The 72089-nt window shown below is 37.7% G+C and overlaps 1 long non-coding RNA gene across 1 annotated transcript; it reads left to right on the top strand.

Annotated features, from left to right (window-relative positions):
* Positions 1-23928: 23928 nt before the first annotated feature.
* On the top strand, positions 23929-64329 carry LOC148132940 (uncharacterized). Its single transcript, XR_015746995.1, has 3 exons — positions 23929-24223; positions 33463-33602; positions 64293-64329. It is a non-coding gene; the product is annotated as an uncharacterized LOC148132940 (long non-coding RNA).
* Positions 64330-72089: the final 7760 nt, after the last annotated feature.

Raw genomic sequence — 72089 nt, 5'->3', positions numbered from 1 at the left:
CCCAGGCTCTTTGAGTAATAGGTTATTTTTCTCTTTTCCATTGTGGATGGAGTGGGGTGGAAAAGATCTTGCTTACTCTAAAGCCAGAAGCAGCTTAGAGGAAGTCTGCAATCTGTACATGGTTCTCAATATTATGCATTGCTCCAGAGAGTTTGGGGAATGAAAACAATGGCAGTCTGAAACATGACCCTATTTATATCAGGGGAGAAACTCCTCTCTCCAAAAGTGTATTGTTACTGTTATTAATGATGAGCACTAATTTAAAAAATGGGCCCGCAAGTTTGTAACACAAGCGTCTCTTTCCCCCATCCCCTGGGGGATGTTAATTAGGTTTATGGTGATTTTGTGATTCAAAGTGTAAACTTTCCAACAGAGATCTATGAGAGATCTATGACTTGCAAACCAGATTTGCAAATTTGATTGTTGATTGTACCCTATGACTATCATTAAGTGTTGTACATTATGATTCTTAATTCTTAACGAATGTATCTTTTCTTTATGTATACTGAGAGTATTTACACCAAGACAAATTCCTTGTGTGTCCAATCACACCTGGCCAATAAAGTATTCTATTCTATTCTATTCTATTCTATTCTATTCTATTCTATTCTATTCTATTCTATTCTATTCTATTTTATTTTATTTTATTTTATTCTATTCTATTGAGTCACATGTTCCTCCTTGAATGCTCCTCCTCAAAATAATAATAATAATAATAACATTCAGCAGATACTGGATGCCAGTATGAATTTTCTACTAGATTTCTCATTTATGAACACAATGCATTAATTTTTTATGTAGAGGTGGAGAAGGCTGGTTTTAGTTATCCTGGACTATTATTTCTTCAGCCTCTAATGGAAGACATCTGGAAGGATTTTAGCACAAGCTGTATGGAAAGTCCCAGAGCCACCCCATAGAATTCATTCATGTAAGAAAGGCAAACTTATCTCAAATTCTAAGAAAGAGACACAGAGAAAGGGAGGTGGAAAGTTAAGAGCTCCCTCTGTGAAGTGCCATCAAGCTTGGTCACAACAGTGCAGTTAATATGACAGAAGGTTTTGAACATAAAAGTCAAGATGACAGAAGCTTTAAAGCATAACACTTCACATGACAGAAGGTTTTAAAAAGACTTCTAACAAGTTATGATGGATGAAACAGAAATAGAAGATGATCACGCAAGTCAATTGTGCCCAGAGAGATTACAAACAGATGAGGATCTGGAAGATGGAGAATGACTAGATATAGAGAAAGACAAGAAGATCCTAAAAAACAGATATCACTATGATCAAGAATTAAGACCACTGAAACTTTGTAATTAGCCATTGACACTGATATTACAACATCTCAAAATGTCAATAGTTTCAGCTTTTGGTGTAAAAGCCAAATATTGGAATCTTCATAATAAAATCCAATTAAATCAATTCCTTCTACAGCTGCTCTCAAAGGAAAGCAAGGATCTAAAATATATTTTTGAAGGAAAAAAGGCTATATCTTGCCATATCCACCCCCAACATGAAGTGTTTCAGATGTGTTGGATTTTAGCTTCTGTAATGCCCACACAAGTATACCCATTGGTCATATCTTGTTGGGAAGTACCAGAGTATGGAAGTTTGTATTGGAAGATCAATTTTTAAAAAGAAAAAAAAAAGAAATCCCAACTCCACTTACTTTCTGCCACTTTCTCCCTGCTTTTTACCAATCAGCAGTTGAAATGTAAATAGTATTTTAAAACAACTAATATACAGGCATACATGAGCTGAAATATTGTTAGAAAATTGACTGAAGTAATGTAAAGCATTTGTAAAAAGTGCTTTGGAAGATGTCAGAGAGCAAATAAAGTTCCTTTCTTGGAATCATTTAAGTAGCTGCATCTAGTCCCATTGATTTGGAAGAAGACTTACATGCAAAAAAGATGCTTTATCCATACTCATCTTCTTTACCTTACTCTTCTGAATGACTCGCCCAGCCTACAACTGTGTTATTGCAATGCTATGAGAAAGTTTAAAGCCACATGATGTTGATACTTAAACATTCTGAACTATGTCACAGAAAGTTATTTCTTGAGAAGGTATGGCATGGATCCTTAAAACATAAACATAAATTGTGTGTTATATTAGGAAGAGGGAAAAATGCTCAAAGCTCAGGAACTTATCTGGTTAACCATTATTTAAGTAATAGGAATGGAAAATATGCAAATAAATCTGCAACCACATTTCCCAAAGTGACTAACACTCCCATAAAGAGTTTCTTACAATATTCATATACACACAAGGGAAACACACACAAGGGAGGGGAGCTTTCTGACTTACGGTACTTCAATGTCATTTTCAATGGATGATAATATCAAACATTCAAATCCACTACATCTCAATAATACACAGGAACTTTGTGGTCAGTACTGATCAAAAACAACCACAGCCTTTTAAAATGAGGGAGGGTCCATCCCTTGTTGTAACAAGTACTGATCAAAAACAACCACAGCCTTTTAAAATGAGGGAGGGTCCATCCCTTGTTGTAACAAGTCAAACCTCTTGAGGAAAATAAAACAAATCCATTATAGACTTCCTCAAGAGAGTCAAAGAGTTGGACAAAGAGGAAATATTGCAGAATAAAGACCATGCTTTGTCTATTGTTGTGAAAAAGAATTTAGAAAGACTTTAGTTTTCAGATGAGGGGAGGAAAGGATGGCATAGAAAAGGTGCAGAGCTATTTAAATCTGCTTATGTATTATGAGGTTTTCTGTATCAATCAGTGTGGTTCAGTTGTCTAATCTGGGTACTATTATGTTTGAAGTAAAGCTTATTTCTGGGTGACCTTGAGCCAGTCATTCTCTCTCAGTCCTAAGAAGGAAGTGGCAATGACAAACCACTTCTGAAATCTTGCCATAAAAACTGCAGGGACTTTTCCATGCAGTAGCCAGGAGTCAAAATTGAAGGCACACACAAACACACAGATATGCACAAGTAACATGGAGTTAAAGATCTGCAATTGTCTTATGGGTTGATAGAATCAGAGAATTAGGGGAATGCATTCTAGATCAGTGCATGGTTCAAGCAAAACAAGGGGTGGGTTCAGGGAAGTCTGGAAGTCTGAAATTCCCTCAAAGCTTGGTAGGACCTGGCATCACTATGTCACAAGCAATGGCAGACTTTGGAGCCTAAGTGTTCCTTTAACACAATTGCTGCAGAATTTTTCTTTGCTTTTTGCAGACTGAGAGAAATCAGCCACCAGTGTTATGCAGAGTGTCGATTACTCAGCATGGAAATTAGACAAAAGGTCAGAAATTCAAGCAGGTTGGAATCCTAGCAAATTTCATTTACAAATTAAACAATAAGCCACATTGGAGCTGAACTGCTGTAGCAAGGAAATATAGCAGCAGGAAATCTGAGTGTAGAGATTTGGGAAGCCTAAAACATCCACACTTACATGATAATTGGTTGGACAGTAATTATTAATTGGTTGGACAGTAAGAGTGATGTTTTTTTTTAATGTCATTTGTTCAGGGTTCCTTGAAATGCCACAAGGTCTTTCTTTATCCAGAAAACTTAACATGTAATTCCCCAAATTATTTTTTGTACATAATTTTTATTAAAATGTTATAAACAAGAAGATAAAAGCCAATATAAATTGAGAAAAAATAAAAAGAAATACATTAAAGAAAAATAAAAAATGCAAGAAAAATGGAATAAATTAGCGAAGGGGAAAATACATATAGTAGCAGTGAGTACATAGTATATTATAGCTTTGGGCAAATTTTTCTGACTGAGAGTCTGAAAATAGTCTGAATGATCTATAAAGATATGTTCTCAAAAATAGTTAATACAGGATAAAAACTAAATTTAATATTATTTCATTATTAATGTAAAACTGAATATCATCAACATGATCCTTCTTCATCCCAGTATTTCATAATAATTTATATATTTTGCCTCCTTAAAATTATATCTTCTAGTGCTTTTTGGTAATGTATAGGATTTTGCCCTTCTGGTAGTCAGAGAATCGTTAAAAATAGCCTGCTTTATTTTCTGATTGTGCTCCTAATTCATCCTTTTAAATGGCTTAAATAATGGCACCGACTTGCTTCATTTCTATGGTAATACAAGCTAATGCACAATGTGCTTTCTGTGCAGAACAAAAAAGTCAAAATAAGATTAAACAGATCTAATCCTAATTAACTTCCAAAGGATTGCTGTGTTACTGATGCTCATGGATTGAATATTGTACTATGTAATGCTTCCCTATTCCTGTGTGTGTATGAATACATGTTTCCATGTAACATACCAGAAATATTATACCAATATTATATTGTATATTTGGCCTCTTCTGTGAAGGGCATGGGAAACTCAAACTGACGGAGGATAGGACTAGATATAGCTACTAGTCAACATGCTAATAGGAAACTTTCTAGATCAGGAATTGGAAGAAGCATCAAGCCACAGTTCCTAAGAAACAGATAGATGAGAAAAATCATTGCCTTTCTATCTACTTTCCAGGGCATAATTTTAAAAATTTGCCAGTTCCTGCATTCCTCATCCATTTGACTATGGGTACAGCTGTCAATCGAAACATCAAAGGAATTCATCTTCCTGGGTTCTAAAATCGACCAAAGTGGTAATTTCAGCCCTGAGATCAAAAAGCGTATAGCACTTGGAAGAACTGCAATGTCTAGCATGAATAACATCTGGAAGAGTAAAGACATCAGCCTCACAACTAAATGGTCATGTCATGGGAGCTGACTCACTCAAATAATCAATCATGCTGGGAGTGATCAGAGGAAAATGGAGAAGGGGATGCCCTATCACCTGCTGGCTAGACACTCTAAAAGATGACACTGGCATGACCATGGCAGATCTGAAGGAGACAGTGCTAGACAGAGAGGTGTGGAGAGAGCTCATGCATAGAGTGGCTGAGAGGCTGACAATGATGATGAAGATAGCTACTAACCCTGTAAGACAGACCAGATCAGGAAACTGCCTTTACAAGGAAGTTTATGCTTTTTTTGAAAAAGTCTCTTGCAAGCCTGCTATGCTTTTCTTCTCCTCCCTCTTATGATGTCTCAGGGAATAGCAACCCTCAGTCTTTTCCTAACATTTATCTATTTTCCTCAACTCAATGAATGCTTTGGTCCTTTTTGGCTTTTGAATATTTCCCTCAAGTTGTGGCTATCTATAAGAGCATATCTTTAAGGCATAGACATATAGATAAGAAACAGGATATATTTTATCCTGTAATGCAGAAAAGGATAACTATAGACATGTGGAGATTGTATTTACCCAAGTAACCAAGGCTGTAATGTGTAGCACAATGATGTGGTGACATCATTAAAATGGGTGTGACTGAGACTTTGATAGAACTTTTCTTTTTTCATTGAAAAAGTGTGTTTCTTCATAACTCAGACTAAAAGAAAAGTGATTTTATTTGTTTGTTTGTTTTTCCACTGGAAAAAAAAAATGCAGGACCACCAATCCACCTTTTCTTTGGTAACTAAATGTGCTCCAATGATTATAGCACCAGGCTAGAAACCAGGAGACTGTGAGTTCTAGTCCACCCTTAAGCATGAAAGCCAGCTGGGTAACTTTAGGCCAGTCACTCTCTCTCTCTCAACCCAACTTACCTCATAGAGTTTGCTGTAGGCTAAAGAAATAAATAAACTTCACAGAGTGATTGTTGTGGGGAAAATAGGAAGAGAAAGGAGTATTAGATAAGTTTGTCACCCTGTGTTATTTATAAAAATAATAAAGGAAGGATATAAATAATTAAATATGATTACATTTTATGCTTCAACTTTTGAAGCCCCACAGCAATCTAGTATATTTTAAAAAAAACCTAAACCTAAACTAAATAGAAACTAAACTAAAATTAAATTAAATAGAAATATTACAGCAGACATTTAACAATTACATTGCAGTTCAATTCAATAAAACTACTGTTGCGGGATGGGAAATCTTAAACTCTTCCCAAAAAGCAACATGGAAAGGAAATCAGTTCACTTAACTCAACAGGAAGTTCATTACATAGACTGAGAAAGCTATAGAGAAAGCTTGACTCGTAAAGCTGCTATCAAAATTGAGGAATATGTGATTTTTGGAACATCAACTATTTTGGAAAAAAAAGAAGGGCTGCAAGAGATTTATAGCTTGCCTACTTCTACTGTCTGAAGTATTATATGGTCTTATTAGATACTGGGAGAGAATTAGTGGAATCTAATAGGTAGAATAGACAGTTTGATTTATCTGGCATAGTAATGTTATCATTAGTTATAATGGAATAAGGACCCATTTGGGCCTCTTCAACAGCAAATTATGCATAGGGCTGGGCTGTTTTGTTTCTCATTAATATATTATATGCACTACATTTTTTTTCTTTCTGGTAATTGGGAAGCATAGATCTTGCCTTAACTATTTAAAGAGAACCTAATTTTAGGGTTTGTACTCCAAAACAAAACAATAAAGGAAAGAACTTTTACAAGGCAAAATGTCAAGGTAAAAAATAAAAAGTAAAGTGATGTAAATTGAATTAGAAAGGTTGAAAGAAGAATAAAGTGTTAGAAATGTAAAGAGAAAAATCACCCAGATATCTTAGTATTTGGCATGTAAACATCCATAATATTTTATAGACAATTGTCACTGAAGTATCTTTTATATAATTCAATACCTACCACACTCTTTCAATTCTTCTGCAAATGGAATCCTCTTTTTGTGTTTTAAGAGTTCATATAAATGCCACTAAAGTTATCAAAAAGAATATAACCCTTGGAGATAGAAAGCTTTTTTGAAAGCTTATTGCTAATATTCCCTGAGACAACAGACACTGGAGGGGGAAAAAAGAAAAGAGAAATAAAAGTATCCATCTGAAGTAATCTTTCCTTTTTTCCCCCCAATCCTATTGCTATTTTTTTAGCACTTAACTTTCAGAGTGCTATAAAGACATTTACTGGACTTGTACAACAAGTTAACACATCATGTTGTTGAAGTGGCAGAATCAACTTGGAGAAAGATCTTGCAACTATTGCTTTGTTGCTGCTTACAGTTTTATTTTTATTTTATTGCTATTCTGTACTGTGTTTTTAATATTCTGGATGCTGCTAGAAGCTCTGGAGCAGGGTGATTTAAAATATTACAAATACAAATATGTTGCATTTGTTTTTCTTTAACATATTATACAGACTTGGACATTCTGTTTTTTTAAGCAATGATTTATGGGGCTAGCATGTCTAGTCTGCAAAACCCAGAGAACCACAAGAGAGTAGCAAAGCGATATAAAAACCTCTAGTTCTTTGCCGACATCCAGTGATTGTATGGCTTATTTTATAGCTCATATCTAGTTGCCCTGATGCAGAGTTTCTCAACCACAGCAGCATTAAGATATATGGACTTCAACTCATGGCCGGCTGGGGAATTCTGGGAGTTGGAGTCCCACATATCTTAAAGTTGCTGAGGTTGAGAAACACTGCCTTAATAGCTACAACTCCACATTTATTTATTTATTAGATTTGTTAACACAGCTCAACTCCAAAAAGATTCTGGGAGGCTCACAATATATCCAAAAACACAACTTAAAACAACATAACTGCCTCAAACTAAAACAACATCCTCATCATTCAGAAAAAAGATTCAGCATGGGTTCTATAGACTCCTGAACTATTGGTCAGGGAACAGAGCGAAGTCTTAAGAAACTTCCAGGGTCCTTGAGGACTAAGAATTGGGCATGTCTCCAGGGAGATGCTGGTCCAAAGGACAAAGGCTGCTGACAAGAGAAGGCACACTTCCTTGGTCTCACATGATGACCATGTTTAACTGAGGAGACCTAGAGTGTGCCCACTCTACCTGAATGAACCAGAAGGGCACAAACAACTGGAGACAGGCAGCCCCTGACCAAGAATGACTTCATGGGTTACAAGCAGCTTCTTGAATTGCACTCAGTAATGGATTGATCTTAAATATATCACTGTGGTCCCAAAATAGGCTTGAATGATTTGCACCATTGTTAAATTGATGATAATTACTGTAGCTCAGGAGTGTCAAACTCATGGCCCATGGACCAGATGTGTCATGTGCAGGCCATGGCCACCACAGCTCCATGAGAGGAAAAGACATCACAAAACATCATGTTTGACACCCGTGCTGTAGCTGCATTAAACAGCTCAGCACCAAGGCTTACCTAATGACCTCATAGTTCTAAAATAAAAAAGGACAAGAATTACTCAGAGGTGACAAAAATTAAGAACATATTATCCAATCTTTTTGCAAAACATTCCAGCAGTTAAGTGCCCACATATAAAGAACTGGATAAAACAGTGGTCATTATAGTTATCCTTGAGAAAGGATACAAATCTACAAGCAATAATAAATATGTATTGCAGAGCCAAGATGCAATAATTCTTTTTCTGACTGAAGATCAAGGTACAAAGGATTTAAGTATCTGTGAAAAGGCACTTTATGACAAGATTCAGATTTTATCTTTTTTTCTCTTCTGAATGCTTTCAATAATAAAGTTTTGAGTATGTTCTGCCTATTTCTCCGTGTTTATAGCCTAGCCACCTGGGAACATGCTTCCAAGTCTCCGTTTTATTATTGAATAATAAGTGTACCTCTTTCTCTTCTGTACAACAGCAGATGCTATTATCAGATTGATCATACTTAGTTTCAGAAGCTAAGCAGGATAATGCATGGATAGCATTTGTATGGGGAAATAAAGCCAGGCTAAAATAGGAAAGTTTTTTTTAAGTGTTGGAAGAAGATGTAGGTAGTACCTAAGAAGATGTAGCACTAAGAAAACTATTTGAATTTATTTGTGAAGTCATTCAGAATCCTTAATGTTTAATTTAAGGAAATAGTTATTTAATTGACCAATAGCTTGTTTAACCCAACTTTCTGAATTTGCACAATGCTATTAGCTAATTGAACAGACTGAGTGTGCACTACATGCTAGTTTACACTGAAGTTGACTAATTAGTGTTTCAGTGTGTTGCACTAATACAGTGATTGGTTTTACATATTCCCTTATTGATCGATAAATTTAGGAAGAATTTAGGAATACTAGTACGTTTAGAAAAAAGGACCAAAGAAAGCAGTAGAAAGATTCTTGGCAAGTATAAAAGACCATTCTTTTCAAGAGAAATTTGAAAAAGTTGTAGAAGTTAGGCACATTCAGAGTCAAGGCTCAGACGTAGTGCCTATCTTTCATTCATCACAGAATCACAATATGAAAATCTGCTTATCAGCTACAGTTTGACAACTTATTTGCCCCTAAACAAAATTGTCCTTCTGGGTTAAAAAGGTCATAAATGTGTACCTGTATACAGCTCAGATTCTAAGAACTTTTTGCAAATTGCAGAATTCAATGCAATTTATATAATAGGAAGTTGTTCCTGGCTCCAGAAACTGAAATGTGCATAATATCACTACTCGAACATGTGGCTTCATCCTATATATTACAAAATTGGTGTTTTATAGGCATCTGCTAAGGAAGATCACTTTAGATAGTTATTTAACTCAAGTAGAAACTATTCACCTGGCCTTTCCTTCCTCATCCAACAAAATGGCAATCACAACTCAGAAATGAGATTTTCTCCAATTTTATTTACAAAATCTTCTCCATTCTTGTGGAAAGTTAGAAGTTTCAGACAAAAACCTCAACTTGGCCTTTTCTCAGGCAAGTTAGTTTTGTATTTGTACAGGAAGAATGTAGTCATTTTTTTTTGTTTAAAAATACGTATATTCTGATAATCAACTCACTGCCAAACAACAATTGGTCCATTTTATCTCTACTTGTTAAGTAAGATTTTGCCTACCATCACTGTTCACTGTGGTGCCCAGAAACTTGGGCTGTAATGATGGCTGCTTCCAATATAGAAAGTATTCTTTGATAAATCCTAAAATAGAATTTCCACTATAAGTTTAATAGAAGCCTCAAGAAGGAACCTTTCCTCCAGGCACTTATTAGCAAAGGTGAGGCCTGTCCATTATTCACCCACTGACATTATACACTAGAAAATATTGAATATTTAGCAGAGGTTCATATTATACATGTTAAATAATTTCACAACCTGTTTAAAGTATCACTTATTATACAAACAGGACAGAAAACTCATGAATATTCATTTTTGCCTTTTTGCCTCTGTCATTTTACGGTTGCTCTATGTATGAATGAACAGAAATAATAAAATCCTTTTTTAAGGATCGTACAGCATCTGCTTTAATCTTATATTTTCTGTAATTATTCACAGATATAGTATGAGCCAAAATTTCAGTTCCAGATACAATTTTAAATGTCAAGAGTCAGGACGGGTGAAAAACCAGGCTTGTGGTTCATTCGTTCAGTGACTTCCAACTTTTCATGACTTGATGGATGTGATTTTTCCAGGATAGTTTGTCAGTAATTGCTACTTTTCAGTTCTTGTAAGCTCATGTTTATGTCATCAGTGATCATGTCTTCTGCCAGCTCCTTTTCAACTGCCTTCAGTTTTTCCAAGGATCAGAGTCTGCTTCAATATTCATATTAAATGTTCAAAGCCTTTAAACTTTAGTTTCATTATTAGCACTTCCAGTGAACTGTCTGATTTTATTTCATTTAGCAATGATATTTGTGGTCCAAGGGGGTCTCAACCATTTGCTTCACCCTAATAATTCAAAGACATTATTTTGTCTCCATCCAGTGATTCTGATAGGCTAACTTCCACTACTATACATTAAAATTGGATACATTTGACAATACACAGATACAGTATTGAATTTTCATTTTGCATCTGGCCATATCAGCAGCTGGACTGTCTTACGGTTTTAATTCAGTCACGTTATAAGTGGAACTATACTTGTCTTCTGTTCATTGGATACCTCCCAACTTGGTGGGTTCATATCCAGAATATGGAATGTTGGCATTGTACAGGTTCCAAATACTCATTTGGTTTTTTTGAAAAAAATTGGTGGTGGCTTGCCAATTCCTTTTCCAATGGAATGGAATGGAATTACCGTAGGTGGATTCCTTGTCAATGTCTACTAATCATGGGTGACAGTTCTCGGAAAGCATATTCTTGGTGGTGTAGTCATAGTGTTATTATGAACGGGCATAAGCCTGTTCATCAAAAAGAGTTAATGACTAGTAATTTGATGGTAATTGTATAGCAACTAATTTGCTGGCTCCATTGCCATGTCCCCACTCCACCACTTAACTGAGGTTGGAACTCAACTGAGGTTAGGACTCAACTGGATTTTTTGCTCTCAACTAGTGTGCAAAATTCCAGAAAACAATCATCTCTTGCATACAAAACATTTGCTAGACCAATACTCGAATACAGTTCATCAGTCTGGAACCCACATTACGTATCTGATATTAGCACAATTGAGAAAGTCCAGAAATATTTCACAAGAAGAGTTCTCCACTCCTCTACTCATTGTAGAATACCTTATGCCACCAGACTTGAAATTCTAGAACTAGAAAACCTTGAATTACGCCGTCTTCGGTCTGATTTAAGCATGGTATATAAAATCATACATTGCAATGTCCTACCTGTCAATGAATACTTCAGCTTCAACCATAACAACACAAGAGCACACAATAGATACAAACTCAAAGTTAACTGCACCAAACTTGATTGCAGGAAATACGACTTCAGCAATAGAGTGGTCAATGTCTGGAATACTCTACCCGACTCTGTAGTTTCTTCCCCAAACCCCAAAAACTTTAACCTTAGACTGTCTACTATTGACCTCACCCCTTTCCTAAGAGGTCTGTAGGGGCGTGCATAAAGCGCACCAACGTGCCTACCGTCCCTGTCCTATTGTTTCTCTTATTCTTCTTTTATTTTTCTTATATGTACCCATTTCATGTATTCACAACTATGTATACACTTATACTTATTATCTTGTAAACAATTGGCAAATCAAATAAATAAATAAAATAAAATAAAATAAATAAATTGATACAAGCAGGCTTCAGGTAATGACCCAGAAGAGGGTATCTTTTATAAATCATATCTGTTTGTACATAATGGCAAATTTGGATGATTTAAGCCATGATTTTATAGACAAGGCATCATGGCCTGGTTCAGATATCATGATAAGCAAAAACAAAATCATATATTTCAACATGATCTGGTCATCAAGCAAAAGGAAAGAAATTAAATTCTCTCACATAGATTTTTTTCAACCAGGATACAGAACAGCAAAGCTTCTGAAGATCAAATGAGAACTTTGTTTTAAAATACCATCTAGAGAAATTCTGAAATGCCTTCATCGTGCTTTTCAATGAAGTAATAACACAGATTGCAAAACAACAAAAGTTCTAGGAAATTAGAGGATGTATTTCAGTTGAAACCAGAATTCGTTTCATTGTCCATATATAACCTCTTTGTTAATAAAACTCATGTGCCAAATAAACTTTGGTGTACAAATGTCTTATGCTTGTTCTTGGGGAATATTTTCCATGCCATGAAATTAATGGAATTATACAACAGATACCATAGCCAAGTTATGGTGACAAAATAATTACATTTCCAATAAGGCTTGAGAAATTTAACTAATAAATAGATACTATTTCCTTCTCTTCTCATAATTAGAAACATATATGCCCAGTCAAGGAATCATAGCTTAGAAATATCTTTACAAACATTATTATTATTATAGATTTTGAAATACAGATTAATATACATTTGGTTGTTTGAGGAACAACGCTGTTTTTTGAGAAAAGTAAAGTATTCTGAATATTGCTTCTATACAGCATATAAAAACTTAACAATTCTAAAATAAGGCTGATAACAAGGAATTTTTTTAAGCCATTAAGGATTATAAGATTTCCCTGACCAATATCTATGTGCAATTTTAATGCTAAGAAACAATAAAATGTCTATTCTCTGCTGATAATCATCTGCTATATATTGTCTTACCTTACCAGATTTCCATGGGATGGAAATAATAATTAGATATACAGCAAAAATATTTTTGCTAATTGTCTATTCCGATTCCATTGTAGGTTAAAGGGATAATTCTGAATTGCTGTTCTTTTTTTGTGGGGGGTAGTGACAGATATATAGAGATTGATAGACAGACCCATATCTGAATGAATGCTATTAGTAGTTTAAAACCTACAACATATACTTCCCTAGGGACTCCCACTTTTAATAACCTGCAGTATAATAGATAAAGCAGAGGACAGTAATCATTACTAAAATGGATTTTCTGGCAAAATTAGACATCACCTCTAGCAATCAATAATCATTTTAAGCTAACAGGGTGATTGAATGACCTTTTTTAAAATTTTTCTTCACATCAAGTTGCTTTTTATCTTGATTTACAGCTGCACCACTAGAACAAAGATAAACAGAAGGCTTGAAACCTTGCAAAGGCTTACCAAGGCACTAACCACTGGGAGAATAAAAGCATTCTGCACTTTAATCAAGCTTAGCCTGTTTTCAAGACTCTTCCATTTTCATTCCAGTGTGCCAATTTCTCCAACTGAAATGCACTGTGGATTATTCATATTACCCATTTACAAACCATCAGGTTTTTTACCTTTGACGAGAGGGTTAGATTTTCAAATTGGAAAATATGCAACACTGGATCAATCCCATCAGATCTCATTACAATTTCTCTTATTTGATAATGTCGTTCTATATTATCCTTCAAGGCAAAGTTTAGCATTTAGTACAATTGGTTAATAAATCAAGATTTGAAACCAATCAGGTCCACATGTCACACTTGGTTTGCTTTAACCTTGATTTGATGATAAAATTGCAGACATCTGGTTCCTAGTTACAATACCCCAATTATAAACATTTTATGAAAGAAATAATGACTTATTTTAAACAACAACTGAAGATATTGCAGGCATGTCCAGAATAACAGTTGGTCTGGTAGTAGGTTGTTCTTTAAAACAAATATTGTTTAATATCCAATTAACTTGGGATGGGAACTTTAGGTGCTTTAGAGCAAACCAATTTCTCATTTTAAGCTCTCATACAAAATTGTATCATCTTTAAGAATGTATCCAAATGTTTTCCCTTCCATTCAGAACATGGAAAGATTGTGAGTTTCCATCTCTCCCAACTTCTCCTCATTTACATGGGACTAGTGTAATTTGTGGCAGGAAGATACTCTGCTCAAAAAGAAGGTATCCTGGTGAAGTGTTTGGTTCCCATTTTTTGTAGAAGAAATTGCCTTGTAAGACAATAATAACCAAAACAAAATATATGTCCCTCTGCCTGAAAATGTTGGGCCAGTGGCAGAACAATGAGGAAGATCACTGGGAAGAAGTGAAAAGGTGGAAGGTGGTTTTGAGAAGCAGGTGAGATTACAGACATACTAACCCCAAACCTCATAAAATAATAACAGAGTTGGAAGATATCTTGGAAATCTTCTAGTCCAACCCTCTGTTCAGGCAGGAAACTCTATATCATTTCAGACAAATGGTTGTCCAATCTCTTCTTAAAAACTTCCAGTGTTGGAGCATTCACAACTTCTGGAGGCAAGTTGTTCCACTGGTTAATTGTTCTCACTATTAGGAAGTTTCTCCTTAATTCCAGGTTGCTTCTCTCCTTGATTAGTTTCCATCCATTGCTTCTTGTCCTGCCTTCAGATATCTTGGAGAATAGCTTGACTCCCTCTTCTTTGTGGCAGCCTCTTAAGACATACCCAGTTCTAGCAACAGTTCTTTATAAGTTTTAGCCTCCAGTCCCTTAATCATCAATGTTGCTCTTCTCTGAACTCTTTCTAGAGACTTGACATCTTTTTTTTACATTGTGGCAACCAAAGCTGGATTCAGTGTAAGATTCCCTGCAATTCAGGGTTAAATAAAAAAAAAGGCTGGGGGTAGGAGAACTATTTTTCTCTCAACTACATATTACTTTCAAAAGTTATTTATTACTCCAGATCATAGCTGTTCTATTAATCAGAATTCTGTCCTTTACCAAACAAAACAAAACAAAACAAAATCCCTAGTGTTCCTTTAGAAGGTTATTCTGAAAGAGGACAACTTTATTTTCAAAAGTTCATTGTGCTTTGCCCCAAAAGAAATCCAAGCAAAAGTCTAGTGAAACTACATGCAGTTTTTCAGATTTTGCAGTGGCAAAGGATTTTAAAAGCCAAAGGAGAAAAGAAAAGGCATATGTCTTTCACACAGTAATGGAACCATGCCTCTATTTCTGATTTTGACATGTTGGCAGATATGTTATTCTCATAATGATAAGTGAGAGGAAACTAATTAATGTCTAACTCTGCCAGACAACAGGGTCACCAAATAGAAAAAGTTGAGATTTTCTATGGGCTTTATCTTCCTTGCTCTAACAGGGATCCCACAAACAAATTCCTTACTTAAGGATTAGAGACAGGGATGTAAATTGACATCTCTGGGTCCCAGTGCAAACTTGTTAAATATCTTGAATTCCCAATATTAGTCATCAGAAGCTATAGGCTACATCTGAGGGAAGCAGGCTGCTTTGTTATCTGTGGGTTGTCAAAGCCAGAACCAGCAGCTTAAGATGCACTCTGAGAAGTGGGGAAGTCCCGGCAGGTTGTAGTCAGAATGAGGTTACGAGTTGGGCTTTAAATATGGCCACTAAATGGCAACAAACAGAATTTTTTATTTGTTTGCTGGTTTCCCTTGGCTGTCATCTCCTGGTTGCCTCAATCAGTGCACATTCACCCCCAGCCTGCCTCTTTTGCCCTTGTCCATCATGCAGTCATGAATTGGCCTTGCAGCAGACCAAAACAAGGTTTGATTTTTGTAAAAAAAGAAAGGTGTTGTAAAGAGCCCCAACCCTTCCCTTAATTCTATATATGGCACCAAATGGAGGGACAATACACCTATACCTATATACTGAGTTCTATCTGAATGTGATACATGTGGTGTGAGGTTTAATTTTCAACATCTATTCATGTAATTGTGATTCTGTGAATGCCAGCATTTCATTCTCTTTGATGCTAAGAGTCCAGGAAAATGTTGAGACTTCACTCCGATAAACAAAAACAGTTCTACGCCACACAAAAATTACTTCTCATGAAAGGACCCACCTTCCTGATCATTGCTGTTATATTTCCCATGATTAATGAGCAAATACACCATTAAATGAAGGCACATAATCACCAAGGAAAGAAAAAAGCATGAGAAAGTCACACCGAGAACCACTAATGCTACACAGATTCAGAAGTATTGTAAATAGAGGAGGACCCTCGGTTTCAAAAAAAAAAAAAAATCAAACTGGAAAATATGAATATATACATGCACAAATACAGAAAAAAATACACCCTGTGCAACACTCAGCTTCTCTATCTTAGAACAGAACAGGATAACAGAATTGGAAGGGACTTTGGAGGTCTTCTAGTCCAAACCCCTGCTTAGGCAGGAAACCCTATACCAGGGGTCACCAACCTTTTGGACCTCAGGGACCACCAAACTCATAATTTTAAATCCTGTGGACCACTAATATGAATTCTGACTGACGGTGGCTTGATGATGTTGGTGGGAAAGTCGGTCCCATATTCCAGAGGTGCTGTAGTCACAGGACTGGCCCTTTGGTCGTCCCGGAGCAGCTGCTCCTCCAGTCCATGGCAGGCTGGTGCACCCGGTTGGGGAAGCAGCTACTTTGGAGTGACCAAAGGGCCAGTCCTGTGACTACTGCAGCTCTGGAATATGGGACCAACATTCCCACCAAAGTCAACAAGCCACTCTGAGGCAGATTTCCCTCCCCTGCCATCGGTCTTATCTTCCAGTTCCAGCTCGTGTGGCTCTACTCAAGGTAAGGTTTTCACTTGGCTGAAAGGTGAGGGCCAGCAGGTGGGTGGGCCATGTGGGCCCTTGTGTTCCTGCACAGCCTGGATTAATTGCTTTGGGGTGTGCTTTTGGGGGAGGGGACATTTTTCTATGGACCACCAAAATTTTCTTGCAGATCACCAGTGGTCTCCAGCCCACTGGTTGGTGACCATTGCCCTATACCATTCCAAACAAATGGTTATCCAATCTCTTCTTAAAAACTTCCAGTGTTTTTCTTGCCCATGGTGAAATTAATACAGATTTCCTCTATAAAGATAAATAATGAAGTGTCCCAAAGTCCTTTTTAAAAAAATAATCAGCAAATATTGATCAGTCCTCTATCAATAGGTTATTATTTTTGAGAAAAAGCATACATCTGTGTTGCTATAAGATTTTCGTTTCATTTCAGTTTTTGTTTTGGTTACCAAATAAATACATTACACCACCTTTTGCGAGGGGCAAGAAGAACAAAGTGACTAACTTTGATTCAAAAGGTTGTATGAAATTTGGAATAATCTCACTTGATAGATATATGGAGCTAACAGCAAAGCTAAATGCTTTCTCTTCGCAAAGTTAAATAAACAGATCCAAACTGACAGTGGTAGAGATCAAGTTCTGCTTTAATTTATGATAATTAGTCTAAAATAGGATTACTATGTCTGAACAGCAAAAATCAAGATGTAAATAGCAGCAAATATCAAGAGATACTCCCTCCCTCTGTGTGCCACCTAGTGGTCATCTAGATCTTTGCAGCCAGGATCCAGTAGCTCTAACGGGAAATGTTAATTAGATGTAGAATTAAGTATTCAAGTATAATTTATGCACCTTTAAACTTAGCAAAACTAATGTATGCTGCAATTTTCCTGGAGCCTTAGACAGGTTGTTAATGTAGAGATGGAGGGAAAATAATGTATTTCTATAATTAAATTTCTAAATCAAGTTAAGTCCTTGTAAATTAAGTATAAATAAGATGAACTACAATGAATCAAGTTTTATAAGGTGGCACACAAACTACTTATTAACGGTTGGTGATGTTGATGACAATTACATTAAAATGATACAGCTGTATTAAATCCATAAAGAAAGTCAGAAATAATAAGTCAGTTTCAAAATTATGAGTGGTTGAGGAGCTCTGTCCTCCTATGGACTTTGGCAGAAGACACAATAAGGATTTCTAATTCAAATTGCATTGGGAAGAATCCAGGCACATTCTGTAGCATGCTGCAGTACATAAAATTAAAGTCACCCAGCAACAAAGAAAATGAAACCAAAGGATGGAGGATACGCCTTAGGGGTAAAGAACAGTAGAGAGCATTACACCAATTTAAGAGAGAGAAGAAAAGAATAATATCCATTACACTAAAACCATAATACAACCACAAAACAGTTTTCAAAGCCCAGAAAAATATCAAAAGAGTTTTACTTTGTATCAGAGTAATATTAAGATAAATACTGAGAGACATCTTGAGGGTGTAGGTGAGCCACAACTATTCAGTCCCACTGAGACGGATCTTTGACAGCTGTACCTGCTGCCTTATTTTCTAGGGTTGCACACAGAAGGTTTCTGAACATTTTAAATTCTATTCATACCAGAATTTTTTTAAAAATGGCTTTTGCTTGGCTTTCCATCAGAAGTCAATGAGTAGGGCTATACGTTTTAAATTCATCAGTCTTTTTAATTTACTGCTTTTCACTGGAGAATCATTGAGTGGTTTCCTTTTTTAAAATAACACAAATACAGAGTATTAAACCCAATTATACAAATCTTGCATATTTAAAATCAGCAACAGCCACCTGAGGTCAGTCATTCACTTTCAGGGAAAATGCAGTGAGAAGCCACTTCCAAAAAGGTTGCCAAGAAAATGGCAGGGATTTGTCCAGGCTATTATCAGGAGGCACTAAGGACTTTCATGCACACACACACACAGACACACACACACACACACACACACACACACACTAACAATGAGCAGGTTCCAAAGTGAATATATTGCTCTTGTAGGTAATGAACTATATGTTTAATAAGACTTCCAGCACTGCACACAACCAAGGCAGAGATACCAGGTGAAATCTTCAAACTGACAATACTGCCTAGCAGACATTTCAGTAAATTCAAATTGACTTTAGGCATTCTTGGTGCCTCCACTGTCTCAGTTGATTCTCAAGCAGGCAGCATGCCCCCAATGTCTAACCTTAGCCCTAGACTTCAGGGAACAGATATACAATTTACCCAAATATCCTATTAACATGAATAATATGTTGTTTTTAGATATTAGTTTGTATTGGTATCACAGGTGGTATTCAGCAGGTTCTGACCAGTTCTGGAGAAACAGTAGCGGAAATTTTGAGTAGTTCAGAGAACCGGCAAATACCACCTCTGACTAGAGATTTTACAGTATCCTTCCCCTGCCACGCCCACCAAGCCACGCCCACAGAACTGGTAGTAAAAGAATCTGAATCAGTGGTGGCTTGGTGAGCATGGCTGGTGGCCGTGGCAGGGGAAGGATACTGCAAAATCCCATTCCCTCCCCACCCCACTAACCTGCTTTCCAGCTCCGTTCTCCTCTGCAGGACAACCAAAGAAGACCCAGCTGATCAGCTGAGACTCTGGAGGCAGAGAATAGATGGGGGTGGGGCCAACCAGAGGTGGCATTTGCCAGTTCTCCAAACTACTCAAAATTTCTGCTACCGGCTCTTCAGAACTGGTCAGAACCTGCTGAATACCACCTCTGATTTGAATCCCACCCAAAACTGAGATATGCTTCTCAGTTTTACATTTCCAGAGAGCTTGCATTGGACTATACTCACATTAAAATTTAGCTTTCTAATTTCAGCCTTTACAGATATCTACTTATACATTGATCAGTAAAGCATTGTAAATATAGATAGATTGGTAAAGTTTTGAAAATAATTCTGCAAGAATATTGGAGTTAATAGACATCAAAACATTGATTGTATTCTCATGTTTTGCATTACTAAGTTATCCTGTTATCCTGTCCCCCCCAGACAGATAGACAGACAGACAGATAGACAAATAGACAGATAATGATAGATAGACAGACAGGTGATAGATGATAAATAGATGATAGATAGGTAGGTAGGTAGATGATGACAGACAGACAGACAGACAGACAGATAGAGATAGATAGATAGATAGATAGATAGATAGATAGATAGATAGATAGATAGATAGATAGATAGATAGATAGATAGATTTCAAAGATAGATCACAGAAGAAATGCTTTAAATAAATTACTGAACTCAGTGAACAGATAAATTGCTTCCCACTTGTAAGATGTTACAGTATTAAATTCAATTATACATAAAAAGGAAAAGAAAGATGAATGAAACTCTGCCCTTGCCTTTTTATTTTCTTATTTGTACTAACAATTCATGACATGCTTCTAGGTAGGTTATCCTCCAAGTGAGGAAACTCGCCTCAGTGCTGCTCCACTCACCTTATTTTTTGTCTTCAGCCTTCTGAAGTTGCCAGTTTGAAGATAGGTCTCCCACAGCTTTATTTAACCTGACTCAAGTGCTTTACAACAGTGCAGACTGCTGAATACAGCAATATAAACAGCTGTTCTTGGCACTATTGACAGACAAATCATCACTCTCCGGCATACTCCATACAGCAAAATAATATATTAAAAAAACCCAACACATTCTCATAATTCCAGGGAACTGGTGACTGTTAGTAAATGCTTTATTCTGACCAGGATATTAATACCATAATATTAATGTTAATTTCCTGTGCAAGTTTCACATCAGCTCTGGATCACTCACCCTTAGATTCATTATTTAGAGGTGTGTTTTAATCAAGACTACAAGCACAAGAAGTCTAAGGGATGTTACAACTGAACAAGCCCTTGGCAAAATGTTAGAGGAAAGAGGCCAACTCTCTTTAATGCCTGATTAAATGATGTTTCTGATGTTTAGAATCTAGGCCTTCTGAGAACCTGGAAATATAAACCATTCTTCATGTTGAGATTGCATTTTTAAGAAGAGAACAAAAGAAACGTTTTGGTTGCAATTAAGCCAAGAAGAACCAAACCAGTTGAGTTTCTTGAATCTCCCAGCCCAGCTTTCATCCAACTGCTTAATGAACCATCCATTAAATCAAGGTTACGTGTGATTTCATGTCTATGTACCAAATGTGTTTGTCACCTTTTAGGAATGCTCTGAAGATCATTTAACAGGAAGCAAGAAATAAAAAAAAGTTGCAGACTTTTAGCCAGATACCCCCTAATGAGAGTTATGCATGACGTTCAACAGGCTCAGTTGGAGCAATTTCTTCATCTTTCCACCCACATTTGTCACATTACATGCTTCTCTGCTGCTTCTCCAGTTTTCAAGTCTCATCTCTTTCCTTCTTTCAGTATATGTATGTGCACACAAGTGCGCGCCCACACACACACACACACACACACACAGATAGAACACTTCCCAACTTCCCTGAGCATTTTTCTTCCAGCTATCCCCATCCTAGTTCTCAGAGTGTCCATGGAGGAGTTAAAAAAGTAAGGTAGCACCCACATGGTGGTAAAACTCCCATCCCTTTTCTACAGTACTAGTGGTGGGATTCAAATTTTTTTACTACCGGTTCTGTGGGCATGGCTTATTTGGTAGGCGTGGCTTGGTGGTCATGTGACTGTGGGAGTGGCTTGGTGGTCATGTGGCTGAGTGGGTGTAGCCAACTTATGTCACTCACGTTGAGGGCTGCCTTACCTGGCACCTCCCTTCACAGCCATTCCTTGTCAGACTCAGACTCAACTTTATAGTTTTGTAAAAAAAGTCATTTTTTGACTTTATTATCTACGTACTACAGGTGTACACGGATCACTGAAAGGAGGAAATGGCTCACATGCTTTACTCAAGAGTGTGATAGGCAACAGGCTTTTAAGGGGCTGCCAGAAAGAAAGGGGGACAATGTATTTTCCAAAGAAGCAGAATGCAAACAAGAAGCAATGAATGGAAACTGAACAGAGAGAAGCAACCTAAAACTATGGAGAAACTTCCCGACAGTGAGAACAATTAACCAATGGAATTGCCTGTCTCCAGAAGTTCTGGGTGCTCAATCACTGGAAGTTTTTAAGAAAAGACTGGACAGCCATTTCTCTGAAATGGTATCAGGTTCACCCCAAGGTCTTCTAAGTATTATTCTGACACCTTTCCCAGGATTTCTACTCAGAGTTTGGCATCCTCAGTTTTCTTGCCTCAGCTGGGGGTTGGACTAGAAGACCTCCAAGGTCCCTTTCAGCTCTTGTTAAACACATGTGTATTTTATGCTCTGGACTATTGACATTGAATGCATGTAAACCCTGAAAAATATGTGGTAGCCCTGGGCAAAAGAAAGGCCGAAAAATAACTCTAGGTGTAGGGACAGTGTAAAATATTAACACATGATAAATAATGGAACAATTAAAAATAATAGCACAGAGTTTTCTTTGTCTTTCTCTCTCTCTCACCCTTCCTTCCTGTTTCTTTTTCTTTCTTTCTCTTTCTTTGTCTCTTTCTGTCTTTCTCTCCCTTCCTTTCTTTCTCTCTTTCTCTCACACACACCACTCTCTCTCTTTCCATATTTCTCTTTCTTTCTTTCTTTCTTTCTTTCTTTCTTTCTTTCTTTCTTTCTTTCTTTCTTTCTTTCTTTCTTTCTTTCTTTCTTTCTTTCTTTCTTCCTTTCTTTCTTTCTTTCTTTCTTCTCTCTCTCTCTCTCTCTCTCTCTCTCTCTCTCTCTCTCTCTCTCTCTCTCTCTCACACACACACACACACACACACACACACACAATCTGTCAGCCTTCATTCCCTCTTGCTGCAGGCACCTTGCTCACAAGGGGAAGTGAATCCAGCATTGGAGAAGTTCTGCAGGTTAACGGACTTGCATTTGCAGCTCCTGCAAACTTCCCCATGGCTGGATTCCCCCCCCCCCCCAGTGTTCTTTCCTTCTTGCTCCAGGCACTTTACTCACAAGGGGAAGCGATACTTCTAGTGTCCATGAAGAATCCAGCCTTGGAAGAGTTTTGCAGGTTAACGGACCGCTGCTCCGCCCACAGTCATGTGTTTTCAAGTGGCTGCTTGAAAATGCATGGCTAGGGCAGGGGAGCAGTCCTCCTTTAAACTGGGGTGAGCGAGCATCAGGCAGGTGGGGCAAGCAAGTGAGCGGAAACCAGGCAACCGAGTTGGGGGAATGGCCAGCTAGATGTTGCTACTGGTTCGACAACCCACGCCAAATTCTTGCTACCAGTTCACCCGAGTAGGTGCGAACCGGCTGAATACCACCTCTGTACTGTACCATATATGTCTGACTACACACATGAAAAAGTGGGAGTTTGATCCCATATTGCTGGCTGCCATATTGACTTTTATAAACTCCACCATTTTTACCTCAGAACAAAATAAATAAATAAAATGTATGTTTTTCATTAGCAGAAGAGTTACATACTGATAGCTGACTTGTAATGGGGGGAAATACCACTTTTTGCTTTTCTTTTGGAAGAGAATGGGGGCGGGAGCCTTCTTCCTAGGTTTTTTTTTTAAGTCTTCTTCACTTCTCCTTTCTGCAATTTGAGATTATAATCAGATTGTTTGTATGGAAATTACAGACTTGTCAATTTGACATCTATATTGGGCAAGCTCCATTAAGCAGATTATTAAGCAGCATATTTGTGAGCTTTGGATAGCAATGTAACAATTAACAAGAGCCAGCATGGGTTTGCGATACAGAAATTCTGCCAAACTAACCTTATCTTCCTCTTAGGAAGAGTTACTACACAAATAGATAAGGAAAATGCCAGGGTCATTCATGAGTTCAGGATATCATAGTTCAAAAAGGACAATGACATATGGGAGCAAGTTCAAAAAAGGACTACAAAGATGTGGAGGGATGTGGAAGCAAGCCCAGTGGAGAGATTGGTATTTTGATGAAGAATTTTGGTATATTTAACCTATAAAAAGAAACTTTTGAACAAACTTTAAATATCTGGACAGCTGCCACATAGATGAGGGAGGTGGATTTATTTTCTGTTGCTCCAAAGGCAGGTCCACAATCAATAGGTTAAAACTACAAGGTTAGATTTCAGGGGACACTTTCTGACTGTACAGGCAGCCAGACAGTAGAGTAGGCTACCATAAAAAGTGGTAAGTTTTCCTAGGGAAATCTTGAAACAAAAGCTGTATGATCCAAGATGTTATAGTAGGTCCTGCACTGAACAGAGATGAATAGATGACCTCTAAGGTCACTTCAAATTCTAAGGGCTCCTAATAATAGTGCTGAAAGGACTGAAGGACCAAATAGTCTTTATCTGATACCCACCCAGAGCCATTTCCTGAAGGGAGGGGGACTTGCAGAACCCAGAGCAGCAACTCCCAATTGCTAAACTAAATTTTGCTGTGGTGCACAAGACTGCTTCCCAGGGCCACGAGGGCCATCCTCTCGGAGCGCCTCCGCCATCACTCTGAAGCTCCCCTTCAGGATGGATCAGTAAGTTCTTGCTTTGTTCCCCGGGAAGGGTTCCGTCATGGAGGGCTGTGTCTTTGGGCCAGGCACTTTCTGTCACGCTTCCTGCCTTGCATGAGGTGGCGGGAGGAAGAAGTGTGTATTGGGGAAGGCTGCCTGCAGTTCTTGCAGCCAAACCCAGGAATTCTGGGGTGTCTGCAAACTTGCATTTGTATGAAGTCAGAGCCCCATGGCTGCGCTGGCTGGGAGGACACTTGCCCCATTGGCTCTCCTGCCTGACCAGTGTGTGTGTCAGAAAAGAGGAAGGAAGAAAAACTTGGCAAGTCTTCTCCTTCTTGGGCATTGACACAGAGCATGGACATGTGAGGCATGGGCGAGTCCCTCCTCATATGCAGGGTGTATGCACGGTGCGGTCTGTGTCTATGCCCGAGAAGGAGGAGAAGAGTTGCTGAACTTTTCTTCCTCCTTTCACAGCATGAAGACAGCTACCACAGCCTGTCCCTTTAAGGTACTTTGATGTGGGGGGTGAGGGGGGACCATAAAGGGACAGCGAGGCCACAGGAGCTGCCTTCTCAGCAGCTCCGCTGCAAAGGGAAGGGAGGAAGAAAAGTTCGGCAACTCTTCTCCTCCTTCTCAGGTGCACACATGGTGCTGGGAGGATCTTCTGCAAGGAGTCGGCATGTGGGCAAGTCCTTCCAGCACCGTGAGATGTGTGTTTGCTCTGTATGTATGAGACCGAGAAGGAGGAGTGAAGCAGCCAGGTTGAATGCTGTTAGCGTGGCTGCAGAGAAGCAGGAAGCAGCTGCCAGCAATGGCCTCATGTGAAGATGTTGGATGCAGGGAGGCTTGACCCCCCTCAGGAGCCATGAAGCGTTCACTTCCCCTCTGACACCTGCCAAGTCTCCTCCCAATGCATTTCTCTTCCTCCTCACCAGAAACATTATTTTTGGGGAGACTGTGGGATTACCCCACCTCCCTGCCAGCCATCTGGTCTTCTGTACTGGCTCGTCAGATTCCCACCACCCAGTACCAGTTCAGATGTTCCTTCCCCTCCCCCCCCCCCAGGGACAGAGAGAAGGAGAGGGAGAAGGAGGGAGGGAGGGAGGGAAAGAAAGAGAGACAAGATACAGAGAGAGAGAGAGAGAGGGAGAGATGAGAGAGAGAAAGAGACGAGAAACAGAGAGATGAGAAAGAGAGAAAGAAAAAGAAAGTGAGAAAAAAATGAGAGAGAGCTTTGAGAAAGAGAGAGGGGGAAAGAAAAACAGAGATGAGAAAGATGAGAGAGGGGGAAAGAGACACCGAGAGAGAGAGAGAGAGAGAGAGAGATCTTTTAAAAGAAAATGGCTCTTTGAATGTTTAAGGTTGCAGATCCCAGGTTAGGCAAACACCATGGTCGTTAAGTAAACCTTGTGGTCATTAAGCAAACACTGGTTGTTAAACAAGTCCCTTTTCCCCAATGGGCATTTTTAACCGGAAATCAGAAGGAATTGTTGGAAACTGGCAAAAAAACAGAAAACCTCAGTCACATGACTGTGTGGGATGTTGTAACTGGTCATAAGAGAGAGAGAGAGAGAGAGTAAGTGTGTGTGTGTGTGTGTGTATGTGTGTGCAGGATTGTCAAAACTCCAAAAACAGATCAAGTAGTGCTCTGGGGGGGTCACTCATAAATTAGAACACTTGCTAAGCAACTGGCCATTAAGCGAGGACACTTATATTTGGTTTACCAGTCTAATGGCCACCTAACCACGCCCACCCCAGTCACATGATCACCTAGCCATATCCACCCCAGTCACATGACTACCTAGCCATGCCCAGCCAGTCACATGACCACCTAGCCACACCCACAAATTAGGCCACACCCACAGAACCAGTTGTTAAGAAATTTGAATCCCACCCCTGCCTTCTTCAATCCTTGAATTTACTTCTATATATACTTTTTGGGGGGAGAGAAGAGGAGACACTATCCCTGTTCCTCTGAGTTGAGCTGAAAAAGCATCAAGTTATCTTTTATGATATCAAGCTCAGGAGCTGGGAGGTAAACAAAGTTCCTTCTTGGACTATTACCAACTCTACAAAGCTGCAGCCACTAAAAATGCAATTTACTATGGTTTCAAATACATCACAAGTCTGTCAAGCACCACCAACACTATGAGATCAAACAACACAAACTGAAGTTAAAAGATATTCAGGACAAAGTGTTCCTATCAATGAATATGAATACCACAATTCTGGAGCGGGGAAGTATACAACAGTGTTTTAATGTTAGCCTCACACAAACATAATCTTGTCTAAAAGTATTGCATAGACACAACTGACAGTTCCAGCACTCAACCAATATCCAAAGACACATCCTTGAATAACCTTTAATAAAGTTTATTAAGGAAGCTGCATGCTCTCACACAAAGCATGTATCTCTGATCTTTCTTCACTATAGTAGGAAAGCAGAGAGAAGAATAGAATAGAATAGAATAGCAGAGTTGGAAGGGACCCTGGAGGTCTTCTAGTCCAACCTCCTGCTCAGGCAGGAAACCCTATACTATAATTAAAATATTCTTCCTGTAGGAAACTGGATGAAAGGAAGAACTTAATTAATCTTCCAAGCAGAGAAAAACAGAATGGGGATGGGGAAGCAGGCCCCAACTGTCCTTATTCTAGTGCAGTGGTTCTCAACCTTTTCCTCACCACAGACCCCCTTATAAATACATTTTGTGGCCATAGACAATGCCACAGACCACCAAGACTTAACTCAGGATTTAAATAATAAAATGTATTCAAGCCTTCTTGGACCCCTGTGATGACATCCATGGACAATAGGTTGAGAACCACTGTTCTAATGCATTGAGGATTCTGTAGCTGCACTTCCAATATAATTTTCATCCATAGGAACAAGAAATTAGTCAATCTTATTAACATCATGGATATGCAATTGGTAGCAGACTGTCAAGTTCAAAGCAGGCTTATGCTGTTGCAACCATTACCGCTTCTCAACTTGCCAAAGAACCAGGGGGGAGGGAAGGGTGAAATGAAATGTAGGCTCCAGATTTCAAGAAGACAAGCCATGAGAACCAAGGACACTTTGACAGGTGTTTGCCAAAACCAGAGACTTTTTCTCATAACAATACAATGACACTCAATTGGACAATGTGACCTGCACTAATGGGGGTGGGAGAAATCTATCATTATGTGGGTTTGTGCAGCAATTAGGTAGATCTAGTTCATCAGTGCTCAATAAAGTTTTGCATTAAGAGATCGGAAGGTCTCAATTGTGCTTGCTTTGGTTGGGTTCATCAGTCAGAATGTTAACACAGACATCATAGTGATTTCAAAAGATTGGATAGAGTTACTCTGGATAGGAGAACATTGTTTTCCGATTGCAATTTTATTTATATTGGAGCATGATTGTTCTTCCCTAACCTGATTATTTACAGAAGAAAGTTATTTTCAAACACAGACATGATGTAGTAGATTAAAAAAGGAGAGTCTTAGTGCAGGGTATGTTTGAAGGAAAAAAGCATGAAAAGGGAAGTTGGTCACATATTTTTTTTTCCTTAGCTTAAATTAATTTGATTGATCATTACTAACTAGATATCTATGTCCTGCAACATGAGACATAAACCTAGAAACTGTTTAAATTACAAACTTTCACTGCTCATTGCATTTATGGAGAAAGACATTTAAAGATTTCTCCTCATGTGTCATATAATAGCACAGAGTGGTAAACCAAGTCTTTCACAGAGAAAGAGATTATACACCAGCAGCAATTAAGTTTCACTGTGTGTGCATTATGATATGGATATTCAGGTAAACTATTGAACGATGCCCAGCTTGAGGCTGCACAGCAAAGATATGGATATTCTTTCCTATCCATCTTTGCCGTGAATACACATTTTTCTTTGTTGTTGACTGGCATTACTGCAGCACAGGCTTTCTTCCTATGCATTGTTAGTAATGGGAGCAACCTACTCACAGCCTTCTTTGGACTTAATGCCATGATTAAGAATTTCATTGTTTATATTCTATAAAATCCTAGTTATAGTATTATATTCTAATAACGAGTGGAAAATTGATTGGGAACTGCCCAGGTTGGTTATAATAAAACACTGAATGTTTTAAATAAATAAAATACAGTTCTTCTGCTTTATCCTGAATCTTCTCCCACCAACCCCCAGCACACCTATAATGTTAGGTTAATGGGATTTTCCCCCTTGATTACCTGATATATGACTTGGTGAGCATCTTGCATTCTTGTGTCCCTCTCTTGTAATTAAAGAAAGGTGAAATCACCTACTGGGATGGAACTGTATACATACTTTGATGAATTTCAAGCATGATACCGTAAGAGATTTATTAGGAATTTGGAATGCATGGTGAAGTGACAAATAGTATTTTGGATAGCCTAATTACACTATTCCCCAAGACTGGGTACATAATTAAAATGGTCCAATCATCAAACCCACATCAATCATTAACAATGACACATTAGTTTTGAGTATAGCTTTTTATGAAAGCTAATTATAGGCATTACAATAATTAAAATCTTTACTGGAAGAAGAAATTATCATAGAGCTTTCTATCAAACAGAATGGGGGAGGGAGGGCTGCAATTTTACAGTCTGTCCCAAAACAAAATGCTATCATTTTTTAGGAATGTAAATGATCTGAGGTCCCAAATTTTAGGAGCTTGGAAAAAAATGGAACCAAATGGGGAAATGTGTTTAATAAAACACTGGAAAGTCTTCTGATCAGCCTTTGCCCTTCAAATATATTGGAAGTCTAGGAGCATACAATGTCTAGGAAAACACATCTGGAGCTAGTCAGGTTAAGAAGGCTTCTTGAGCACATAAGATTGCCCTCTTAATGAAAACACCTGTCATTCAGCAGCGGTTAAATTGGCAAATGCATAGAGCATAGCTGGTAAACTGCCAGGTACAAAAGCCCACCTATTTAACATAAATAGGACACAAAACTTTCTGTATCCAAATTTCCACTGCATACTGTATGCAACCCTTTTTTAAGGCATTTAAAAAAATGTCTCAAAATACATTAAAATCCCGGTTGCCACACCAGTTCATATATACTTTACAAACAGATGATTAGCAGGAACTGACAGATTTAACAAAAAAAATGTGTTGGAACATTGGTTTGGAAAAAGAGCTGCTCCTTTGTTACTTACACTGTAGATTCATGGCTCAGTATTTACTAGCATTGGCCCATGATTTGACTTTTATATTCATGATATATAAACATTAATTTTATCTAATGCAATTCAACACACTTGGGAGAAAGAAGTATGTATTCTTCCTTCTGCTCACTTGATCTTGGGATTTAAAATTATCTGATCTGTTTATAAACTGGCATTCTTAATTTAAAGAGTGAACTAGCAATTGATGGAATATACACATTGCATTAATGGATGGTGGTGCCATTAGGGTGGACTATAAAACGTGACCATGGATCCACAAAATGCCTAGCAGTGATATATGCTCCTTCCTTCCTTCCTTCCTTCCTTCCTTCCTTCCTTCCTTCCTTCCTTCCTTCCTTCCTTCCTTCCTTCCTTCCTTTTATCATCAGGAGGTGTCTAATCCAGAGGTGGCATTCAGCAGGTTCTGACCAGTTCTGGAGAACCGGTAGTAGAAATTTAGAGTACTTCGGAGAACCAGCAAATACCACCTCTGACTGGAGATTTTACAGTATCCTTTCCCTGCCACGCCCATCAAACGATGCCCACAGAACCGGTAGTAAAAAAAATTGAATCCCACCACTGGTCTAATCAGTAAATAAGCCTATTGCTTTTGCTGTTCCATTGCCCTCGTTTGCTGAATGACCCCAAAGTAAAATCTTCTTGTTAGAGTGGTGCCTTGGTACTCATTATTAGTTGGTTCCAGGCAGTGCAATAAGTACCAAAAATGATGAGAACAAAACAATTTTTTCCCATAAGGAATAATGTAGTAAGTCACAAGACAGCCGACACCAATAAGTTTCAGCTTCTATGTTGAGTATCAAACAAACGATGAGTACCAGGACAAAATTTTCATGTCAAAATGCACTGAATACTAAATTTGATAAGTTTCAAAGCAGTTGAGTACCACTGTATTATTAATTCATAGAACTGAAATATCTCAAATCTCAATGAACTTTGGAGGTACAAAGCATTCTATTGAATTGGGTATTTTTTTTTAATACACTCTGTTTACTACCTAAGTTTCCAACATTGGCAAGTTTAAGATGGGTGGACTTTAACTCCCAGAATTCTCCAGCAGCAAGTTCCAAATCAGTATTTCTTAACCTCAGCAACTTTAAGATGGGTGGACTTTAATTCCCAAAATTGCCCAACCAGCATGGAAGCTGAAATCCAGTCATCTTAAAATTACAGAGTTTGAAAAACACTGCTTTTGATGACCTTCACAGTTCTCTATGCAACACATGAGCCTTTCTTATGAACAGAGTCTAGGAGTGCACTGTGGGCTAAAAACTGGTCTTCCCTTTGATGATATCATATTTTTGGCATTTCACTGTTTTCTTGTTGTTGAAAGGAGAACAAAAATATATCCTTATCTATTTTTTATTTGGGTTCAGAAGATTCTGTTTCTATGAAGCCACCTGATGGCTTAGCTCTGGCAGGATGATCCTTTGCAAGGAAAAAAAAACTGTTGCCTCAATTTAGAGTCTCAGAAAATGAATTTTGCCACAAGACAAAGCTAAGATGTTTGTTCTTTTTCTGTAAAGCTTATTTATCCAATGCAATAATTGAACCATTTTCCACCTGTCTGGGGTATATGTGTCTTAGTGTTATTTTTCACAAGGCCTGAACTGGGGGTTTGGCTGGAAAGTAAAGGGAAACTCTGTGGGTTTCAGAGCTGCTCATTGTTTCAAAACTCTGAATATGTGACATTTTTCATAGCTTTCTTATTTATTATAAACGTAGTCTACTTTCCATCTAAGCAAATGGAAATGGAAGGCAATAGTTAAAGGGGGGAAAAAAAAATTAGAAGCCCTATCGATTACACCCCTTCTCAGAAAAAAAAAATTGGCAAAAAACAGTGTGCAATTTCAGATAATTACATATAATCCCAAGTAATCCTCCACAGACAGCATGAACTGGCAGTCATTAGTATGCTTTTCAGGCTCTTGTTTTGCATATTCACCAGGTTCTGCTGAATGTTACCCCTCCTGGTAACTGTCCTATTAAGGGATAGGAAGTGCTGCTTTGCCTGGAAATGCACGCTAAAGAAAAATCATATCTTCCTAAATTCAGAAGAACAAGGACATGCAATGCCAAGAAACATATTATATTTTCCCCCAAGAAGCCTGCGAAACAAATGAAATACCAAGGTTTATTTTATTTTATTTTTTTGGCAGTATAAGCCAGTGGGGCAGGCTTAACAGCTGGTGAAGATAAAAATAAATCTTCAAAGACAAATCACGTTCTCTCTCCTTTCTTTAGGGCCATTTTTTTTATTAACAAAAGAAGGTTCTTTGAAAGAACAGATACCTCCAGTAAGACAGAGTAAATGGGAAAGTACAGAATGCTTTATTTAGACCAGCTAGTGCTTAAAATGCAAAAGGGGTGAGCTTTTTTGAATTACTGAAAACTTTGTCTTTGAGCTGGAAGGTTCATTTTCTTGCTTGGAGTGAAAATAGGCCACTCTGTGGGTAAGTTCTTCAGAATTGCTTGTGAGCTAGGGTGAGTGTGCTCTAGTGTCCAATCCTCAGACAAAATGGGAATTTTCATGCAAGCATTCAGGAAGACTCTGTTCATCAAGCATCCCTATGATCATTCATTGGCAAGCTTGCTTATTACAATGGCCCCACTCAATTCTATATGGGTATTTTTAGACTGAAGAATATGCAAATGTTAACAATGTATAACATTCCCGCAGCCAGAAAATAGAAAGTGTCAATATTCATCTCAAAAATATATTCTGTATGTTGTTTTTTTTCTAGGATGCCACAGTACTGTACTTCTGAGAAGTATCCTGTTATTTATTTGGGAAGAAAAGCACTGAACAGCCTGGAATGTTTGAGTGCAATCTTAACAGGGTGTAAATGTGCCAAATGCATTTTCACAAGCTAACACTTTAAAGTTGCTGGCAAAATGATTGGCTACCAGAATAAAGAGTCCAAAAAATACTGGGCAAAGACAGGGAAACCAAATTAGAAGTTATTAACATTTCAGCTGGAGCAGAGATAGGGGGACAGTCCTACTTGATGTTAGGTGAAGATGTTAGACTAATCCTAAACCATCACATGGAAACCTGAAACTATGTATCTGGAAACCTATCTCAGAGAAGAACAAAGCCCTTAAAACATGAAGACCAGGAGACAAAAGTCATATTAGGCATGGAAACAGCTAGATAGAATCAGATAAATCAGATAGAAAGACAGATTTACTCCAAGGATAAAGATTTTTAAAAAAACAAAACAAAACAAAACAAGATAGCTTCTTGCTATAGCCATAGTGGTTGTTATGTAGACCAGGGGTCTCCAACCTTGGCCACTTTAAGACTTGTAGACTCCAACTACCAGAGTTCCTCAGCCTCAGGAGTTGAAGTCCACAAGTCTTAAAGTGGCCAAAGTTGGAGACCCCTGATGTAGACCAATATGTGAGACCATAGGGTGGGCTCAAACTAGTTCCAACCATATAATCTAGATTCTGATACAAGGGAAGAAAGTTCTTTGTCCCACAAAGTGGCTTCTGTCTCTCTAACCTTACATTGCAACTATTACTACTCTGGCACCATTAATTAGAGTTTTCTTCCACCTTCCCTTTGCAACCTCTTGGACTTGGAACTGGAAGAACATGATAGCTTGCATCATTGTCTGTACAGATGCAACACAGCTATATTTTCAGTCACTGTTCTCTTTCCATTTTTCCTTTCAATTTGTTCTACATTTGAGAATCTCTTAATGTTTGCTTGCATTTATTTATTTGAATGTCTGTACTGTCTTTTGTCCAGAAGCTCAACATAATAGTCTTCCTCCTCATTTTGTTACCCACAACAATTCTGTGAGGCAGGTTAGGCTGCAGGGAGCAACTGGCAATACATCCAATGAAAGTCATCAATGACTTTCTTGGCCTGCCCAGTCCTAGTTCAATACCTTATCTAAGTATCCAACTTTGAACCAAACTCTATTGGTTCACTATTTGATTGCCAACTGAATATGCATATCCCAGACATTGTACATCCATATCATAATACATTATAATGTAGAATTTAACTATTATCTCAGTATCTTTTCATATTTTTCTTCTCATTTGTACAGAATTGTCCAGCCTGTGTCAGAAAGATCCTTCAACATGTAGTCTCCCACAAGCTAAATTTCCAAGCCCATTTCCAACTGATGACATCTAATGAGAAGACCCAAAAACATCACACTGGGAATCAGCCTAACTCTAACCTCAGGTGAACCTTGATCATATCAACATTGAAGCCTGAATGCTTATTTGTTCTAGGTAAAACAAAAGCAACATCCTGGTGGTTTCCCATGTACATAATAAACACGCCAGATTTTGCTTTGCTTTCTGAGCCCAGAAAAAAGTCAACCAGAAAATCTTTCTTCTTTACTGAATTATAATGTCAAGAATATCAGCATTAGTAGCACCAGTATATTTAACAGTTTTATAAGGTGAAAGTTTTTTCAGGTTTTCTAGGGCTGATTGGTCACCTTGGCCCCATAGACATCTTGAGGAAGTTCTTCCATACTCTTTTGCAGAGATACTATGTATATACAAGACATTGTTCAAGAGGGTTACCTACCTCTTAATTAATTTCCCATAGAGAGGAAAAATTTTGATTCAGTAGCAGCTGGTCCTTGTCATGTGTTCCTCTCTTTCGCACATACTTTCCTTGCAACATAGGACTACACCACTCCAAAGCAGTTCTTGTTATGAGTATGAAGGGGGGGGGAACCATAGTTTAGTGTTGTGATTCATAATTCCAATTTCCAAGTACCTTGTACTATGTGTATTGCATTACATATTTCAGCATAGATTTGTCAAACATCCCTTGTAATGTAACATACAATCATAAGCACAACAGGATACCAATGGTAGCACTTAGTGCTGTCAAAAGTGTTACTTGTAATTGAACAATTGCTACAGGAGAAATTCTAAATCTCAGGTTTGTTGTTTCTTCCCCAATTGAAAAGAAATTGTCTCTTTAAATGTGTCTGTGTGCAGTATTCAATTGTGGGAAAATATGAACCTGAGAAATAAAGACTCTTGTCTACACAGATCATAGTTTTTTTCTCTTGTATCTTTATATTATGCTCAGCAAAATGATCCAACTGGGATGTGCTAGTGCAATGTAAAACTGTGTTGTGTGTTTGGTGGCAAGGTGGAAGCTCTAGAAACAGACTAGATTTGTAAGCAAAGGGCAAAGGAACAGAAACTGAACCAAGAACTGGAATTATAAATGGCATCTCAGAGGAGAAGCTAACAAAATTTATGAGAAGAACCAGGGTACAATCCATAAGCATTAGAATCAAGAGATAGTTCCCACCTGATGCCTTGAGATTTACCAGATAAAGCAACAGGCAGGTTTGGGTATGAGGGACAAATTAATTTCTTTATAGTATATAGAATTTTGCAGACCACACTGGGACTCTGAACCTAGAAATTCATACAGGGCTGAATCCAGTGGGCTCATTGCTTTAGTAGACACCCTTTTTAGCAATAAAACCAAAAGTTAACTCTGCTAAATAGGATGCTGTTATAATCCTATATATGCACTGATGGTACTATGGAATCATAGGAAGATGGGATTATTTCTTGTTAGTGGATTTATACATCCATCTGAAAATACCTATCATTGTAATTCTTGATAAACTATAAAGAATTACAATGATAGATAGGTATTTTCAGAACTATCATTGTAATTCCTGATAACATTGCTCTATCTTCTGTCTTCATGTTAGCTAGTGTACACATATTCTTACATATGTCAGGTTCAGCATCTGTGCTGGATTGGTTCTTTCCAAGAATTTGACACTACTGTCCAGATAATGATTTTGGTTCTGATTTTGTATTATAGACATCAAACAAACTGTTCCCACGGCTGATTCAGTGAGCCACTGAGATTTCCCATCAAGGTGCAAAAGAATCGAGATCAATACACTCCTTTGCGAATGTCTTTCAGAATGAATAAATACACTGTAAACATTTGTTCCCCATTTAACAGCCACTAACAGCTTTGGATCTTGACAGACAATTTGCCTTGAATTTCTCATTAGACTCAACTCTGAGTGGTAAAGCATGTTGTCTGTCTTGCTGCATAAGAGCATTTCTAAGAGCTGAAATCTAACCTGACCAATAGTATAAGTATTAACAGAAAAGGATTTATTTATAGGAAATATTTTATAGGGATAGACAATTCTAGATCTAATTAGTTATATCCTACCAGGAATATGTGATAGTAAATATGCCTGGCAGAAGGAAGTGAGCTCAGATTAGCCAGAACGGGACAACTCACTGCTACCGCCATGTCACTGCCACCTCACCAATGTCACCTTGCCGCCAACACCTCACTGAAGGATACTTTGCCTTGGCCAACTCGCCATGGCACAACTTGCCATGAGCCTCAATCTTCTAATCTGATCCAGCTTAAGGGAGACAAAAGTTCCCACCAGTTCACACACCTCTGAAGGCTTTCTTGCCTCACTTGATGAGATTAATGAGATTAGCATTCTCATCAAACAAACAGCAGTCAGGACGACAGATCAAGAGGGATAATGAGTAAATCCTTAACTCTGTATCTATACCCTACTGCCTATTAGTGACCAGTAGGTCTTGAATCACTGAAAATACTATTTGGGCTTCCAACATCAACACTAGGGACAATTCTTCCTAAACAGAACTTGCATCTATCCTGTATCCCTGCCCATACATGCAAACAGAAATTTCACCATATTAGTTCACTGTAATAGCAAACAGCCTACAGCTAACAAATAGCAAGATTTACTCAAAAATCTTAAGATTCTGTATCTAGTGCACTGTAGGCAATATTTGATACCTTCACTGTGGCAGTCTCAGTGGAAAGGAAGGTTGTTTATCCCCATCTAGTGGTTACAGCTATTTAAAGAGCATTCAGAAGTGCAGCCACGGTTTGCTGCTGCTGCTGCTACAACATAGAAAACAATAATGTTCCTATTTAAATGAAATAATTAATGCTATAAAGAGCAGCTACATAGATTAAATAATTGGGGCTCATAGGTTCTTGGTAAGAGTCATTTTAGGGAAAGTTCTCAGTGTTCAGCCTGATCTTACAGTGTTTTGTGTCTTGCCTGTGCTTGTTGAGTACATTCAATGAGAAACTCCCTGCATCCACCAGAGAATTACCATACTTCCCCAAGTCAGAAAACTTCTAGAAATATTTTACACAAGTTCCTCTCTACAAATAATGAGAGTGGGCAAGAATACACATTTAGAAGCTACAGCGAAGTGCTTTCTCGGGCAGCAGATCCACCCCACCATTTGAAATGGCACAACTTTAAAAAATCTCCCTCTCCCTCCCTCCCTCCCTCCCTCCCCCTCCCTCTCTCCCTCTCTCTCCCTCCCTCTCTTCCTCTGTCCCTCTCTCTCTCTCACAGACATACACATACACACAATCATAGTTCCATTTATTTCAACACAGTGAGATATTTGTGTTAAACTGTGCCTTTTCTTGACATTGATTTTCAAAGTAACATGGTGAAATGACAGAGATGAGAAAGGAAGAAAGGGAGGGAGGGAGGGTTGTCTTGCTGAGATTTAACCACAAGCTCTCATCATTGTGTTTCCACATGCCTAGTAAAATTGAAAAAAGTTATACCTTATGAAGCTATTAAATAATAGGAAAGAGCCCCTCAGATAGCCTTATGTTTATATATTGGTTAAAGTTTTGAACTAGGATCAGAAACAGAGTGAAATACCCATCTTCCATGAAAATTTGTACCAGACTCTCCTCTCAATCTAATTTACTCTCCCAGGGTTATTTTATTTTTATTTATTTTGATCGTTCATTTATTTCACTTTATATAACCAGCTTTTTCACAGATTTCTCACAAAACTTTGTATTTCCTGGAGGAAAGGTAAAACTCCCTACAAAAATGAAATTATATTCAAAGCCAAGGTGCAGCAAATGATAGATGCATCCAGTATTACGATGGTTATAAACATTAACGTTGGGTGGGGGGAAACACATACAAAAATCTTCACCTTGATAATGCAAACTATTTATTACAAAAGGCAAGGTGGTAAAAATGGGAACTTAGCTAACCTTGGCCAGAATTCTCATTTCTATTACAACCGCCACTATGGTTCTGCTTTACATAAGCAAGGTACTACAGTTGTTTCCTCCCTTGCACCTAACCTTGGCAGAAACTACTTCAGTATTTTTAATTATATACTTATTTTGATATATCCTTGTGACATTGCCTTTATTAAGCAACTGGAAAGAGTGCAGTGAGCAGTGCAAACATATTGTGAAGGAAAGATAGTGAGGGATTTGGAGGCTAAATCCGATGATGAATGGTTAAACCTCAAGAAGAGAAGGCTCAGGGGAGACATGATAGCAGTCTTCCAATATTTGAAAGGCTGTCAAAGGGAGACGATGTGGATTTATTTTCCATAGCATCCCAGGGAAGGACAATGAGTAAAAGCTTTATGTAAGGAGACCCAAATTTGAAATGAGAGGAATTTCAAGTTTTTTAGAGAACATAAAAAAAAAATTAGAATTGGAAGGGACCTTGGAGGTCTTCTAGTCCAACCCCCTGCTTAGACAGGAAACCTTATACCACTTCAGACTAATCTCTTCTTAAACTAATACAAACTAATGAAGGAATAAAGTAAAACAAAGAAAAAAGTGAAAAAGTAATTGGAAATAAAACAAGAAATTGCCAATTTCATTTGCAGCAAATATATTAATGATTACAAAATTATCTCTTACTCTATGATTACTAAAAACTCACTTTTTCTATTATCCAATCTTGTTTTCTAATAATCATAAGGTCATTTTTTTCTGTTTCATGCAAAAATCTATAAAGAGCTTCCTGTTTGTCATAAATGTAAATATTCTTCTTCAAATAAAAAAAATAGCTATTTCTACATCCATGTGTCTGTTGTGGGTACTGTCAAACTTTTTCACTTCTGAGCATATAGTAATCTTGCTGCAGTTGCTATATATAAGAACAATATTCTGTGGGGGTTTTCCCCCCTAACTGCACCTATTAGTCCCCAGAGAAAAATATCTGATATTAGTTGTATACATAATTTCATAATTAGTATTTAAAAACTTCTGAATCAGTGTTTTTATTTCTACCCAAAGTTTTTGGATTCTTTATATGTCCACCATACACGCTAAAATGTTCCTTCATGTTCACATTTCTAGCAAAGATCTGATATTGCCTTATACATTCTAGACAATTTCTCTGGTGACAAATATCCATGATACATGACACATTTTATGCAAATTCTCAGTCACAGACATATCTTTTTAAATATCATTCCATGTCTTACCATAATTATTTTGAAAAAGTATACAATTCATATTTGTAATAGTAATATCTGAGTATTCACCCTCTTCTTAATCTTAAAATCTTTCTTATTCATCAATTCTATTTGATCTTGTGTCTTAATGCTTTTTATTAACACCTTTGTCTTCTGTTTAATCATGTTGAATCCTGCTACTGCCCCAAATTCTTTTAAATTACTCATTAAAAGTTCAGTGCCTTTTAGAAGTCTGCCAATATCAAAACCAAGACATCCACAAAAACTCTCAATTTGTATGACTCTTTCTAAATCTTTATACCCAAAATCCTGTTATCTTGTCTTATGTATGTATATTCAATATTTCAATATTTCAAGAATTAAAATAAACATGAAAGAAGATAGTTGACAACCTTGACTTGTTCCTCTTTGTATCTCACATGGTTTAGTTAAATCTCCATTAATAATTATTTGTATCATCCATGAAGTATAACTCAATTGCATCCATTTTCTGAAATTCTCTCTAAAATTCATATCTTTCAAAACTTTAAACAGGAAAGTCCAGTTCAAATTGGCAAAAGCCTTCTTTGCATTTTAAAAAAAATCTAATGTGGTTTGTTTTCATTATGTCCCAAATATTCCAAAATGTCCAGCAGTGTTCTAACATTATCCCTTAGCTCTCTTTTAGGTTAAAAAAAAAAAAAGACCACATTGGTTTTATTAATGAATTTCTTGCAAAAATATTTTCAATCTTTCAGCTAAAATCACTGTAAACAACTTACAGTCCTTATTCAATAATGGCATTGGTCTGTAGTTTCTTGTTAAACTTAACTCTTGCCCCTCCTTAAGTATTAATGTTGTAGTAGCATCTTTTCAATTCTCTAGCATGTTTCCTCCTTGTAAAATAGAGTTCATCATACTATGCAGAATTTGAAAGATTTCATGCTGAAAACGTTTATAATAGATACTTGATAACCCAACTTTGTCTAGGCATCTTTGTGATTTACCGTTATTAATACCTTTTAAAACTTCTCTTATTGTTATAGGTCTCATCATAATTTTCCTTTGTTCTTCTGTAATCCTTGGTAGATTTCATTTTCATATTCCTTTATTTTCTCCTCTGAAATATCATGTCCCCTAAACAAATTAGAGCAATGTTAATAAAATGGTTTTTATGTAGCCACATTATCCATTAATAGAGTATCCCATTCTTGTAACTTCAATATCATTTTCTTTTTTCTTTCTCTTCTAAGTTTATAAGCCAACCATTTATCTAGTTTATTCCTATATTTATAATTTTTTTGTTTCTCATAATTCAATTTTATTTTGATTTCTCTTATTGTTAACATTGATATTTTGTTAAAAAGTATTTATATTCCCTGTGGAGTTCTTCAATTTTTCTTTTTTTCTTTTTATCGTGTTCAAAATATTTTGTGGTTTTTTTTCTTCCATCTTTCTCTTAATTTCAGAATTGTATTGTATCTGATACCCTCTCATAAAAGTTTTATTTGCATCCCAGACCATTCTCAAATTAGTATCTTCATTAAAATTATTTTAAAATGTTTTTGCAATGTTCAACAATTTCTTCTTTCTGCAATCATGCTTCATTTAGTTTACATCTTAAATTTTCCTTTTATAAACCAGAGTCATAAGATAATGGCCCGAGTCATCCTTGCTTAAAATCTCTACTTTGGAAATTTTATTAGCCATGTCTCTTGAACTCCAGATCGTATCTATTGTTGAAAAGGATCTGCATCTTTTTGAAAATTAGGTTTTTTATTTATGTATCCATTCATTCAATTTCTATAGCCGTCCATCTCAATCAATGACTCTGGGCAGCTTATAGTTCAAAAATGAATAAATACATTTCAAAACAATTAAAAACAATAAAAAACTTAATAACCCCTAAATGGGTCTTTTACTAGTTTACATTGAGTAATACTTTATTATCTTTCTCAGAAGTCTTATCAAATTGGGAGAGACCATTCCAGCCCTATGAAATGCCAAGTTGCATAAGAGAAGTCTACTAGTTTCTCAATAAGTTATTTGTTAACATCAAATGGGGAATAAACTCCCAGCACCATAGACTTTAACTTTAACCCCACTAGATTGCCTTCTGCCCAAACAAATCTGCTATGTTTATCTGCTAAATCCAGACTTTTTAATACAAAGTCTGGATTTAGATATAAAATGACTCAATTTCTATTTATGCTGTCTACTTAAATATATTCTTCACCCTAAGATTTATGCTGCATCTTTTTCAGGTTTTGTGTAATTTCCTGTGAAAACTCCTTTTCCATCATTTCCAATTCTACTTTCTACAAACACCTTTCTAAAAGGATCTCTCAGCTTAGAAATAAAATTCAGTCTAAATCTCTATTGTTTACAAATAAAAATCTTCCATTTTATCCCATTAAAATATATTTTCCTGTTTAAATTTTTAAACCAACAAGGTGTATTATTTTCTTTTACTTGAAATTACGATCTCTTTCAGAGTAATTGTATCTGTACTGCATTATCCATTTTCAATCTTATGTTGAAATGCTGTGGCACAATTTGATCCCTTGTTTTCTTTCTAACAAAATGCACCAAAATATCCCTAGAGATATTCCTCATTCTGGAAAATCTAAATTGATTTTCTTAAGTCTTAATAAAAAAAAGTGCATCCATATCCAAGAACAAAAAAAAAATGCCAAAACTCTATTAATCTGTTCTCTATAGTTTTCATCCTGGAACCTCTGAGCTCTAAATCTCAAACAGAATTCTTTCCTTGAAATAAGGACAAAATTTCTTGACAGTGAGAATTATTAAACAGTAGAATAACCTGCTTCCTGGAGTTGTGGGTCATCCATCTGTGGAGATTTTTAAGAAAAGATTGCATTTTCATTTGGATGGGATGAGGATTAGAATAGAATACTTTATTGGCCAAGTATGATTGGACACACAAGAAATTTGTCTTGGTGCAAATGCTCTCAGTGCTCATAAAAGAAAAGATACATTCATCAAGAGTCGAGAATCATAAGATACGACACTTAATGATAGTCATAGGAAACAATAAGCAATCAAATCATACTAGGAAACAGACAATATAAATCGTAAGTATACAAGTGACAAAGTTACAGTCCTACAATCACAAGTGGGAGGGGATGGGTGATAAGGAGTGATGAGAAGATTAACAGTAATAGTAGTGCAGACTTTGTAAATAGTTGGACAGTGTTGAGGGAATTATTTGTTTAGCAGAGTGATGGCTTTCGGGGGGAAACTGTTCTTGTGTCTAGTTGTTCTGGTGTGCAGTGCTCTATAGCATCATTTTGAGGAAAGGAGTTGAAACAGTTTATGTCCGGGATGTGAGGGGTCTGTAAATATTTTCACAGCCCTCTTTTTGACTCGTGCAGTATACAGGTCCTCAATTGAAGGCAGGTGGGTAGTAATTGTTTTTTCTGCAGTCCTAATTACTCTCTGAAGTCTGTGTCTGTCCTGTTGGGTTGCAGAACCAAACCAGACAGTTATAGAGGTGCAGATGACAGATTCAATCATTCCTCTGTAGAACTGTTTCGGCAGCTCCTTGGGCAGTTTGAGCTTTCTGAGTTGGCGCAGAAAGAACATTCTTTGTTGTGCTTTTTTGTTGACGTTTTTGATGTTAGGTGTCCATTTTAGGTCATGTGATATAGTAGAACCTAGAAATTTGAAGGTCTCTACTGTTGATACAGTGTTGTCTAGTATTGTAAGAGGTGGTAGTATGGGTAGTATTACTGACTTGAAAAGGAAGTTGCATTAGAAGATCTTCAAGGCCCTTCCAACCCTATGAGCCTATGATCCTATGAATCTTCAGCTCCAGTCAGGCAGTTTTAGATCATTCTTAGCTGTTTTGCTTTAAACATAATATTTTGCTCTTAACCCTGGCCCAATTTTTGCTATGGCAACATTTTGGCCAACAGGCAAGTTGATGGCATGTTATTCATGGCACCACCTTCTCCATATCTGACAGTTGCTATTTGGATCACTTTTGAACACCAACTTAGCATATTTTTGGAATAGCAATAGCACTTAGACTTATAAACCACTACGTAGTGCTTTACAGCCCTCTCTAAGTGATTGACAGAGTCAGCATTAAGTCAGCATCCAAACAGAGAAAGATTATCATCTGTAAACCAAAGCTTTTATACACAGGTTTAGTATTCTTCTGGAATAGGACTAAATTTAAGTCTGGGTCAGACGTGGTATTCAGCAGGTTCTAACCAGTTCTGGAGAACCGGTAGCAGAAATTTTGAATAGTTTGGAGAACTGGCAAATATCACCTCTCACTGAAGATTTTACAGTATCCTTCCCCTGCCATGCCCACCAAGCCATGCCCATAGAACCGGTAGTTAAAAATATTTGAATCCCACCACTGATCTGGGTCCTTTTGAAGATAGATTCTTTGTAAAATAGTATTAAATCCATGTCCACAAGGAGTCAAACCACCAGCTGATAGGCTCCCTTTGAAATCACATAAATAGTGAAGTTTGACAGATGGCTAAAGTTGCCAATCTAGCCATTATCAAATCTTACCTTCTCCCCAGCCTCAACCCATATTAAAGAGAATAATTGGTGAATGTTTCTTCCACCAGCTGTTGAACTTTTGTACCAGGGAAAGAAACAAAGCTAGGGAAATCTACTAATCCCCACCAGTGTGCCTTATATATCATAAACAAGGACAGCTCCATTTGCCTGCATCATGCCTGCAGCATGACAGAAATTGCTAGCTAATTTTATGCCAGTAGAGTTTCCTGCCAGCTTAAAGACTAGTGAATAGCATTCTAAATCAGCCGCAAGGAACAACCCCAACACAGATAGCGCAAGGACATTTTAAAATAATTTATATATCCAATACAAACACAACATTTTCCTGCAAACAGAAGTGGGGTATTTTCACCATTTCTCAGTTTAGAAATTAAGCATCTGATATAATGACAAGAATAAATGAACACCTATCATTGCACACCAGATGACATTCATTTAAACTGAATCTCCTACTCTTCACTGTGGTACTTCCAAGGTTATATTTCTTTGCTTGCATTTTTTTTTAAAACACACACACGCACGCACACACACACACACACTGTGAAAAAGCAATTCAAAAATGACTAAAGGCATATCAGCAACACAAAATTCAAGTCTAGCAGTTTTGCAGAATTCATCTATCTCATTGTCTCTCTGAACTCTTGACATTTACAGAGATGTGCATCTTCATTCATTTTCTGCATACATTCCCAGAAGTACTTTTAAAGCATAAACATCCCTCAATGTGGTTATAGAATGTAAGGGGGGGCGGGGAGGGAGAAACTACAATAGAACTGGCTTTCTCACACAGTCAGAATGCTATGTACAGCATCCCTGCTGCCTAGGTGATAGGAACAGTTTAAATTCACAAACAGACTCTGAGATTCTTGTCTGATTACTTACCATTGGTAGAGGAGATTACTGGAACAGGAGGAGAAAAAAAGAAGCAGCAGCTAAGACTACTATCCATCAAGAATCTCTTTGCCCTAAATGTGTCAAGCAATTCTGCTTTGTTGTTGGTTTGCTTTCCCCCCATGAATTCCCCCTGGCCTACTTTTTTTCATTTACCTTTTTGTATAAGTTATTAAATTTTAGCAATGACCACAGCTATATCATCTCCTTGAAATTTTCTATTCTTTGAGCGTTCCACCAAATCCACTTGTACTAAATACTAATAAGATATTTGACAGTTCTGCTTTAAATTGAAGCATTATTGCTGATGTTCTAGGGAAAGTTGTGTTCAGAAACATCAAAGTGCTTTTAGTTTTTCCTGTGACCTCAATAACCTTTTCAAAGTATCTATATGCAGCTTGACAAATGGAAATGTGGGTAGAGGAATATAATGTGTTTCTGGCCTACATATAGGCTAAACACACACACACATACAGTATTGTAAGAATAGTCATCAGTATTTTGTTTGTTCACACACACAATTGTAAAAAGTGTCATTAACATTTTGCTTCTGCATTGCTAGATGGCAAACACTTAAATTGTCAACCATTACACAGTGTGCTTATATTCAGAAATGTTACTGATGCTTCATTGATGTAAAATGCATAATTTTTAAAGGGGTACTGTGTGGTAATATATTTTATTAATCATTTTATCATTTTCTGTAAGGCCTTTGAATACTAGCAGTAAGTCTAGGGAGATGTGGGCATTCTTGGTGGGGGTAGGAGTACCTTCGCTCATGAGTGTCTCATCCTGTTTGATTCTGCAAGTTTAGAAGGAATAGGAAAATGGGTGAAAGTTCAAGGTACACAGTTGTGCTTTCTCATGGGACTTTCAAACTTTCCCATGAGACTTTCCGTGGCTGTATGATCTCATCCTAGTAAGGTAACATCTGGGACTTTCCAAGATTGTGTGTTCTCATGCTGGTGAAGTAATCTCCTGTTGAGGTCATTGTTTTCTGAATATGCATACTGTATATTTGCTTGTGTTTTTCTCAATAAATACTGCTACCTGAGTTCACTCAGGGCTGGCATTTTCTCAAGACATTTCCCTGTGTCTCATTTTCGAATGTCAGTCCACCATAAATGGTGACCCCGACGTGATAGCTTGGAAGGCTATACGTTTCCCGCATCCTATACTCATCGTCCGCGACGTCGACTGGGCCCTCATCTTCTTCGCTGGACGAAGATAGATTCTTTCGTGAGTATGGGGGAGATCTCTCGAAGGCTCAGAAAGAGCACATCAGGGAATTGAGAGGATCATTGGGAATAGTTTTGGGTTTGGAATTGGCAGTAGGGGTTGTGCTGTAGGAAAGAAAGAAATTGAGGACTTACTACAGTATGTTTGGAAAAATATTAAGTCATATCCGGAGGGAGGTAGTATTAAAGTAGAGTCCTGGAAAAGATAGGAAATTTTTGCACGAGGAACCTCGTGCCCCTTCTTCAATTTTGTTAACCTGGAGGGTGATTATGGATGCGTTAGCTACTTATGAACAACCGCTCCTAGCACCCCCGAAGAAGGTTTGCCGCTTTACCATGCGGTACGTTTGTTGCCGCCGACGGCACCTCCAGATAAATCTGGGGGACTGTCTGGCGCTAGAAATACTTTGTCAGAAGATAAGAGTTTACCTTTAAGGGTTCAGGTGGATGCAGTTACTGCAGCTATTCAAGAAGCAAAGAATAGAGGGGAACTATCAGGAGATGATTTGGTGGAGTTTGGAGTAGAAGTTCAACTTAATCCAGTGGAAATTGTCATGGATGCTGCATTAAATCCGCAGCGGGAGTGGAAGCCTTTACCTCTCAGGATTTTGAGGGAAGTTAAGCAAGCAGCAAAAGAATATGGTGTTAGATCGCCATATACTCAGGCATTGTTAGAAGCAGTTGGTTATGGAAATAAAATGATTCCGGCTGACTGGAAAGCTCTGTTGAATATGATTTTAACTCCAGCTCAATATTTGGTGTTAGATCAGAAATGGAGACAGCTGGCAGTCCAGAGGGAACAGCAAATGTTACCCAGATCAGCTTTATGGAGCTGGTAATTTTACAACAGTGGAACAACAGAGAGATGGTATGCCTGAGGAAGGGTTCGTTCTTCTCCCACAATTAATTTTTCAAGCTGTAGGGCTCTCCCTGACGGCGAAGGTGGTGAGAAGACCTTTACTAACATCAAACAAGGGAACAATGAACCCTATGAAAATTTCATTAGCAGACTGAAATTGGCTATTGAAAGACAAATTGATAATCAATTCGCCCAGAAAGAGTTGCTTTTTAAGTTAGCAGTAGAACAAGCTAACACAGATTGCAGAAAGATTTTAAATCCACTTGTAGCAAGTGGAGAGCGAGAAATCATGGATTTGATTAATGCATGTAGGAAGGTTGGGAGTCAGTCTTTTAACATGGAGACTTTAGCTCTGGCTTTACAAACAGGACATGCTCAAAAGGGTTGTTTCAATTGTGGGAAGCCTGGACATTTTAAAGCGCAATGTCGGGCTCCTGGAGGAGGTCAAAGTCAGCAGAATAAGAGATCAATGGGACAGGGTGTTCGTCCTAAATCAGTGTGCCCAAAATGTAAAAAGGCTACCATTGGGCAAATCAGTGCAGACTTCATTCTGAGGAAAAACTAGGAAGCAGGGATCAGGGCATTCTCCCTACTCTAAAGAGTGAAGTAATGTCCGAAGGGTTGGAGCCACCAGAGAGCGGGTAGGGATAACATGTGGTCGCCAGCTACTAAGGTTCAGCAGGAATTGATCTTCCATTAGCCGAGGATTTGGAATTGGGGTTTCCACATGTAGTTTGTTTGGGGTCAACGGATTTCTATGGACCGTTGCCTCCGGCTTCTGTGGGTCTTCTTCTTCCTAGATCATCGGCTCATGGCGATCAATTGTTTGTGGTTCCTGGGGTTATTGATTCGGATTATGAGGGTCAGATCAAAATTCAGGTTCACTCACCTGTTCCTCAATCTTTGAAAAAGGGGATTGTTTTGCACAGCTTATAGTTTTGCCATCTATGTCTTTGGGAGAGTCAGATGGAATTCGTCAGGGTGGATTTGGATCTACGGATAGGGTTAAGGAGTCTAGTGTGTTTTCTATTATGCAAGGTATTAGGCAAAATGACAAACCAAAATTAACTCTTTTGGTTGAAGGCAGAAAGTTTACTGGAGTGCTGGACACTGGAGCAGATGTCTCTGTGATCAGTGAAAGTGAGTGGCCTAGGGAGTGGCCGACAGATCCTACACCGTCTGTTCGAGGAGTCGGAGGACTTCAAGACGCACGGGTTAGTAGGAAGATTCTTAGAGTTAAAACACAGCAGGGAGGAGCTGTTGCATTTGTCCAACCGATTGTTCTGCGCCTTCACGTTAACTTGTGGGGCAGAGATTTGATGCAACAGTTTGATACAAGGGTTGTCATTCATGATGACTGAACACCCACCTGTGGAGTTATTAAAATTACAATTACTCCAACAGGAGCCAGTGTGGATAGACCAATGGCCTTTGACTAGTGAGAAATTAGTTCATTTACATGAATTGGTTCAACAACAATTAGAAAAAGGACATATAGTGCCTACCACTAGTCCTTATAATTCTCCAGTTTTTGTTATCAAAAAGAAATCTGGAAAATACAGATTTTTACATGATCTGAGGAGCATAAATTCTATATTAAAGCCAATGGGTCCACTTCAGTGTGGAACGCCTAATCCTAATTTAATACCTGATGGATGGAATATAAGAGTGTTAGATTTGCAAGATGCTTTCTTCTCCATTCCTTTGCACCCTGAAGATGTAGATTTGTTTGCTTTTACTATTTTGAGTATAAATCAGGGGCAGCCCGCTAAGCGATACGCATGGACTGTCCTTCCGCAGGGAATGTTAAATAGTCCTACAATGTGTCAAATGTTTGTGGATTGGGCTTTACAACCTTTTCGAATAAATTCCCGGATTGGAAGGTTTATCATTATATGGATGATATTTTGATAGCTGCTAATATTTCTGATGATGCCATGAATTCTGCTGTCATTCTTTTAACTGCTATACTAAAGGAGAAAGGCCTAATAGTTAGTCCTGAAAAATTGCAAAAGAATATCCTTTTGCCTATTTAGGTCATAAATTATTCCTGAGTCACATTACACCCCTGAAATTGGAATTTGTTCTTCCTAATCCTTTAACCTTAGTGGGTTTACAACAATTTTTGGGTCATATAAATTGGATCAGGCCGTATTTGGGTTTAACTACTCTTCAATTAAGTCCTTTGTTTCAAGCTTTGGCTAGTGCTAAACAAGCATCTGACATAATAACCTTAAATGAAGAACAAAAAGGGATTTTGTCATTGATTGAACAAGTTTTAAGCCAAAGATGGACAGATAGATGTTTGTTAGATTGTCCATTATCAGTGATTTTAATCTCAGAACGAAGGGCTACTGCATTGATAGTTCAGGTAAAAGAAAAAACTGCTTTAAGGATTTTGGAATGGATTCATTTGTCTCATACACCATCGAAATCCATAAATTGTATCACAGAACAGCTTGCTGATATTTTTAATCGTGCTCGTCAGCGCTGCAAGGCTATTGCTGGTATGGAACCAGTAACATGTTATGTTCCTTTTGCTTTAGCTACCTGGGAACAGATGATTTGCAATAGTGAGTTTTTGCAGGTTTTGGTACATTCCTGGCCAGGAAGTTTTCTTGTCATCCTCCAGCCGATCCTAGGCTATCTTTGTATAAATCAGTCAGAATTAATTTAGCAAGTCTTTTTGTAACTCAGCCTATATCAGATGCTCCTACAGTTTTTACTGATGGAGGGAAAGTTTTGGTGCTTGTGTTTGGAAAGATAAATCTGGAATTTGGCATACAAAAGTGACTTCAGAGCAGAAGTCTGCCCAGCAGGCAGAACTTGCTGCTGTAGTTTTGGCTTTTCAAAATTTTCACAATCAGGATTTTAATTTAATAGTGGATTCATTGTATGTGTATAATTTGTTACCCTTTGTAGCAGGTTCTTATTTGTCTCCTGGAATATCACCTGATATTTTAAGATTGCTTTTGCTGTTACAAGGATGTTTGGAGCAGCGTGTGAATGTGTGTTTTGTTGCTCACATTCGTAGTCATAGTAATTTGCCTGGAATTTTATCACAAGGTAATGCCAAAGCTGACAGTGCTGTAACTTCAGTCCTCACTGTCCAGCCATGGGACAGTCATAGTTATTTTCATCAAAACGCTAAAGCATTGGCACAGCAATTCAAACTTACTACTGCAGAAGCTGCTGCTATAATTCAACAATGTCCAACTTGTTCAAAGCAGGGCACGACTATACCTATGGGAGTTAACCCCAGAGGGTTGAAACCCTCAATGATTTGGCAAATGGATGTTACTCAATATCCGTCATTTGCACCCTGGAAATATATACATGTGACTGTGGATACTTACTCAGGATTTTTAATGGCTACCCTCAAAGAGGTGAGATGGTTAAACATGTCATCAATCATTGCATTAAGACTTTTCAGTTGCTGGTACGCCTAAAACTTTAAAAACTGATAATGGTGCGGCTTATCGGAGCACCGGTTTTGATCAGTTTTGCAAACAATGGTCCGTGGAACATAAATTTGGGATTCCATACAATTCTACTGGGCAAGCTATTGTAGAACGTCATAATGCCACGCTCAAGACCATGTTGACTAAATTAAATAAAAAAGGAGGGAAGCTCCTGGGGCTTCCTGCGATTCAAGATCAATTAAATCTAGCTTTATATACTTTAAATTTTTAAATTTGTCTGGTAACCCCCCTGCGGCGCGGCCAGCAGGCATTTTTCTTCTCCTTCTACAGATGCGGTGAGACCTCGGGTGTTGGTGCGGTTTCTTCCGGATCCAGCATGGGTTCCTGCTGAGCTGATAACGTGGGGACGTGGTTATGCAGCAGTTGAACATCTTGGTCAAATTCGTTGGGTTCCTGGTGGTGTGTTCGACCTGATCATTCGCAGGCACCTGTGAAGGAAGTTTCGGAGGAGCAGGATGGCGCATCTGTGGTTCCTGATCCTGTTGATTCTGCCTAATCTGTCCTGGACTGCTCGGGTGCAGAGAGAGCAGCGACAGCATGTTCAGCGTGCCGGAGATTTGGGCGATGATTTGTGGACAGATAATAATTACATTAAAGATTTGCGCACAACTGCCAAAAACTTGAACATCACCAATTGTTGGTTGTGTATGCACCTTCCTGGGAGAGTGGGAGAAGGACTAACATTGCATGGAGTGCCTTTTGAGGAAAAAGATTTAATAAAGAATGCAACCTGGAGAAAACAGTTGTCTTGTGCTACAACAGAGCAATCCCAGATGTTCAAAAAGAAAAAATGCACACATTATAATCGGAATGTGACGGCTAAGGTCAAGGTGTCTTTAAAGGGAAGGGCGTATGTATGCTTCACCCGAAATGACTCTGGAGGAACTTTCCTAGGGAATTGGTCCAGGTGTAATGTCACTTTTCAAATGCCAACCATCTGTTATAATAGCAGTGTGCAGAACTATACCTGTCTCCTCAGTTCAATTCTCCTCAGTGCTATATGTGTCAATATCTTGAGAAGATGAAGAATGGTTCTGAGGTAGCCGGGGGAGCCTTGGGCTATGGGGAATGATGTGTGGTTCCTATGTGGGAGTATGGGTATCGGGAGGTTCCGGGAATTGGTCTGGGATATGCACATTGGGGTATGTCATACCTGTAATTTATAAACTGGATCAGTTGCCGGAAGGCAGAATCCGCAACAAACGTGAGCTGGAATCAGGTCTAACCATGGGAGGTAATCTATGGACACAAATTTCTCGAGGTCTCATCCGCCTTTGGGAATTGCTATGAACTATAGGGATATTCATATTTTAAATAATTTTACTGTTGCTATGTTTAATGATACTATAAAGAATATTAAGATGATTAATGTAGAAATGTCTGAAATTCGTAAAGTTACTTTGCAAAATCGATATGCTTTAGATATTATGTTAGCTGCCCAAGGAGGAGTTTGTGCTTTAATTCATTCGCATTGTTGTGTTTTTATACATAATTATGAGCCAAACATTACAAAGACTGTTCAGGACATGGAAGATCGTATTGCTCAGCATCAATCTGGAGCCGATGGGTTTAATGCATCATTCTGGGACAGTCTGTGGTCCTGGCTTCCTGATGGATCATGGTTTCGCTCCTTATTGCAAGGGGTTGTTATTATTATTGCTATATGTATCTTATTATGTTGTTTTATTCAATGTATTCCTAATCTATTACAAATGTGTACCTCAGTCTTCCGGCGTGTGGGATCAGGTCATGAGGGAACTGTGTACTATGCCACTAAAACACCCCCTATCTTTGAATAAATAAAAAAGGAGGGAATGTGGTAATATATTTTATTAATCATTTTATCATTTTCTGTAAGGCCTTTGAATACTAGCAGTAAGTCTAGGGAGATGTGGGCATTCTTGGTGGGGGTAGGAGTACCTTCGCTCATGAGTGTCTCATCCTGTTTGATTCTGCAAGTTTAGAAGGAATAGGAAAATGGGTGAAAGTTCAAGGTACACAGTTGTGCTTTCTCATGGGACTTTCCAAACTTTCCCATGAGACTTTCCGTGGCTGTATGATCTCATCCTAGTAAGGTAACATCTGGGACTTTCCAAGATTGTGTGTTCTCATGCTGGTGAAGTAATCTCCTGTTGAGGTCATTGTTTTCTGAATATGCATACTGTATATTTGCTTGTGTTTTTCTCAATAAATACTGCTACCTGAGTTCACTCAGGGCTGGCATTTTCTCAAGACATTTCCCTGTGTCTCATTTTCGAATGTCAGTCCACCATAGTACTGTTAGAAAATGAAACATTTACCTTAATAGATCTAGATGAGGGATCCCCAGCCTGCAATCTGTGGAATTGCGCTGGTCCACGCATGCCAGAAACTGGGCCCCATAAACAAGTGAAGCTCCATCCATGGGATGCAGGCAGCACATGAAACCATGCCCCCCCCCTTGTCCATGGAAAAACCTCTCTCTACAGAACCAGTCCCTGATTCCCAAAAGGTTGGGGACCACTGAGCTAGAGGTACTGTATTTAACATGCACTGGAGGTTTTTAAAGAGATTGGACAGCCATTTGTTCAGAAGGTTATAAGGTTTCCTGCTTGATCAGAAGATTGAACTAGTCTAGAATACCTCCTTTCCAACTTTCTGTTATTCTGTACTCTATATTTGCTGAGGCTGGAGAAGCCAATGTCCCTCACTTGGCTATAAAGAATTCAGTCAATAATAAGGCTGTACTCTTGCAGCCAAAAGGAAATTAATACCTTTCTCTCCTTATCTTTTCTCAAATCATATAGTTTTATATGGAGAACAAAGTTTTGTTTTAAAACAGGAGGATAAAAAAATGTTTGTATGAGGAATCTTGCCTGCTCCCATATAATCAGGTGTTGGCGAGGAGTATGTGGCTTTCCTGCATTAGGGCAAATAGTTTTCCACATCAGTGAAAGAAGTGAAATGGTGCAAATGTTAGTGCATAAGTACACTAAATGTGCCTATCGTCCTTTTCACATTTTAGGGGTTTATTTTTTCATTTTGTTCATTGGTATTTATTTTTTTATTTGATGAATAAATAAATAAAATTAAAAAAGAGGCAGCAGTGGATAGAAGCATAAACTGGAGTTGCTGCATTTTTAAAAAGTAAGTCTTGACTGTGTGTGTCAAACAGAAAAAAAATAGATGATGAAGATGTCTGTGTGTATGTAAATACATTTATACTATGCAGAGAAAGAGAAATACATACCAGTTTGGAAAATAGGCAATCAATAAAACAGTGTAAAGCAGATTCATTGCAGAAGGGTGTTTTTTTCAGATGTATGTGATTGTATTGTAGCGCTTGACCAGGAAAAAAATATGCAACAGTGCACTGATGCAACTGATGTCACTAGGCAACGTGGTGTGGCCATTGCCCTAAACTGGCACAGCAAGAAACATCCACTGCTTTCCTGGACCAGCCAAATGGCAAAGGAGTTAGGATCTTCAAATCTTCTTCCATTCAAGAGTCAAAGGGCCGCTTGCTGGAAGAATTCAGGCCCTGCTTGGGGCAGAGTCCCTCCTGCAGGCAGTTTTTTTGAGAGTACTAATAAAGGAGAATGTTTGTAGCTCAAACAATGACATCTTGGTGCTCTCTGAGCTTGCTTGTTTTCTTGCAGAGGTTTCATTACCCAAACTAGATAACATCATCAGTGCTAGTAAGGAGTGCTGATTGCTGTCAGTTTATATTCTAGCGTTGCCCTGTCAGTGTTGGTGGGGAAGGTCTTAGAGATTCTTTGGTTGGTCTGCTTGCTGTTGGCTTCTTTGGCAGTTGCTTGATTGGGGTATTTTTTACTTGACTGCTGGTCTGATATTAACCTTGGAATTAATCTATGCTGATCTTGGTGCTGATTGCTGGTGCTTGGGTCTTTTGGGGCTGGGTGATAGTCTCTTTTGCATAGTGTATAAACCTCAGAAGATTGGCAGAACACATCCATGAACAGCAACTAGTAGTCTGAAAACATGATGAAAATTCTTTAATTTCACAACATATAGACAGATTTAACCATAGTTTCAATTGGGAAAATGTGACCATCCTAGACCAAGCCAAGTCCAAGGGAATTCCTAGAAGCCTGGCATTCTGACAAATCAGCCATCAACAGACACATAGACATTAACAACATATATAAATTTGTGGTCATAAGTTGAGGATCACCTGTAGTGAACAATTAAGGGAAGAGATATTCCCTTACTCCCCTTGGTTGTCCCAGAGTGATTGATCCATTTCACTGACTCTTCATTGGAAAGTTTGTTGGGCAACATTGAAAAGAAACTTTGAAACATATCTTACAAAGAATAGTTAAGTTTTTCTTATTGTTTTGCTTTACCTTTTTTAAAAGTAGTTTTTAAGAGTAAAAAGATTCTTGTGAAAAGATTCAGTTCATGAAGGAAAGATATCAGATGAATGCAAAGGTAGGATCTGCCAGCCAATGCAAGATTTGAGACTTTTAACAAGAGTCCAAATCTAAATTTAACTTAATTCTTGAGAATGGTAGTGCCAACAACGTGAAATGCAATAAACAGGGAGAGGGAGAATTATATCCGTAAAACACATCCTTTTCATGTATTGACCCTGATTGTTGGTGGCAATATGCTGCTTCTATAAACCACTTAGAGAGGGCTATAAAGCACTGTGAAGTGGTATATAAGTGTAAGTGCTATTGCTATATACTCCAGATCTTTTGGGCTGTAACTTTTACAAGTGTTTGTCTGTGTGTTTGTCACTGATCCTGGCTGGTTAAAGCTGATGACAATTAAAAACAAACTACCTAGAAGATATAATGATGCTTTCCAGGAAGCTCCAGGAAAGAAGATATAATGATGCTTTCCAGGAAAGTGACAATGAAAATGTTGTAGAATAAACAGCCCTGGTCAAATTATATTTCAAGAGCTACTTAGTACTAAGGTACTACCATCAAACTTTTTTATCTGCAAATATCTTAGCAATGTAGCCTTTAAACCACACTGAAAATGCTCTTTTTTTGGATTCATGGCATTTGCAATCTCCAGTTCTCTTGTTTTTCCCAACAGGAGATCTAAATGGCAGGAGTTTTATGCTGTGGAAATTACCCAGTGGGAAATGTACTGAGATCATCAAAGGTCAAACACTCTGTCAAATAGGTTATAGCTTGTCCCTTTTTTCTCCAGATAAATCCAAGACCAAATAGATTGGAGAGGACAGAAAGAGAAAGAAAAAAGGGAGAGCTAGAAATGTGATGAACTTGTCCTTAGAGGGGAAGAATGAAAGAGTGGAGGAGCAAGAAGGACAGATTGAAAGGTTATTCTAAAAAAGAATATGTAGAAGAAATTTAAAAATTGTAAAACACTTCAAGTAGCGGAAAACAGAAATTAACCATAAAGCATACTTTCTTATGGTGGTTGTGAATGGAAAACAAAGGACAGACAATGGGATCGTGATACGAATACTGCAGCTTTTTAAGGGTTTAAGTTGTCTCTACAGTCTTGTGTAAAATAGATAAAAAGAAACAAGGCTGTACAGATCTGGTAGAATAAGGTGCTATTCAGGAATAAACCAATGTTCTGTCTGAACAGGAATCTCTAGTGCACAAATAAAGCCATCTTCTTAGCACAAAGTAGGCAAATGTTTATTGAAGTGGGAGAGAAGCATTAGAATGAAAATGGGTAAGGCTAGGTTATATATTAGGGCAAAAAGATATGCATAATTTTGCTGCTTACAGTTTGCTTCCTTGATCAGATTGGAGAAGCCTGCTTCTGCTTTTCAGCAGTAGCTAGCAACAAGAGTCCTGGGCATCTATGCAGATTGTCAATCATCTAGGTCATGGTTGTCTCAAAAGTGCTTCTCCAAAAGGCAACAGGATTTTCTTGGTTGCCTTTTTTTGGAAAAGCACCTTTGGAAAAAGTCCTGAGCATCACAGAATAGATCCTCAGAGCTACAGACAGCTTCACATTGTAGGATAATTATTTATTATCATATCAGAATCAGAACAGATCAACGCTTAAATAGAGCATGATTCAGAGAGGTGGTGTTAGATTTCAGTAAATATTTCTGATGCTCTGAAAGGATGGCTCAATTAATACATCAGAGGTCTCTGGCTAAATAATACAAAGTGTCTTATAATCTTCCCCATCCCACTAACCTTCAGCCATACTAGCTGAGAACTGGCAACTATCCAAGAGAACATCAAATATATGGAAAAAACTGGACTGATTTTGTTGTTTCATTAAAAGTGTTCAGCACTTTAGTTTCCTTGTCTGGGAGTGGAAGTAAAACTGAACCAGATTTAGTCTGTATTTGGGTGGGAGACCACATAGGAATTCCAGGGATTTAGACTAGAGTGAATTTCAACTTTCAACATTTTTCATCATCACAAAAGAAAACAATGCCAAATCAATTCCATATTACTGGAGAAAAATTGGTATATATCCATAAAGTTACCAGATGTTGAGCTTCACTATGGAAAGTTTATTTTTAACTATCTAATTATATTTATATCAGTTTATTATACCACCAAGCCATGCCTACAGAACCGGTAGTAAAAAAAATTGAATCCCACCACTGACATATATGCTGTTATTTTGGTGTGATTCTCATGATTTGTTGCAAACAGTACTGATAACCTTCTATAAGGGTACAAAAATAGCGCATGAATTAGAATTAATCAGAATCACCTGCCACATAAAATCACAGACTTAACAATTGTCAATAAGAACAACAAAAATGTCTGCATACTGGGCATGTCAGTACATAGAGCCAGCAGAATAGAAAAGAAAGAACTGGAGAATATCACAAAACACAAAGACCTGCAAATAGAAGTAGAATGACTGTGGCAAAGAAAGCAAAGATACTACCAATGGTGATAGGCCCCTTGGTTTCAATCCCCAAACATCTGGAGTACCACTTGAATACCACTGGCATTGACACAATCACCATCAGTCAATTGCAAAAAAAACAGCTTTACTTGAAACAGCTTACATCCTGCAATGGTACCACTAACATCATCAAACAACAACATCTGCCTATCTCTGGTCCTTGGGAAGGATCAATAGGTGGATAAAAATGCCAACTCCAGTATAAACATCTGGTTATGTGATCAATCATAATAATAATAACTTAGAGACACCAAAATAGTTAAGATATGATTCAGACGGATAAATTTCTCTAGTTTTGCTTCCCTATCTTGTAATTAACTAGGATCACTGAGCTTAGAGCAATTTGAAGAGCAGATCAGCACCTAAATGAATTCTGGGTCATGACTCAGTTGTTCATTTTAACCACAGTGTTCTTCTCTTGGCTCCTGCAATCCTGCCACTACTAAAGCCCTACTATGGTTTGAGATCTCTGCTGTCACCTCTTTGGGATTTATCCATCCCTAAGGAGGAAAATATCTCCCTAAGAAGAAAATCTATCTATGTGGTTACTTGGCATTGGAAACAACTTGATGGCAAATAATCAATCAATCAATCAATCAATCAAAGACTTGACTCCCCTTCATCTCATATGTTTCCTACTTCCCTCTTCTCTCAATGATCTGTTTGACATATTTCTAACATTTTATCCCCCCACTTTTCTCCAAATTAGTGTACATCTTCCTTGAGCTCACTGTCACCTCTGTAATTGTCTCATAGTTTGTACTGTATTTGCTGCGTCAGAAACATCCTGGTTTTGGAACTGTGTTTTCTCCACAGGGACTTTACAAGGAGAGGGACATTCATCTATGCTTACCTTAGTTGTTGAAACATTCTAATTTCTGGTCTAGATCTATTGGATAGCCAGCACACTGCTTTCCTTCAGAACAGACTTGAGATCTACAGAGACCAGATGTTTCTTTGGCTTCAGACCGACATACCCCTGCAGTCATTTCAAAGTAGGGTGGAAAAGATGTAGCTCCTGAATAAACACAGGAACTTCCTTGCCTATTAATGCAAACTTGCATACGGGATGCAAGGTGGTGACATATACCTCAAATCAGCTTGGATAATGAATGTCAACTCGTTCTTGGAAAGGAGAATTGTAAGCATTCAGAAATAGCACCCTGAGTCATAAATGTTTATTTGTTTCTCCCTCTTCAAATGGCAGCAGTGCAGGGTGGGCGGCTTACAACCTTAGCAGGTGTGACTAATTAAAAATGCATCACACAGGGATGTGCCTTTGATTGTAGCAATGCTCTCCTGCTACAAGTGATTCCAATCAAGGAGATAGAGGGAGGACAGGACCTTTATAAACAGCAGGCAGCCAGTTTATATAACCTTTGTGCAGATTGGGCCTCTTTTCTCAGCACGTCTCTTTCTCAGCTATAATGACTCTCTAGTGATAACAACTGTGAGTTTTAAAGCCTGCTCCCTGTCTATTCAGCAACAACCGGAGCTGGCAGTTTTTTGAAGAGGGGGGGACAAGGTCAAAGGTAGGCTTATGTGCACCAAAATAAATCATAGCTAAGAAAGCAAAGATTCATAGAAACTTTGCTGGGGTGGTTCTGTTCTCATTTATGTTTGTGTTACTCTTTTAAAAAGGAGCAGATTTTCACATATGGGGTCTTAAATGCACATACCGAATTTTAAATCAATCTACAAATGCTTTCTGCACCTTATCATTTCCAGATGATAATGGCTTTGGGGAGGGGAAGGGGGGGTTGGACTTAGATCTGCCTCATGGTTCCTTAGACCTGAATGCTAGCTTTCATTTCCATGTTTTGGTCCTCAAAGGAGACACTGTCTTTTGTTTTTCTGTACCTTTGAACTAGAAATGCAGAGCTAAACCCTTCCCAAGTCACCCACAGAGACTGTGAAGAAGTCTCTAAGCAAAGCCTTTGCATGCACAATTGTATGCACATTGACTTGCCAATGCCTGAACATCAATAACAAATCAGGAATCTTGCTTATGTGGGAACCAGTGTTCATATGGCTGCACTTCTGAAGATTTTCTCTGCAAATATCCATCATGTCCAGATGTCCTAAAGAGAAAGATTCCTTTGAACTAAACAGCAGTAGAATGGCTTAAGAGAGACCTAAGCAGGTTTTAAATATCAGTGCTATCCTGTCATTTTTTTTTAAAGTGAAGAATATTGTATTTATTTTTCAAATATAGCCTCCAATATAGTTTGCAAGCAATTGTTGCTAATTTTTCGAATCCCTGGTAGTGGTGTTCTGGTTTTCACAACATAAAGCAAAAAGAGAGAAACGCAATAGGATTCAATTGGTCAAATTGCAAGGCGGTTGTATAAAAACTGCAGAAGTTGGATTTTTCTGACTTTCTTTTGTGCGTGTGTGCATGTGCTCCTTTTCTTTAAAATGTCCAAACGATCTAATGCCAAACATTCATTACTAAAATACACATCAAAGTACTCTCTGGATATAGAAACATGTTTTTATTACCAGCTATATAAGTGTAAGCACAAGTGTTATGAATGCTTGAAGAACATCTGAACAATAATCGCAGTTGCAAAGTGATAAAACTGTTTGCTATAGCAGCAGAAGACCAAAGATAAGGGATTTCTTAATAGACAACATATCTCATAAAATCTCTACACAGGAAGCACTGGCAGTCACTGTGCGGCAACATTTCTCTGATTTGTGTTACTTTGAGGAGCATTTATAGGCAAAAGCCAGATTTACTGGGAGAGACATAAAAGAGGGAATGTGAAGAAGTTCAGCAGCAACAGTATCGGTTGCGAGCAGCACCAAGCAGCTGGCAGAAGGGATGAGAAGAAATGATACATATGTTTGTATTTTTCTTCCCATTTGGGACATTGAAACTTGCCAATTGGTTTGTTGGAATATTGACTGGCACAAGCAACTCATAGGTTGAACTATGTGCTTGGCAGGAGATGATGGGGGTGGAGCAGGCCCAAAGGGTCCAACAGATAAAAATGAAAAGATTGGCAGCTATGACAAGATATTCTGCTGCCCAAGGCAATGGTTCAAGATAAGACCTGTACTCCATGCAGAGATAATGAGCAGCCTGAATCTTATTTCACCTCTGGAGCTTAGACAATAACTGCCATTATACATTTGCATGATTAGAGATATTCATATGCCTAACTGTGTATAGCTACATTTATAGCTGTAGCTAGGCACAGCAGTGAAAATTGTATAACCCTTCTATAGCAAGGTGAGCAATAGGTTCAGAGTATGCAACATCTGCAATGCCACATTTGCAATTACCAGCTCGCAATGCCACATTTCTTGCGGGGGGGGGAGGGGAGAAATACTTAACATTCTGAGAATTATTCAGGGTTCAAGCTGACAGTAGGGCAGAACTCACTGTTTGTTTGGAATATGAGAATCTATGCAAAGAGAGTTGGTTGAATGGGCAGTGTTTGAATTAAACAAAAATATACAGGTAGTTCTTGACTTATCACCACATTTGGGACTGACATTTCCATCATAAAGCAGTGCAATCATAAAATCAATCATCATACATCTAGACCCAATTTGTATGTTCCTCTGACCCTTCAAGTGTTTGACTTTTGCTTGACGCAAAACTACCAACTTAGGTAGATAGCAATAGCAATAGCACTTAGACTCATGTATATCGCTTCATAGTGCTTTACAGCCCTCTCTGAGCAGTTTGCACAGTCAGCATATTGCCCCCAACAATCTGAGTCCTCATTTTACTGGCCTCTGAAGGGTGGAAGGTTTGAGTCCATTTTTAGCCACTCAGAATTGAACTCCTGAAGTGAGCAGTGAGTTAGCTCTGCAGTACTGCATTCTAACTCCTGCACCACCACAACTCTTTACCTAGATCAACCCCCTTCAATACTTTATGAGAAGAAAGAACATTGCTTCTAACAACACTTTGCCAAGCATGTCACCACTGTTGCTCACACTGCCAAGGCAGATCATAACCATTTCATACGAGTCTGCTGGTTACGTTTTGCTGTTTCAAAAACAAATTATAAGTTAACTGACTCTATTAACAGTTTATTAGAATTGAAGTTTTGTGACATCACAAACCTTTTTTTTTTTTTTTATTTAGCGTATGGCAAATATATGAACTTATAGTGGTTCAAATGTTAATGTCCAGTCCACCCAGCCATTCAAGGACAGGGTGGTCTATGTTGAAAAAATCAGACATTGGGGTGGGGTAAGCTCTTGATGGACATTTGGACACAATGTGATGGCTGTTTTGTCGAGGAGCACCACAGTCACACGAAGACCCCACTTAAACAATGAGTCCTGGAAGATCACAAGCTGTATGGCTGTGGCAGTGAAATTTCATGTAGCAGAAATGTATACGGAACAACAGTGTTTTTCAACCATAGCAACCTTACGACACTTAGAGTTTAACTCCCAGAAATTCCAGACAACATTTTTGGGAGTTAAAGTCCAGGTGTCTTAAAGTTGCTATGGTTGAGAAACACTGTTGTTCTTTATACATTTCAGCACCACAGCCATAGTTGCTTGTGACATTGTCACAAAACCTCAATTTTAATAAACAGTTAGACTCAGTCAATTTATAGTTTGTTTTTGAAACAGCAAAACCTAACCAGCAGACTTTTAAAATTGCTAAAGTTGAGGAACACTGGTCTAAGCACTCGGCGTTGCTTGCATGTCTGCTTACTGTATTTCTGCCAGAACTTGCAGCTCTTCAAAACCAAAGCTTTCTGTGAACTTTCAACCATGTCCTTTTTCCTTGAGCCTGCTTCTGCCAAATCTATGAAACTACTGAAATTTCAATCAACGATTAAAGTAGCTTCTTGGACCCTGAATATTCTAAAGGTATTTTAGGCTTGCATATGAATATGTGCACTGCAAAATAAAACTGAGGGTCAAAAATTTAATGATTCTTCTGTGAACACTAAAGTTGGATTAAACCTACATCTTAATTAATCTAGTGATAATTGAGCTTTAATCTGAAATATAACCCAATTTAAATGGATATATTGCAATATTACTCATCTGATAATGAAACTATGCACCATAGGATTACATTTGTTAACACATGCATGAAGGCCCTCATTGCATCATTTCTCAATGATGCAAAACAGTGAAATAAATTAAGAGAAAACTAAATTTTCCTATAATTTTTCCATACCAATAAAAATTAATTACAACTTTTGTTAATAAGGAATGACTGTCTTATGGAACAATAGAACCGTGTTATATTAAAGATTAATAAAAAAAATCTAAGCAAATAGAAGTAATGGAACAAAAAAGGCTAATTTAGAAAAATATTTTCCAAGTTATAGTAACAAAAAGAAGGAAATCAGTATTCATGTTATAAACTCACATTTCACCCAGGGGTGGGATTCTACCGGTTCGACCTGGTTCAACAGAACCAGTAGGTCCGAAGATCATCTGGGAGAGAACCGGTTCACTCCGATGATCAGCTGCTGGGCCCTACTCGCCCCAGCTCCATACTGACCTTTTTTTTTCTGCTTTTCAACCTCAGCTGCATCGTGCAGCACATCATGTGTGCGTGCAAAGCTTGCATTTGCTGTGCACATGCGCAAGGCGCATGTGCGCGTGCAAAGCATGCCCACCAAGCCACGCCGACTGAACCGAATTTGAATCCCACCCACTGCTTTCACCAAATAATAATTTTCACACATACTAAACTATCCTGTATCCTGGCAATGAGAAGATCTGTAGTCCAAGACATTTGAAATTATTGAACAATGTTGCTAGAAATTATGAAAATCTTCTTCCCAGTATCCTTTTAAGGTCAAATCTTGGCTTTCTGTACAGAAGATAGTGATTTTTCTGTCAGAAACAGGTTTTAGAACCTTCTGCTAAAATTTTCATTGAGGCTAAATCTCAATATTCTTCTAAATGCTGAAATAGATAACTATCTCCTGAAATAGTTACACACACATAACTCAGAGAATTTTAGCTTTGATAGTGACATTTCACTAATACTGTTAAAATACAGTAACTGTTCAAATGACTGGTTCTTTATGCTTTGGGGAAATCCATGAATTCTCTTTCTTTAAAGCTGGTGTGGCCAATTTTGCTCATATACAGTTATAAATGAACATAAATAATTACAAATTGACAGTCAAGCATTAGAACCAGAATTTAAAAATTAATATGAGTGAAAAGCATTTGTTGTGGCCTGGTACATGAAAATTAGAAGGAAAGGGAGGAAATTAATCCCATTGAATTAATCTCAAAAGAAAAACTGTATACGTCTTGGGATGTAGAGGATAACATTAGATGTTGGCATGAAGAAGCAGGCAGTCTTGTAATTTTCCTAGATCCAAATATTTTTGATGTTTTGTCTGGAATAACTGAGAGCCTAATTGGCATACCAACTAAATATGACCAGCTAGAAACCAGGAGACAGTGAATACTAGTTTTGTTTAAGGCTAGTCTCTTTCTTCATCCAAGAATGGAGACAATATTGCCTAGAAAACTGCATGGAGCTATAGTTTAGAAACACATCTTGATAATTATGGTATTTTATTGATTCCTTTGAAATAAATAAGATCATACACTGGCATAGAAAAGAAGAAACTAAGGAAATGTGCATAAATGGATTGGTTTCAGTTGAAAATACAGTGATAGTGCATGAGAATTTCACTTTGGCCCCCTAAAATGTCTAGACCTTAACATTTCAAAGAAAATAATACTAGCAAAGTCTTGTAACCAGTTTAACATGTTCTATATGTGAATTGCTGTTCAAAATATTTTGACATTCAAGCACCTTCATTTCAAAGGAAGCAAGATTATCTTTTCCTATGTAGTAATAACAAGTACTATAAATATAAGATATTTACAAATGAAAAGCTTGAAATAAAATGTGGTAGAGTAACTATGAAGGCTTTGGAAAAGATATTCAGGTGCTAGGAGGTACTTCTAACCTACAAATATCAGAATCATGCAGGCAGTGGTTTTTCCTATGACACACTATGGAAGTGGAAGTTAGACTTTGAAACAGAAGGATAGAAAGAATATTTTTAACTGGCATTATATTCCTGAGAATATTATAAATTGCCCCCCCCCCAAAAAAACCCAATAAATGGGTCATCAAACAAATCTATTTAGAGTTCTTACTTGAGACACAAATAACCAGACTCAAATTATCATATTTTGAATACATTATATGGAAACTCGGCTGCCTTGAAAAGTCTATAGTTCTGGGAAAGGTAGAACAACTCACAACTAGATAACTGCTTGATTTATGCAGTGATAGGTTCTCTTTTAGAAGACCTGAAGGGGACAGATTGTCATGGAAAAGAACTATTGATCCCCCACAAAGGCTGGTAAAAATATTTAGAAATTTATCACCAAATTGTTGGAAATACAATCAAAAACCAGGAACATACTATCATATGTGGTGGTCATGTAAAAGAGGAAAGACGTATTAGCAAAAAATCCAGACATGGTTGGAAGAGCTGATTGGATGAAAAATAGAATTTAAACCAGAATTATTTTTATTAGGAATCACAAATGAGAGATGTAGCAAAGGGATGACTTATTTAATAATTCACATTATAGTGGCAGCAAGAATGGTTTTTGCCCAAAACTGGAAAAAAAGGGAAATTCCCTTAAAAATCAATATAGATGAGATTATGGTGTCTTTATAAATGTATATACTGGATAGAACAATTGTACAATGGCAACAATGTATATATGATACCTATTGTATATTTTAGTATGTAAGGCAAAGACGATGCCAGGATGGTTTCACTGTGTCCAATGTTTTAATGTGCAATTAATAAAATTTATATATATATAAAAGAACTATAAATGAAGTCACTAAGAGTCAATTGAATGGCACATTTTCTGTTTGTTTTAGAGCTCCATAAAAAAATAAAGATTTTCTCAGGTCAAGTTCGATTCCTAGGACACACACTGTTGTTTTGTTGGTGATAGTATGGACATGGTTTATCTTTTTTTTTTTCTTCCAGGATATTGCATGGACAGAGGTTCTAGCCTACATATCTGCTCTCTCCATGTGGTCTCCTATTCAAGTACTAATCTTTAGAACCCTATGAATCAGTAACATTTTATGGTATCAGAGCACACAATTTTGTCTAATGAATATCCCTGCCCCTTCTATATTCTTGCTTATTTGCTAGACTAAATGAAGTACAAGCACTTAATTATTTAGGGAGCTTTTTGATCTAAGTACATAAATGCATGGGTGCACATTCAAAAGGATAAAAGATGAAGTTAACACTTTTTCTACATCTGTCAGCACCATCTCTGATTACGTTTGATCACTTTTAAAGTGACTGCCAGCATATGGCATCGTTTACAGTTATGAAAGTGGATTCAGTTCATCAGCTTCTTTACTTTTATCTATTCTTTATATCACTCATCACAGATAATCACTATGTAAGTGAGACAGTGTTTTATAATTCATCCTTGGCAGGACTGTATATTCTTCTTGTCAGCTTGGTATAGCATGAACTATCCCCAGTTTATTGCCAAAGGTAATGAACTAGTATTCATATATATCTTCCGAACAAGCAAAATCCAGTCTGATCAATATGTAATATAGCACTTTATTTTAAATTAGAATGAGAAAAACAGATCAAACATGCACCTTTTTCCAATTATTTAGGAAGTAAAATTGAGCTTTGAAAGGAGACAAAGCAGTGGTGTGGTTTGTTTTCCTTTTTATATAACGAAGTGTTGCAGCTCTCTGATCTAAATGATTTGACAATTCTGCCTCTTTCTTGTCCCAAATCCTCTGGTGGGAATGACATAGGTCATTCCCTTTCAGTTTGTTATCTCTCTATTTGAATGCCAAGAGTGATCTAATCATTCTTCTGCACATTTCCCCCCATCCGTTTATAAGGGTGGAGAAATGCATAATAATTGCTTATATGTTATGTGAGATTCAGATTTCAAATTTAAATTCAGAATAGAACTGGAAGTCTTCTGGTCCAATTCCCTGCTCAAGCAGGAGACCCAATACCAGTGGTGGCTAACCTTTTTGGGCTCCTGTGCCAAAAATTGTACGCGCACTTGCATGCGAGCACTTGCATGCCAGCACCCAGAAGGCAATGCACACCACCCCAAGCCTCCTGTGCGCGCAATCCCCACCCATCCACCCACTCCCACCGCCCCCTTACCTGCACTGCACCTCACAGCTGATTTTCAGCTGGTTTGAGGCCTTTTTCGGTCTCCCAGAGGCTTGAGGAAGACTTCTGCAGGCTTTGCAGGCCGAAAACTAGCCCTGTTTCATCACTTTTGGTATTTTCGGAAAAACAGGAAGTAATGAAACGGGGCTAGTTTTCGGCCTGCAAAGCCTACAGAAGCCTTCCTCAAGCCTTTGGGAGGCCAAAAAGGCCTCAAACCGGATGAAAATCAGCTGTGAGGCGCACGCATGCACAGTGAGGTAAGTTTGCCTGCAGCTTGCGTGCCAGCACAAATGGCTCTGCGTGCCACCTGTGTCATGTAAGCCATAGGTTCGCCTTCACGACCCTATACCATTTCAGACAAGTTACTGTCCAGTCTCTTCTTAAAAACCAGTCGTGATAGAGTGCCCACAATTTCTGACAGCAAGTTGTTCCACTGGTTAATTGGCCTCACTGTTAGGAAGTTTCTCCTTAATTCCAGGTTTCTTCTCTCCTTGATTAGTTTCCATCCATTGTTTCTTCTCCTGCTCTTTTTGCTTTGGAAAATCAATTGAGCCCCTCTTCTTTGTGGCAGCCCATCAAATACTGAAACACCTCTAGTCCTCCTCTTCTCTGGGCTAGCCATAACCAAATCTGAAGTTTCTTTTTTCTTCCATGATAGAGCTGGTACAGAAATGCTGTATAGTATGAAGCTACCAATATTTGATGATGCCTTCAAGTCTTTGATTCAGATTAACATCAATAAGACAAGCTTCTGATTCTACTAACTGAACAATGTTTTCATCCTTAATTTAAATTAGAGTCAACAATACTGCTTTACATTACAAGGCTTAGCAGCACCTTATCTGAGCACTAACTCATAAATGTCAGTTCTGCAGAAACCTGACATTCTTTTTTTTTAATAAAGTTTTATTTGGGTTTTCACACATACAAAATACAAGTAAAACATCTTTTTTGAAAATAGCACGGTCCCGGGTTGAACTTCTTTATACAGACACAAAACTCAATTTCATGCTCCTTTTTGTATTCTATTCCATATCTTATACTATTTTACATTTTCTATATAGTTTTTCCCCTCTTTTGATTTTCTCAATTTTAATTTGATTATCTCATCTCAATTCAAATCATTATATTTATACTTTTGTCTGTTCTGTTTCAATTTCATATTATCTTTTCTCATTAAACAAGTTTTCTCCTCTAGTTACTAATTGAAGTATGACACCTTTATATCTTTTAATTACATCCATTCAACTCTTATTTAAACTTCAATATATACCTTAAGGTTATGACCTTCAATATAATCAACATCTTTAACACATTCTTTGGCTCAGTATTTGTAAACAGCAATGGATCATGCCCAGTATTTCCTAGCCGTACCACAGATAACAACAATGATCTAATACATATCAATTTTACAGAAGACAATGTTGAAAAAGCACTACGCAATCTAAAACCATCTCTATCTACTGGACCGGATGGAATATGTGCCTACTTCTTAAAAAAGCTATCCACTGCCATAGCCAAACCTCTAAGCATAATCTTTGAAAAATCTTTCAGGACCAGCTCCTTGCCTAACCTATGGTCACAAGCCACAGTCATCCCCATCTTCAAAAAGGGAGACCGAAGCCTAGTTGAAAATTACAGACCAATCTCCTTATGCTGTGTCACCTGTAAAGTCATGGAATCAATTATTAACCAATCCATCATCCTCCACTTAGAGACAAACAACCTACTCTCCAATAAACAATTTGGTTTCAGAAAAAAACTATCCTGTAATCTGCATCTCTTACACTGCAAAAACATATGGACGACACAACTCGACCAGGGCAAAGCAATAGACGCAATCTACATAGACTTCTGTAAAGCCTTTGATTCAGTGGTACACGACAAACTACTCCTAAAAATAAAATCCTATGGTATCTCTGGACAACTGAATAACTGGATAGAAGCATTCCTGTCAAACAGACAACAAATGGTCAAAATTGGGAGCGTCCTATCAAATTCTGTACCTGTCAATAGTGGTGTCCCCAAGGCAGTGTTCTAGGACCAACTCTCTTCATACTCTACATAAATGACCTCTGTGATCATATTAAGAGCAATTGCGTTCTCTTCGCTGATGATGTAAAGCTGTTCAATACCACAGACAATACTGCTACCCTACAAAAAGATCTTGACTATGTATCAGAATGGTCAAACAAATGGCAACTTCAAATCTCAACAAATAAATGCTCTGTCTTACATATTGGCAAAAAAAATCAGAAAATGAAATACAAGCTGAATAGTCAAGAACTTGTTGATGACCCAAGCTCTGTAAAGGACCTTGGAATACTCACCTCTAATGATCTAAGTGCTAGAGCCCACTGCAACTACATAACCAAAAAGGCATTAAGAGTTGTTAACCTAATCCTACGTAGCTTTTTCTCTGGTAATATCACACTACTAACCAGAGCATACAAAATATTTGCTAGACCAATACTTGAATACAGCTCATCAGTCTGGAACCCACATTATGTATCTGATATTAGCACAATTGAGAAAGTCCAGAAATATTTCACAAGAAGAGTTCTCCACTCCTCTACTCGTTGTAGAATACCTTATGCCACCAGACTTGAAATTCTAGACCTAGAAAACCTTGAATTACGCCGTCTTCGGTCTGATTTAAGCATGGTATATAAAATCATACGTTGCAATGTCCTACCTGTCAATGAATACTTCAGCTTCAACCATAACAACACAAGAGCACACAATAGATACAAACTCAAAGTTAACCGCACCAAACTTGATTGCAGGAAATACGACTTCAGCAATAGAGTGGTCAATGTCTGGAATACTCTACCCGACTCTGTAGTTTCTTCCCCAAACCCCAAAAACTTTAACCTTAGACTGTCTACTATTGACCTCACCCCTTCCTAAGAGGTCTGTAGGGGCGTGCATAAAGCGCACCAACGTGCCTACCGTCCCTGTCCTATTGTTTCTCTTATTCTTCTTTTATTTTTCTTATATGTACCCATTTCATGTATTCACAACTATGTATACACTTATACTTATTATCTTGTAAACAATTGGCAAATCAAATAAATAAATAAAAATAAATAAATAATACATAATACATAACTTCCAATCGAATTCTGCTTGGTACATTCTTATAATACACACTATATTCTTAAAAAAAAAAAGATTGTAAATATATGTAATTATAAACCCTCATTACGTTCCAGTTCAGTTCTATCATTAATAATCATTAAAATCTTAACATCTTTAACACTTCTTTTCAATTAAATATCATACTTCCTTAAAAACACATATAATCTCCATAATTAATTTTTCCCTTATTTCTCTTCACATATGTTTTATAAATCATTAAATATACCTTTTCTTACATTTATTTATTGACAAGCATTCCACTGAATTACGATAGCTATTTTATCAGACATTTTAATCATACATTGTCTCATATTTTCTAAAATTATTTTTGCTTCTAATATAACAATACTATCTTATGTACCTTTGCAGAATCCCTTTTTCCATTAAATTTTCCCCCATTTTCTCTAAATAGGCCCTGTTTCTCTGTATTTTGTTTCTGTCCTTTATGACTTCTTTTCCTTTCTTTCTTCCCTCTCATCTTCTCCCTCCCCTTTTTACCCCCTTTTCTCTCTATTTCTAATTCTCTCTTCTGCATTTCCCTCTTCTGTTGCTTTCTGATTTTATACTTATTTTTCACTCTTTTTTGGGGGGGGGGGAGGTTGTTTTTCCCAATCTTAAACTTTCCATTCTCTTTCCCCCCTTTCCTTTTTTTCCCCCATCTAAGATTACTTGTTCATTAAAGATGGCTTCTTCTTTGCTGCAATCTTCTTGTTCTGCAGGCATTTCTTGTTGTTTCTCATAATTCCAAATCTCCATTTCTAAAAACTGAAATACGAAGCCAAAAGAACCTCTCCCTTCTTGTGCATCTTCTTTGTACTTTTTAAGTTCCATTTTCAGTTCTTCTAAAAGTGGAGCCATTTTAAACAGTTTTAAACAACCACCCGATTGATTTTAGTCATTCAAAACAATAACCAAGAATCCAGAAATCATCAAGTAATCCAGATAGTCCCGAGTTATATCTTCTTATTTCTTTTTCAACTTTCTCTTCCTGCGGTTTTTGTTGTGATATTTCAGTTAGAATGTATCTTTTGGAAGTCTTTTTGAGATTTTGCTATAAGTTCTTTTTTAATTCCAGGCAGTCTCCTCCCTTCCAGATCCTGCCCTTTTATTCTTCCTCTCTTCTTTCCTGTTTCTAAAAGCTTTTAATTATCCAGAAATCTTTATTATCCCTTTGACTTTTTATTTTCAGCATTAAATGCTTATTGATGTCAAAGTGGATTTTTTTCCAATTTCTTAATTAAGTCTCTTAGCTGTCAGTATAGGAAAAGGAAAAAAAAACCCAAATCTTTTCCCTTTTCTCTCTCCTTCGCAGCTTAAAAATCTTCTTAGGGAACAATGTTTTGGTTTTTTATAGTTTCAATTCCAGGGTACCTTATTTGTTGCTTTTGCTGTTTGACCCCGTCAACCAAAACTTTCTCCTCGTATCTTCCTCCTGCACATTCTTTTCCGGTCGAGTTCTTCTTTGTGGTGGCCATTTCTGACCACCGCTGCAACCGCCTTTGGGAAAGGGAGTAATGGCCAGCTGGGGAGATGTGGCTCTTCTCAATCCTGTAGGCAGTCTCCCCCCTCTTCACTACCTCTACGGGGTGGCTTAGCCCCAAAACCAGCCGGCTCGGGGCACTCCAGCGGCGAGCACGGATCGAAGCCTCACAGAGATGAGGTTTTGGTCTGTCGCTGAAGAAGCTCAAACCGGAAGCCCAGAAAGCTGACATTCTTAATAGCTGAGCAATTAGTTTTGTTTAGATGAATAATCTGATCATCTGCAATCAAAGGAAATCTACATTTTTTTTTTCATCCTTAGAATTCTGATTATTTCTGCTTGGAATGCAGAAAATGTTAAATACACATTCAAACTCTTATCAGTCTGTGTAATTGTCAGTTAAAAAAATGGATTGGTATAAATATCAACTGTCCATTTCTTTATGTAATTAAAATGTGTTTTAAAAAAATTATCTAAAGCTCTTAAAAGATAATTTGAGCCCTGAAACTATCATTGTCTAATCAGAAAGACCCAACACAACACTGGTACAAGAGGACAAAGCAAGCTCAGGCATCAGTTTGTAAATGTCCAATTCTTATCATAGCCACTGTGAATAAAAAGAGGCAAAGTAGTATCACAATCAGCTAAATCATTTGCGGGAGGCCCAGGAAATAATTGTTTCTTCCTCTGCTGTGCAGCTTGTTAAAATTGTTAATATCACAGGAATTAAATGTTTCTCTAATGCCAGGGTATCAAACTGATGTCGTCACGATGGCATCACATGATGTATCAGGATCTTTTTCCTCTTCACCAAACTGGGCATGGGTGTGGCCAGTATATGCGCATCCGGGCCATGGGCCAGGAATTTGACAGCCCTATTCAAATGTAAAGATTATTTACGATTTATAAAAATTCACCGTATCTTCATAAACAGAAAAAGGAAGAATTTGAGACTAAACAAATTTTTAAAAAGGGAATTACAAAACTGTGGGTCAGCCATGTTTTTGATGAAGAATTGGGACTTCAAATCATACATTACGTTCTTGTTTTACAAAGTCCCAGTCTATCCTGAAGTCTTGTGACTCTCTGGTGGTCCTCCTAACTAGGTCTTTGAAATTAGCTAAAGTTGATGAGCTGCTGCCTCACCAATGGCATCACCAATGTATATGATAATTAAAGATGATCAGCAAGGGGAAATCAGTGGTGTATATAGTAAGTGTTCACTACTGAATTTAATGATAAGGGAATTGAACAAGGTTTTATCAGGCAGCAACCAGAACTACACTTAGGTCTATATCTCTTTTCTCTATTGAAAGGTAACCCAAAGTAGCAAAGTCAACAATATTTAGCATTGTTATTGACTATGGTAGGAGGGGGGTGAGTAACAAGGCAAACTGAAATGAGTCTAGTTTGGGGGTTGGAGTTAGAGTTCATTCATCCTATTGCTTACCAGGGAAGGAGATGCTAGACAGTAGAGTAGATCTTCAAGGATTCTGAAACTAACATTCCTGAAGTTGGCCACTTCCAGATCCTTGTCTAGACTTTCATTTATTTTTATTTATTTATTTATTTATTTGATTTGTCAATTGTTTACAAGATAATAAGTATAAGTGTATACATAGTTGTGAATACATGAGATGGGTACATATAAGAAAAATAAAAGAATAGAGAAACAATAGGACAGGGACGGTAGGCACGTTTGTGCGCTTATGCACGCCCCCTACAGACCTCTTAGGAAA

Source organism: Notechis scutatus, chromosome 1, assembly GCF_049901735.1.
Source record: "Notechis scutatus isolate UNSWTSFEM ecotype Mainland chromosome 1, rNotScu1.2, whole genome shotgun sequence".
In the NCBI taxonomy this organism is placed as follows: Eukaryota; Metazoa; Chordata; class Lepidosauria; order Squamata; family Elapidae; genus Notechis; species Notechis scutatus.
The sequence above is the reverse complement of the archived record's forward strand: the minus strand, read 5'-3'. Positions and strand labels throughout refer to the sequence as shown.